The sequence below is a fragment of the Cucumis melo genome, chromosome 12 (assembly GCF_025177605.1).
Source record: "Cucumis melo cultivar AY chromosome 12, USDA_Cmelo_AY_1.0, whole genome shotgun sequence".
Lineage (NCBI taxonomy): Eukaryota > Viridiplantae > Streptophyta > Magnoliopsida > Cucurbitales > Cucurbitaceae > Cucumis > Cucumis melo.
Genome location: NC_066868.1, coordinates 4,983,590 through 5,055,678, shown reverse-complemented (window position 1 = coordinate 5,055,678; position 72,089 = coordinate 4,983,590). Strand labels below are relative to the sequence as shown.

Below are 72,089 nucleotides of genomic sequence, written 5' to 3'. Positions count from 1 at the left end.
ACGTTTCTTTAACCTCATCGACAAAGGTTGAACATTTAAAAAATTCTAATAAAAATATCACGATAATGGATTGCATGGCATCGTGAGAGGTGGAATCTCTGCCAACGTAGGTAGGTAATGTCGTGAGATGTGTGACGTTTTAACTGCTTTTAATAGTTTTCTCACGATGCCAATTGCATGGCATCGTAAGAGGTCGAACCTCTACCGACATTGGGTAGGTAATGTCATGATATGTGTGACGTTTTGACTTCTTTTGACAGGGTTCTCACGATGTTGGATTGCATGGCATCGTGAAAGGTCAAACCTCTGCCGACGTGGGATCGATAACATTGCAAGATGTGTAACGTTTTGACTGCTTTTGACAAGATTTTCACGATGCCATAAGTGACTGCATCGTGAGTTGGGGATCCTATGTCAACACCATAAGTGAAACGTCGGGAGTTTCTCTATAAAAAAAACCACCTTTACGTTCAATAATTCACAAAACTGATAAGGGTTTAGGGAAGTCCGAGAGCAGTTGAGGAGTTGAGAAAGGAAGGCCGAGGGCAGTTGACGAGAAGCCGAAAAAGATCATTTAAGAAGGGAAGGTCGAGAGAGAAGCCAAAAGATTGGTTTGAAGAAAGCTGAGAGTTGTCGTCGCCCACTCCATTTCTTGCATGCCCTTCTATTCTTACATTCTTTCTCAATAAAAGTTGTTTTCATTAAAAGAAAATTAGTTTGAAGATTGACTAAAAGTGTTTTGTATATTTTTAGTTCATTTTTTCAAATGAAAGTATGTGATTGTTTTGTATATTGTTAGTTATTTGAGTGTTATTTATATGTTGATTTAAGTGTTAATCAACATCTCTAATTGACTAAATAAATGACTATCTTTATCAACAAGTAACCATATATATTAGGACGGTGCAAATATGCATCTTTTCTATTATGTAGTTGATAGTACTGAATGAATTAAAGCTCTATTGTACAAAAGTATTGACTCATTGAAAGCTATGTATTAACTCAAAGCTCAATTGTATGAAAGTTTTGACCGATTGAAAGCTTTGTATTTAGTATTGAAAGATTATTATTTTAAAAAGTATGAAAGTGTTGTTTATTAAAGGTCTAAAAGCTCATTTGAACGTTTTGGTATTGTTGAAAGACCTGTAGAAAGTTTCAGCTTGCAACATTTAGTTTTGACTAGTACAACATTTAGTTTTGACTAGTAGTATGAGAAGTCTATAGAGGAGCTTATGTGCAATGGAGGAGCTCAAAGAAAGTCAAATAGTAGCTGTCAAGAGTTCAACATGGATTGTAGCTAGTATGATCATAGAGACTGGTGGAAAGCATACATGCACAACCGAATAAGAATCGAAAAATTACTCTAATTGTATTTAAACCAATTTAAAGATTAACATGCATAATTCTACCCTAATTAAACTAAATTAGGGTTAATGAAAACATCACCTTTATAGCTTTTGAAATCTCGAAATCTCCTTACGAATCGAATCGGACCACCACTAGAGTTGACCCGCTATACTCTGAACTTATAATCGGGTTATGGGATCCGTAATGTGGAAGAATTAGAGAGAGATATGGAAATTTGGAGGAAATTTAGGGTTGAGAATTGTGAGGAAAAAATGGTAAAAATTTGTGAAAACAAAAAATAATTAATTTTGCCAAAAGTTCTCATAAATTTAAGAATTTCCCTTTAAATAGACTAATTACTAGCAAAATTGCATGTAATTAGTTTCTTAAATCTTAACACCTAATAATCCATGAACACTTAGTGGAACTTAGTGGGCTAGGTGTCTACATCTCATATGGCCACTTATCCCACTAAGTATTAGTGGGATTATCCAACAAAATGTTAGATTTCTCACTAACTTAGTCCAAAGGCATTTTAGTCATTTGCCCATTAAAGTGAAAGTCAAACTTTGACTTTTTCCATTTTGTCCATTTTGACTAATTTCGACCTCTCGAGCATGAATCCACGTTCCTTTTTCTAAAATTCAAATCACATTTGAATATAAAGCGGTCAAAGTTTGACTTTTCAAAGTCAAAAGTCAACATTTTGACTTTTTACAACTTTGACCATTTTCATCAATTCGTGCTTTTGAATGTGAAATCGTATTCATATTTTTAATATTTAAATTAAATTTAAACATAAAGCTCTATCAAACATATATAACCGACGGCTATATCAAATATATTTGTTGGTTTCTCTCTCTTGATCGAATTCGAACGATTCGAATTAATCCAACGTATTGTTCTATGTTAATTCTGTATGAGCTAGCAGGGGAACCTAATGAACCTATAGATCATGGGCTCTAAAAATTAGAGATTAACTGCCTAAAGATTCTTTGCTTCGGTCCAAAATATATGCCAGAAATCCGTCCAAGTAGACCGAGCTAAACAGCATTCGTTCACTAACGGGTCATTCCACTAAAGTTCCATAGTTCCTCATTTGCATATTTAAATATGATTGATTGTTAAAAAAACTATCAATCACTTTTACTTAATATGTAAGTGAAAAACTTTCTATGACTTACTGTTTTGTTATCGATCTTGTCATTTACTGCTCCTCTCTTCCCAATCAATTTTTTGGAACGACCAGAGTAAGAGTTGTTTCTGTCTGAAGCAACCTCATATTTCTCTCGACGCACCTCGTAATAATGTTAAACTTTTTTCCTTGCACATTCTGCCTATGTCTCTATGATCATAATAGCTACAGTCATGCTGAGGCAATGTGCAGAAGTTGAGAAATTGGTGTCGACACTTAGAACTATGTTTTAAGTTTTCATTTTTATTTTTATTATTCATGTAATTTCTAAACTTATGAACATGTACTTTTTTAATATTTGAATTAATAATAAATTTGATTTGGTATTTTAATAATTTCTTTTAAATTTTACGTTAGTTGTAATTCAATTTAGAATTTTAATAATTTTTATTGATCTTATGTTAATTAATAAAATTTGAAATTTTAATAATTTTTTATTAATTTTATGTTAATTAATAAAAAATTAGATCAAATAACACTGTCGACGCTGCGTACTAGATGATGCCGACGTACTTGGTGACGTCGGTAGTAAGACATTTACGATGTCGTTAATAAACGTCGCTAGTTCCCTACTACCGACGTGTTGACCATGTCGACGAAAAGTGCACTAGCAGTAATCCTTTACCGACGTCGTCCCATTCGTGCGTTGGGAGACCTTTCACAACACTTTTCTCACGATGATCTTGCTAATGTCCGTTTCTGTGTCGGCGTAGGCGTAGCCTCTTTCGATGCATTTTTTGGCTTATGTCGACGCATTCTGCGTCGACATACCCCATTCTTCTTATAGTGTGTCTCTTTTCTGAAGTTTTCTCATTATGTCATTTATCCTTCTTGGTCCTGTCTCTGTTAACAACAAAAGATTCAACTAAATTAGCATTAACTGAATTTAAATTTTTAAAAGCTAGCTTATCTTTCACTTTGTTGGCTTGTTTTGTTTGCATGCGACTGATCAGTTCCTGAAGTTTCTTTTTCTTGTGCTTCACGCGATTTCGGCAGTCATTCCATGAGGGTGGAAACTTCTCAAGCAGAACATTTGCTTAGAGTATTTCATACATCTTCATGCCTTCAGCTAGAACATTTGCCACCGGGTTTTCGTACTCATATATTTGTTCCACAACTAGCTTGTCGTCTGTCATCTAGAACTGCAGCCACTTTCCAACAACGTATTGTTCCATCCAACATCATCTCCTGCATATCGAGAATCCAAGGTGCTCCAAATATCCTTGGCAGATTTTTGAGCCACGAACAAGTTGATTATTGGATCTGACATGTGGTTTAACAGATGCCTACGAATTGTCTTGTTGTCCTTTGCATACTTCTCAGGATCGATCACTTGGTCATTCTTCACTTGGTCAACGACAATAAGAAGGTACTATGGATGATTCTGGATTAAAAGATGTTGGAGTGATTGCTGGAGGATCAGATGGCGGATCGGTAGTAAGGACATAGTCGACTTCTAGTTTCTTAAAGAAGATCAACAGTTTTTGGGACCAGCGGCGGTAGTTTGTTCCATTAAATGGCCTAGCTTGGATAAATCGGGTAGAACTTTGTTGGAGGTCTTGAGCAACATTGTGGAATTTCTTTCAGATTGTTAGAAAATATGTGAGAATGTTGATCAATAGGAAATTGTTGTGTCGTAATGAGCAACTACCTTGAAAGCAATTTCGGCCGACCATGGTGCTAATCGTGTTGTCTGTTATTCCTCAAGGTTAACACAGCTTCCTAATTTTGACGTGCACTTGTCAAAACTAGGAATAGAAAAAAGAATCAGACTCATAACTCAAATAATGTAAGTGAGTGGGAAGAGAGAAATTGGTAGAGAGGATGGAATGATTTTTCTAATAATGAAAGAAATGAGGAACAGTGCTCAATTTATAGGATAGGAGCTCCAACTGCAATTCAAAAAAGACAAAGGACGGATGGAAGAGCGGCTGGTTGGCAACAACTGGACAACGTTCGAGTGACCCGCGCACGTTGAAAGGGTCTATAGTATAGGGTTAAGATTTGGTACTTTATTGTGGTAACACTATGGATACGAGTCACTTTGTATTTGATACAAACACATTGATCCAATGCGTTCATGTATGCAACATGTGAGTGGGTATCCTATGCAATAAGTTACATAAGACCGGACCACGAAATAGTAATCATCATGTTCATTAGGTGGTGTCAAGGTTATGCTATCACCATCAACACATTTTATATTCTTATTTCATGTATTTGATATATAAACTCAATTACTTCCTCAAAATTTATCAATCTGGGACAAAGCATATTAACTTTGCTTATGGGCCAAAGGCCCATATGTCATTTCCAACGGATCACGCATTAGATGAAGTAGGATGGAGAGTGGGAGAGGAAATTGATTGATGAAATTGCAAATCAACAGATTGGAAGTCCAAACTTCACAAATTTGTATGGGTTTGTCGATGGTGTTCAAAAGAAATGGAAGAAGGAGGAGTTTAATAAGGAATTGAAAAGGAAGAAAGTGAGATGTGGCAAAGAAAAATGAATCAACAAAGTAATACGTACACTTATGATTGAGAATAGAGCGTGAGTTGTAGATGGCAAAGTAGATGTCAAAGTTGAATCAAACGGAGGTTAATGACCAAATGGAGAAGATGAAGGAGAAGAAGCTCAAACTGAGGTTTAGAAGATCAAGTGAAGATGATTGATGTGTGAGATTGAGAGTTATTATTGATGTGTGCCACATAATTAATTCATCAATCCATAATAAGATTAACAATTCTAGTAAGAGCAATAGGGTGAGCTTGAGAGTTATAAAAAAACATTAAAAAACCGACATATTCACTTTCCATTTTTTATTTTGTTTATTAATTAATTTAGAAGGATGATAAGTAATTAGGTTTCACTATTTTTTATCATTATTAAAATTAATTTTTAAATTTCATTCAAATTAATTAATAGATATTAACATCAAGAACCGAAAGTGAAAATTTAAAGAAATGTTAAAAATTGAACGTGTAAAGTTTAAAACATATGAGCTAAATTTAAACGATCAAACTTAGAGACGAAAATATGTATTTTCAATAAACGTTACATGAATACCTAGTTAAGGATTGTTTCGACCCTTAAAGTTAGTGAGAGTGGGTTATTGTCACTCATTCCATGTTTGGAGTCCAATAATAATAGTGATCTTTACAATTATTTATTACCTACGGCTAACTATAATAATATTATTCAAAAATTCATCTTTGATACAATGTTTACAATTTATTATCCATTCTCTCTATTTTTGTTATCGTGTTTATTATTTTTTTTTTCCGTACTAAAATAGTCTACCTATCAAATACAAACTATTACAATCCAGATTAATGACTATGACGAGCAATTTACCGCTTCGAACACTACTTAATATGCTTCAAATTTCAAAGCGAAGCAACCAAGTGAGTATTGTAAAATATGTCACCTAAATAAAATAGCTTACACTTTAAATTTTCTGTCAAATAAGCCACTAAACTTTCAATTAAAGTGTATCATGAGTTTCTGGTAAGTTTAATTCTTTTAAAAATTATGAATAGTTATGTTAGATATAGATTTGAATTTTATGTCTAAGGATTCAAATAACATGAAAACAATTGTGTTTCATGCCTCTAAAAAATGGTAAATCGTTAAGTAACTCCTTGAAAAATACTCCCTTGAATTTCGACACAAACTTTAGACGAGACAAGAGGATTCAAGGTCTTAAATTAGTTAGTCTCACCAAAGTATGATCCTCCTTTTGTAGTATCCTTCATCGTCAAGGGGAATGGATGTTTTTTTTTCTTTTAATTTCAGCTAATATATATATGTGTGTGGCTCTTTCAGTTAAAAATTTTCAATTAAAGAAGTGTTTGATTACGGATAAAAACACAGTTAGAATTGAGTTGAGTTGTTAACCATTATAAGTAATTGAGGGAGTCAACATGAATAACGATGTGAGAAATGTGAGTCGATGCAAATAACGAGGTAATAAACCTCTTTAATTATTGGTGAACCAAATAATTGATTGGTTATTTTTACCCATTCAAGCATATTTATTTATGCTATAAGTGTAGAAATTTCTAACATAGTTTAATAACATTTTTATTTTTTTCGTTGGTCAATTTAATCGGAGAAATTGTAAAAATAGAAAATTTGACAAAATATCTACATTTCATCGAAAAATCAAGTGTAATGAATTTTGTCTTTTAGTGATTTTTTTATGGATTGTAAATAGTTTGTTTTTATTTTTAATTTTTGAAAAAAAAACTACATTTAATTGGCTTAAAGACAAATAATTATCTTTTAAAATTAAAAATTACGATGATGAAAGAACTTAAACGATCAAATAAAAGTTAAAATTTAAAACTTTATGAATTTTATTTCTCAAATGTAATTTAATAAAAGTTTTATAATTTTTCAATAATCGAATTCAAAATTAAAATATTAGTTATTTCAATTTGAAGTCAGCGTATTGTAACCAAGAAATAATGATATTTTTCTAATAAGTTAAAGTAACAAGATTTAATAAAATTTCATATTAATTTTCATAAAAGTTGTTATATTATAAAATTTTGGGAAATTTGGCATAAATGTAAGAAAACATCAACATATTTACCGTATAACAACAACAAAAAATCTATGAAATCGGCCATTTTTTAAATATTCCAAGTTTGTCCTTGTCGTTTTTGAATTTCGTGTGGCTCCGATTTCTTTTTTTCATCTTCTTTCTTCTCTTCTTCTTCTGCAACTTTTCTTTTATATTTTTTTGAAATCATGATATTTGTTTTCAATCCAGCATTAATCTTGTATTATTTTTTTTCAAAGTATTATTTGGTTCAAGATCATTTATCAAATATAAAAGATCTTGATAAACGATTTTAAACAAAAAACGTTGAGATATTGGTACATGAATGTTTAAATTTTAGGTACACAATCGAGTATTAAAATTTAAACGATATTATATTTTGGTATACGATCTTAGATCGTTTAGATTTGGTATGCAATCATGTTATCATTTCCTACATGATTACATATCATGATCGAGAAGAAGAATTAGACGCATACGTGTGGTCAATTAATCGTGTGTTGACTGAGGCATTTTTTTTTTTTTTTTGTGGGCTTATGGGTTTTTTCCGTTTTCAAAATTGTTTTATACAGTATAAATATTTTGACATTGTTATATGTTTTAAAAAACCTCTAAATTTTTATAATTTTTGTAAATGAGGTTATATTATAAAATTTTATAAACACTCGAACCTCCAGTAGTAAGAAATTAGTTTATATAAATAGGTGAAAGATATAGTTTGAACTATATTTTCTAAAAAATGGTGTTTCATGTACTAAATAAATAAATAAATATATATATATATATATGACAAAAAATAATAATAAAAAATACATGATCTAAAGTAACCTATATTTTATTTAGTTTAGGGTTATAACTTGTCCTATAATAACTTTACATCCCAAACACATTATAATTATACACAATTTATTATAACCCACTTTACGCCACAAACCCCATATTAAAACTCTGATTTTTCTTTTGTTATTATTATTTTTTATTTGTCAAGGTGGCGAGATTTTCTTTGTCAATCTCTCTCATTTTTCACAAACTCTAATTTTCTTTTCTTTTTTACTTCTCAGGCCATTTGCTTTTGTTTCATACTTTATTTCTTTTTCTAATTCTTTTTTATCATCAATTTTGTCAATTAATATAAACAAACAAGACTTTTCATATGTAAAATGATAACACTTTAAAAGTCTATGATAAATAGTCTTTTTAGTCACATTGTAACGTTTTTAATATCTAATAACTTTTTAAATGTTAATATTGAGTCGAATGTTTAACTGTTTCTTCATTTAAAGATGAAAAGGTATTTTAAAGAAATGTTAAAACATTATTTATTTATTACTAAGCTCTTGAATTAAATGTTCAAGATCTAGTGTTTACTATAAATACTTCACTTCCATTCTCTCGATATACAAAACAAAATGATTCTAACATATCATTTTCTTTTGCTTTTCCTAAATAGCTCTCTTAAGATTAATAATTGGCTAAAATAATGGTAGTCAACCTTATAGCGCATAGTAGTTCGAGTTACACAACGTTTCAATTGGGTTGTTGTATCATAGAAAGGACAAGCTAGAGAAAAATATTTGTTGCACCAATAATTGATATATAAAAAGATACAAAATATATTAGAGAGCACTTGAATCTCCTTAAAAAAAAAGCTATATACATGCGCTAAAACCTAATCATTAAGATATTAGTTTTCTCAATATTAACTTCTCATTTTCCTCCATTATTTTTAATTCTCTCATCAGGTTAAATTTTTCAATATCAATAAAATAAGTATATGCACTAGTGAATTATGTCACACGTAGTAATTCATTTTTAATTAAAAATAAAAACTCATTCTTTTACCATGAATAAAATTGAACCTTAAATTATAATTTTACATTGAATTCAAGTTTCTTAATATACTCATCACTTGCTAAAGAAACAATAAGACAAAAGACCAAATAAATTTTATAACACCCATGACAAATCAAGTCTTACATGAAGTTAAATTTGATTGACGCATAAAGTTAACTGTTGTTTAATGTTAATTTTAACTCAATAAATTTCTAAAAATAAAATAAGAAAAACTCTAAGATTGTTTTTAAACTCCATTAATTTTTTCTATGTGCATATGCTATGTACCACATTTATGCATGAAGATATTTGACATTACTGGTCAATTTGATGAAATTAAAAGTTAACCGTAGAACAAATTGATGCTTGTCACGTTTGTCTATTCTAAACGTAAAAGTGGATTGTTTCTATTAAAAAAAAAACATAGAGAGAAATGTAGTTCAAACCATATATCAATATTAGAATCAAAGGCTCAATAATTTAGAGTTGACTTGAAAGAGTAGTCTCATATGGCTGCTTACCATAATTCTAACATGCAATATAATGCAATACACACCTTCAAACTTTTGACCTATACTAAATTAAATTTGGTCCACCAATGTCCCTTTCATGAAAGTTGGTATAAATATCCTTTCTTCTCCTCAAAATTTGGTTAGGGAAGCAAGGCCACTCTAGAAATTTAGCGTGATCAAACAATCGTTAAAATAACATTTTAGTTCATTAATTTTAGACTTCTTTTGATATTCCATTTGGTTTTAGTTTTCAGAAATCATGTTGTTTTTAAGTATATTTTCTATATAAACATTTGAATTCTTAACCAATTTTCAAAAATTAAACAAATACAAACTTTTGAAAAACTATGTTGTTTAGTTTTAAAATTTTGGCTTTAATTTTATAAACACACCTAAAATCTAGACAATAAAAGACACAAACTTTTCGATAGAAGTGATGTGTATAGACTTAATTTTCTTAAAAAATTGATATGGTTCCTAAGAAAAGTGTATTGTGGAGTTGAACGTATGTCTATGTTAATTTATGTGAATATGGTTCGATTTCTAGTATTTGATTCTCTAATTCTTTCTTAGTAAATGCATACGTTTAATGTGTTGAAGCTAAAGCACAAGAATGTTCTTGAAATCAGAGTTGTGGAAGAATACTTTTATTCCAAAAAACTTAATCCAAGTGTAATATCCAGCTTCTTCAAGAGTTATGGAGTACTTCAAGTATATGGAGAATCTTCTTTAAACTCTTTGTAGTTTAAATTTTATGAACCATTCAAATGAAGTTTGAGATTAGTATATGTTAATTGTTCTAAAGTATAGTTGATTGCTATCTGTTACAACACAATGATGACACGTGATAGTAATTAAAATATTGTTGGGCTAGAATTTGTTGTTCTATAAGATTTTGGTAAAGAGTTGCATTTTCTTTTGTTAGGGTGGATCGGTATAGCAATCCTAGAGAGGGTGAATAGGGTTTAATTAAACTTTTTAATAAATAAGTTTAAATTAAACCACTAGTAGAAAAAGGGTCTACGATGACAGTTAAATGTTGTCATAAAAAGATTTCATGACAGTTATTTGCAGTCATTGATGCGGCAGTCATAAAAAGTATTTTATGACAGTTCTACACGAAACTGTCACGAAATGTGTTTTTCATGACAGAGAATAAATGTTACGAATTCTTTATTTTATGACAGATTTTAACTATCATTATTTAGATTTTATGACATATAATAACTGTCATTGTTTATATTTTATAACAGAGAATAAAGTGTCATTATTAATATTGTTTGACAGAGAATAAGTGTCATTATTTATTATTTATGACTTTTATTAACTATCATCATTTCACCTACCATGATTTTAATTAACAGTCAAGAAAACATTTTCAATGACAGTTTTTTTTTTAGACTTAGGTGTCATAACTGTATTTTCAATCCCTGTTTTTCTTGCCCTATTTTTAATTGAATCCCTATTTTTCTTGTCACCCTGTCATTACACACACCAATACACAATCACAAAGTACAATACAACACATCCATATGGAAAGAAATGGTGAACGCTTTAATATATACTTTAATATATATACTTTAATATATGTACAATTATTCGTAAAGTGTTTATACAATGAAGCAATGAACAACCTATTTAAATAAGTACATTTGAACCAAATTTTGGCTACCAACCTACAAAAAGACCTATAAATCAATCAATTACCACAAATATGGTTTCACTGCTCCAATGAATTCTTGCAAAACCTAGTAAGAAAAGAAAATGATGATTGTAGCTCAGAATAAGACTAGTACTTGTTATAAACACAGGAAATAGCGCAAACACCCACAACGAACAAAGCAACAATCAAACATTTCAAAGCCCAATAACAACCACACTTAGTATAAAGATAAATGAAATGTTGAGAAGAATGACAACCCAATAACAACTCAATAGCAATAGTCATTAGTATTAATTAATCATAAACCAATAACAACCAGGATGACAAGAATGACATATACCTAACTGACCACAATCAGTCATTTCTCTAATATCAATGTTGAGAAGCTAATTCAAGGAGAAAATTTATAGCAAAGGTTCTCTAGCAGTTCAAACAAAGCTATTTCAATTAATAGGCATTTGTGTGATATATATATAGCAATTCAGTTAATCATGAAGTTGAACATATAGATAAGTACTTGACTAGTTTGCAACAAGAAGCTAGTATAAAGTTATATGTAAACCCTCATTGATTCACCAGCACCATAACATGTAAAGCTTGATAAAAATCCAGAACGCAGAAGTGAAGTAATTAAATTAAACCTTCGAAATTCAATATTGAAGCTCCTAGAGGTGGATTTTCCAGATCTTAATTGTAAATTACAAGAACAAAAATTATTCAAACCTCAAAGACTTCATACATATGATGACAACAAATCATTCACCATCCAACACAGCACATACGCAACACAGTACAACCAAAATTTTTTAGTGTCCATTTAAATAGAAGACCAACAGCATATGCAAGTATATAATCATATCAGCTTCACAACTGCATTTTAGTAACCTCTAAGAAAAGCTTACCTCATTGATATTTTCCATGGCAGCTGTATTTTCCTCTAACACTATATTTTCCATGGCAGCTGTATTTTCCTCCAACACTATATTTTCCATGGCAGCTCAAACACAATATATGTGACAAAATATTTCAAAATATTTAATCAACGATCTTATCCTAAGCACAATATATGTGCTTTCCTACAAACTCCGCCCACTTGTACCTTATACAATCAATGTCATCATGTCTGTAAGTACGGGGTGAATCTTTCATTTGTAGACAATAAAGTGGTTCTAAATGAGTGTCATTCATAAAAAATTATACATGCACGATAGTTTTAAAAATGTTATGCTTACTATGTTTATGATAGAAGTACTCTTTGACAATGTGATGTCACGCATAAACCGCATCACGTAATAACCAAATTCTACTACTCCATTTTGCTTAGAACACTGTGGATACACATACAAATGACTTAACCTATGTTAGAAATATAAATTAATTTACAACTATAATAACATAGATATTCACATACCTTCACGACCCTCCAATTTGGTTTTTTCCTCTTTGTTATGTTGAACGACCTACAAAAAAATATTAGAGTTTAACCTACTTAAGCTACTGTCGCATAAAGAAAAAAGGAAGTAACACAAAAAGTAAGTAAAACATACATTTCAACTACTTTGGATATATCTAGGTCAATATGGTTTTTCAAAGGGTCTATCCAAAAGGCAGCACACTTTCGATCAGTTTATTACAACCAAAGTCCATTGATTCCTAAATATATGTGTAAAACAATAAGACTACATATTAGACTATTGCAAGCAAAATTCGAATAATTTACTTTAGGTTATCGGCATATCCGAAATGGTAAGGAATCAGTAAGAGTTGATCATAATCTATTCCAAGTAATCGAGCAGTCAACAATTGGACATGCTCTTCTTTAGAACTCCCACTACTAATCGACCTAGCATCAAAGAACTTGTATATATTCAAAGCTCTCGCTAATTCCATACGTGTGTATAGATACCTAAAAAATCTTGAAACCAATAAGTTAAGGTCCCGAGGCTATTTTACTGAGTTTGTCAAATACACATGAACTTTATGTATAGACATAAACATGGATTAAGTTCAAATTAATAGCCCAAATAGTCTATAGTGTATGAATAAGGTTGGGCGCCTTATTCTGGATAAACACTATGGATGCAGCCCGCTCCGTAGTTAGTACAAACGATGTAATCCTGAATCGTTCATGTAGAGACATGGGAGTGAGGGCATCCTATATAAATGGTTTGCATATGTAACGACCCCACTTCCCGGACTAAGCCGAGGTCACTACTCAATACTAAGACTCGACCACAAAACATAAAAAAAATCATAACGGACCGGTTACGATTCATTAAAAACGTTAGAAATATTACAAAAGCAGTTTCGGGCCCTATTTTAAATCACAGTCATGAGAATTTCAAATGCAATACTCAAGTCATCAAACTCAAAATCACAAAACCAAATATTCTAACAAAAAAACATCAGCGGAAGCATAAAGAACCAGACGCGTCCATATGGCCTTCACGCATCCTTCTTGCCCCTCGTCGGTCTGCCCCTCGCTGTACCCTTACCTGCAAAGTTAAAGAAGAAAAAGGGTGAGTATAAAATATACCCAGTAAGGGACCCACTACTGGGCCCGTTAGGGAACAACAGTTAACTTCCTATTCAGGGGTACCCTACATAACAGTCTAGTGGTTCCGTAGAACGCACATATCAGTCTCGTGATCCGAAGGATGCACGTATCAATCTAGTGATCCCGAAAGGTACACTTATCAGTCTAGTGATCCCGAGGGATGCACATATCAGTCTAGTGCTCCCGAAGGATGCACATATCAGTCTAGTGCTCCCGAAGGATGCACATATCCGTAAGGTACATTACCCCATAGATGAAGCTAACCGTTACCCCTCAGTCCATACTAAACCGTCTACAACAGTCATACCCCAACAACATTCATATTACAATTTCGCCATACGCTTCGCCAGTCAGATAGTATAGGTTTAAACAACTACATCCTCAGTTGCTATATGCGTTTCCGCTTCACACATCATGGTGATATCTCTAGATCCAGTCAACTAGTCAATCAAAATCGGACTCACCGTCCTTCCACGACCAGACTCCATGACCAAAGTCCAGACAAAAGATTACCACGTGCCTAACCGTAAAACTTTAAGGTCCATCGTCATACCATTCCAATCCACAACGTAGCCCGTTAACATAACTACAATATACCGAACATCTGGCATCGGTGTCTATCCGTAAACAACTTCTTACACCCGATGGCACACAAGCTACAACTAGCGGTCGCGTTACCTTTACATCAGACAAGAGCATAGCAACGATACTTAAAAGTCAAACACACATACATTTATTCAGTACAGTTACTAACGTGTAATCCCCTGTGGATTACTACGTTTCCAGCCTCGATCCAAGGTCCAGTAGTAGGAAAACCCTTACCTGATACTTGGTTATGCCCCCGATCGAGTCCATGCGCAACGGATCCATCTAAACGAAAACACAAGGGTCTTAAACGAGGATACTAGTAGAAGTCATTTTAAATGGTCCTAAGCAACATCCGTTGACTTACCCGAGGAAAGGAAAGCTATCTCCAAATTAACTTGCCGTGGAACCGTGAACTTGAGCGTCAAACCCCTATTACCTTCAAAGAACGAAAGATAGGATCCAGTCTTACTCCAATATTCAAACTCGAAACGATTATAGCAACGTTGGGTAAATTACCAAAATGATCCTTATCGAAGACTCGCCGTGACCCGAAGTGGAGGGAGAAAAATATGGCTTAGGTGGCTCGGCTCGGCTTGGCTCACCCTCGGCTCGGCTCGGCTCGGCTCACGGCTCGGCTCAACTCGGCTTACGGCTCGGCTCGCGGCTCGGCTCAACTCGGATTGCGGTTCGGCTCGCGGCTCGGCTCAACTCGGCTTGCGGCTCGGCTCGCAGCTCGACTCAATTCGGCTTGCAGCTCGGCTCGCGGCTTGCAGCTCGGCTCGCGGCTCGCAGCTCGCTCGATTCGGATTCGTGGCTCGGGTCGACTTCACTTTGCGGCTCGGGTTCAACTTGAAGGGATGAAAACCCTTTACAGCGGAAAATATACAGAAACTCAATTTTAATTAAAACCTTAAAAATACCAATACATTGGCAAAAAATATTGATTAAACATGCTTTAAAAATTACAGAGAATATAACTTACGCTCGTTGACGACTCTGAATCTGCCAATCACCAAATTTTTGGGGCACCACCACTTGAAAACCTTCCTATTCTCTGATTGAGATGGTTTGTGGGAACCAAAATTGGAATAAGGGAATGGAGAGATTTTTTTTTTTTTTAGAGAGAATGGATAGACTTCTTCGCAGAACTCTCTCCCGTTTTAGAGAAAAAAAAATTTGTTACGCAAAAAATTCCCTCTTCTTCAGTCGGAAGAAGAGGGAAGTTAGAGAGAATAATTGGGAACGTGGGAAAACCACCCACGTTCCTTATTAATTTAATAAATTAATATTAAATTAATATTAATTAATTAATTAATTATATTAATTAAATAAATAATTAAATAATTAATATTTCATTTAAATCTTATTTAAATGAATATCTCTCACATAACCTATAGTTTTAATTTAATTAATTTAATTAAATCAAATTTAATTAAATCAAATTAAACAAAACTATTAATTAATGCTCCAATTAATTAATTTCTAAATTAAATATCTTATATTTAATTTAATCCATAATTTGAATCATATTCAAATATAAATTTCTCTCATAACTTATAGTTTTAATATGTATCATATACACATTAAATTTTAACTTATAGTTTTAATATGAATCTAATTCACATTAAACTGATATTTGAACTTATTCAAATATTTTATTCTCTCATAATTTAATTTTGAATCATATCCAAAATTAAATTTATATAATAAAGTCTAATTAAAATATAAACTTTATATTATAATGTATCAATATACATTATATTAATTCCCAAAGTAAATTTGAACATTTCAAATTACAACCAATATAAATAAATCTCATTACTCTTTATGAGCTAGGAAGGGGACCTAATGGACCTACAGATCAGAAGCTACAACGATATGAGATTAATTGGCTAAACTCATTAACCACATTAATCAATATTCGTTAACTGTGTGTACACTCCACTAAAGACTCACAGCTGAACTCTTCTCACTGTAGATATATTTCTGTGTCCACGGATATAGACCAATACCAGTAAGTTAGTCCTTCACAAGTGTTCGTAACTCCAGCTGGGTCAAATTACCGTTTTACCCCTGGGTTACCTCTGGTCCTTAAATACCAGTGCTCCTCTAATGAACAACCTGTTTATGGTCCAACCACTAAACAGAAACCCCTCTCGTGCCATTAAGAGGGTAGGGCCCTTTGTTCAAGTCTCGGAGACACCATTTAAGGGAACACTTATCTACTTACCCTAAAGGTGGGAAGGAGTGAATTCCATCTTGTGTGATTATGTTCCCAGCTCTCCACTCGGTATTGTCCCCAAAATGATAAGAATATTGAGTCGGCAATCTGGCCACTCTCACTCGTATAAATCAAAGGACAATCCCTCGCAAACAGGAGTTCATAATACACTCAGGATTAAGACTAAGTTACCTAGGTCATCCTAATGAAATAGCAATCCAACTAGTTAACGGAGTTACATCTAGTGATTACTATTTCGTGGTCCAGTCTTATGCAAACTCATTGCATAGGATACCCTCACTCGCATGTCACATACATGAACGCATTTGATCAATGTGTCTGTATCAAATACAAAGTGAGCCGTATCCATAGTGTTAACAGGATAAGGTACCCAACCTTAACCCTATACTATAGACTCTTTAAGCTGATCTTGAACATTAATCCCTGTATGTCTCTACATACTGTTCAAGACTCATCAAACAGCTTAGGATGTTAGTTTATTGGATTTGGGTTATTAAGACAAAACTAATAAAATAATCAATAACACTTATTGAAATTAAATAATAAAATACTTTATTAATGACGGTCAATTGATTATATTTACTATCTACGAGTTTTAGGACATAAAACCCAACAAACTCCCACTTGGACTAAAACTCTAGTCCTTATGGGATGTACATAGTAGAGTAATCCTCAAACATTGGAAATGGTAAAATGTACAAGTATATTACATAAAACGTATATATACAAATACAATAAACTAGGGCATCATCATACCCATTACACATCTCCCACTTGCCCTAGGTTACCTAATGTACATATCTCGTAGACCTAGACTTTCTAGATGACCCTCGAACACTTTAGCCGTGAGAGTCTTCGTAAATGGATCAGCAATGTTGTGCTCCGAAGCGATCTTGGTGACGATCACATCCCCTCGTTGCACAATCTCCCGTATCAGATGATACTTCCTCTCTATGTGTTTCCCTCGTTTATGGCTGCGAGGTTCTTTAGAATTGGCTACTGCCCCACTGTTATCACAATATAGAGTGATGGGCAAGTTCATATTTGGAACAACTTCCAAATCATGTAGGAACTTCCTAAGCCAAACTGCTTCTTTTGCTGCTTCACAAGCAGCGACGTATTCAGCCTCCATTGTAGAGTCTGCAATGCATCCTTGTTTGATGCTACGCCATACTACAGCTCCCCCATTTAGGGTGAACACTGATCCCGATGTGGATTTCCTAGAATCCTTATCGGTTTGGAAATCAGAATCAGTGTATCTTGTAAGGATCAAATCCTTAGCTCCATACACAAGCATGTAGTCTCTCGTTCTCCTAAGATACTTGAGAACAATTTTAACCGCCGTCCAATGGTCTAACCCTGGGTTGGACTGATACCTACTGACTATTCCCACTGCATAACAAATGTCTGGCCTAGTGCAGAGCATAGCATACATTAAGCTGCCCACAACTGAGGCATAGGGAATACGTCTCATATCCTCAACTTCTTGAGGTGTCTTAGGACTCTGTTCCTTAGACAAGTGAACTCCATGCCTGAAAGGTAATAAACCCTTCTTAGAGTTCTGCATCGAATATCGAACCAACAATTTGTCGATATAGGTTGCTTGAGACAGTGCTAGCGTTTTGTTCTTACGATCCCTTATGATTTGGATCCCAAGAACATATTGTGCCTCTCCTAAATCTTTCATTTGGAATTGGGCTGCTAGCCAAGCTTTAACGTCAGTAAGGTAACCCACATCATTCCCAATGAGGAGGATATCGTCCACATAAAGTACTAAGAAAGCTACTTTTCCTTTGTTGATTTTCTTATATACACAAGGTTCATCAACATTCTGGTCAAAACCATAGGATTTGATTGCAGTATCAAACCTAATGTTCCAAGATCTTGATGCTTGTTTCAACCCATAAATGGATCGATTCAGCTTGCAAACTTTTTGCTCTTGACCTTGGGTTATGAACCCTTCGGGCTGAGACATAAAGATACTCTCTTCAAGAGAGCCATTCAGAAAAGCAGTCTTGACATCCATTTGCCATATTTCATAATCATAAAATGTGGCGATGGACAAGAGAATCCTTATAGACTTTAACATAGCAACAGGAGAGAAAGTTTCCTCATAGTCAACCCCTTCCCTTTGGGTATACCCTTTTGCCACAAGTCTAGCTTTAAAGGTCTGTACCTTCCCAGCTGAATCTCTCTTTCTCTTATAGATCCATTTGCACCCTATAGGTTTTACCCCTTCAGGTAGATCTACAAGCTCCCACACTGAATTGAAGTACATAGACTCCATTTCAAGGTCCATGGCTTTGACCCATTGGTCCTTATCTACATCATTCATTGCCTGTTTATAGGACAATGGATCCTCAACACCATCATCTGGTATGACAACTTGAGTTTCAGTTAAACCCAAATAGCGGTTAGGTTGTGATACAACCCTCCCACTGCGTCGAGGCATTCTCAACGATTGAGAAGGATGAGATTGACCTGATGTGGTGGTTTCATCAACCCTTGATGAGGGACCAACTTCATCAACAACCCTTGTTGATTCATCAGTAGCTTCACTTAATACTAATTTGCTTCGTGGTTTATGATTTCTCATGTGGTATTCTTCCAAGAAAGTAGCATTTGTCGATACAAACACTCTATTTTCTTGTGGATCAAAGAATAGACCACCTCTCGTCTCTTTAGGGTAACCAACAAATTGGCATAACCTTGAACGAGGTTCCAACTTCTTGGGATTTGTCACTAATACGTGTGCTGGACAACCCCAAATTCTGAAATGACTTAAACTAGGTTTACGTCCTCTCCATAGCTCGAAAGGTGTTTCAGAAACACTCTTCGAGGGAACATTGTTCAAGATATGAACTGCAGTCTCTACTGCATACCCCCAAAACGAGCTAGGCAATTGAGCGTAACTCATCATTGAACGAACCATGTCTAACAAGGTTCTATTTCTCCTCTCTGATACACCATTTTGTTGAGGTGTACCAGGTGCTGAGAGTTGGGATTGGATTCCATGTTCTATCATATAGTCCTGAAATCTCAAATCCATGTACTCTCCACCTCGATCAGATCGAAGTATTTTAATCTTTTTACTTAATAGATTTTCAACTTCAGTCTTATACTCCTTGAACTTTTCAAGAGCTTCAGACTTATGCTCCATTAAGTATAAATAACCATACCTAGAATAATCATCTATAAAAGAGATGAAGTATTCAAAACCCCCTCTAGCTTTTACATTCATCGGACCACAGAGGTCTGAATGTATAAGTTCTAAAGGCTCTTTGGCTCTATAACCTTTTCCAGTAAAAGGTCTCTTTGTCATTTTACCTTCAAGACAAGATTCACATGGAGGTAATGAAACATCTTTTAACTTGTTTAGAAGTCCATTCTTTACCAATCTCCCGATCCGATCGAGATTTATGTGACCTAATCTTAAATGCCAAAGATAGGTATTGTTATTTGGAGAAATTCTTTGCCTTTTATTTTGAGTATTAGCAGTTCTAAACATCTCATGATTTAAAACTGCTTTTGCTTCATTAGGTCTTAATACATACAAGTTGTTTTCAAGCTTAGCTGAACAAATATGTACACCATTCTTATAAATGAACGCTTCATTCATAGAAAAATTAATTGAGTACATATGTTCAATAAGACAAGAAACGGAAACTAAGTTCCTTTTAATTTTAGGAACTATGTACAAGTTTTCCAAAAACATGAATTTATTTCCGAAAAACAACTTAGCATCTCCCACTGCACGAGCTGAAATAACATCTCCCGTTCCAACCTTGAGTGTCATCTCACTGTCCTCAAGCTGCTTGAAGGAACTAGTTTCTTGTAAAGAAGAACAAACATGGTTAGTGGCCCCTGAATCAAGTATCCAGGCATTTTGGTCATTTTCCACTAAACATGTTTCCAAGACAAGTAAATCATATTTACCTTCCTTTTCTTTCTTCTTAACAAGGTACTTAGGGCAATTTGTTTTCCAATGCTCATCAACATTGCAGTGAAAACATTTCCTCTTGATGGCTACCTTAGCCTTCCCTTTGTCCTCAACAGCAATAGTAGGACCTTTCCCTTTCCCTTCTTTCCTCTTTTGAATTTTCTCAGATCCAGAAGGTGAAGGTACAAACCTCCTCTTAGAATGGGCAACATTTGCCTCTTGTTTGATCTGAATGGACGGTTGTCCAAACATCTCTCTAAGAGAGTCCATGATCTGACGTGCAGTGACCATGATCTCATGTTTCTTGCTTAGTATGTCAGACATACTAGCCAAGATGTGGAGGCGAGCCTTGTCATTGGCCTTTGTCCAACGGTCATATGCATCCCTAACACTTTGGGATGCATGTTTAGTGGGGAAAGGAGGACATTCCTCCATTAAGACGAAGCTTAGATCAACGATAACTAAAATCATATTCAGTTTCGATTTCCACGTCGCATAATTTTCACCGGTTAATTGATCTTTTTTAAGCAATGCAATAATTGAGGAAGACATGCTGAAATAGCAAACAATTGACCATATTAGTTATCTTTGTCTTAACCCATTACATAAAACAATCCAATCAATTCAGCAAAAACAAACAATCAAAGAACCCTAATAAAACTAATGATTTAGTTTTTGCAACGATACTTCAGAAGTTTAGAACAAAAATCACCGAAGGGTGATCAATTACTCTTCTTCTGAATTGAGACAATCTCAACTAATTACTAATACCAGAATAACTCTTATTCCTATAGTTCTTAGCTATCGTTGTTCGGTCAAGGATTCATTAACTAACTTAATTCATCCCGTAAGTGTGACCCTACCATTTTCAGATCCCAGAGGTACGCTTCAACAGGCTACCGTTTAGGAAAGACAACTGTTGAAGATTAACCTAAGAAATCCTATCCATTTCTGGAGTTTGCGATGTTCCGACTTATATGATCAAGCCCTCCGAAGGGATGGTCGCTCCAGGACGACACGCAGGCGGATCATAGAAATCTCACGGTGCAACCTAATGGAGGAGACCGTAGGATACGTTGACACGCGTCCTTCTCCCACTTACTATGAACATTTCCCCTATTCACCTTGTTATTGACCCATACAAACACTTTCCGAAAGGAGGCCGCGCCCAGGGCGACACGAAGCCGAGTATGGATCTCACGTGTGAACTCTTAGGGACGTGAAAGCAAAAATAAAAATTGATATATCATATATACCATTTTTCTCCCACTAAAATGTTCTATTAATTTAGGTTTAGTTGCACTTAGCTAAATTCCGGCTAAATGAATCTAACTAAGTCTATTCTTATTATAACACTTATAATAAAACTTTACACTAAAGTTTCTAGGTGTATTAAACCATTTAATTTACCTAGTGACATCTTATGCTAATAGGAATAAGGTTAATTCAACGCCGGTTCCGGGTCAGTTCCCAGGTAGGAGGTGTTCCGTAAACCGTCAACTTAAGTACCCCCAGCCTTAGACAGAACTTTACCGGTGGAGTTCCCTTATAACCTTAAATCCTATTTGTCCTATTTAGTTTCATTAAACTAAAAATAAGACTTAATTCTAATCCTATTAGAATTAATGTGATCTTAGGTCTATTTAATTTTAAACAATTTAAAATTAAACCAAATTAATCCTAAGATCCTACGTTTGCATCCAACTCTTTATTATAGGTTGACGGTTTCTAATAATCAAATTTTATAACTATTATAAAATTAGTTAATTAGCCCTATAATCATACATACTATGGTTTAAATAATTAAAATCAAATTATAATTAAATAAAACCATATTACATGCATACATTATATTAATATAACAATTATATTAAACTATGGATGTAATATGCACAATGCAAATTAATTTTCATCTTTTATTAATATAACAATTATATTAAAAAAAATATGAAAAACAATCAAGCATACACAATACATTAATTTAAATATAACAAATTATATTTAACTAAGTAATGTCATGCATCATGCTTATTCAATTTCATATATTTAAAATATCAACATATTTTAAATTACTCATGAAATTCATAATCATGCATTAAAACCATACATTATAACATTTATAATATATAAAAATGCATGAACATGCTTAACCTAAGGTGGGATTCATCTAAATGACATCCATAAAGCATTAAATAACAATTGAACCTGTAAAATTGGCCTCTAGGATAAAATAAAGCAATAATTACAATAATAAAGCCTTAAAAAATCCTAAAAGTGCTTTCAAAGCTCCAAAACCGGCCTCAAAACCTTCAAAAAACTTCAAACCGGCTAAAAAATGCTTGAACCGGCCTAAAATAGGAAGAACCGGCCCAAAACCCCTTGAACCGGCACCATATGAAAAAATCGGAGTCGAACCGAGCCGACCGCGCCGAGCCGTCCGTACAGCCGAGTGAACCGAGCCGTCCGTACAGCCGAGCCGAGCCGTCCGTACACCCCGAGCCGAGCCGTCCGTACACCCCGAGCCGAGCCGTCCGTACACCCGAGCCGTCCGTACAAGTGCCGCCGAGCCGAGCCGCGGGAGCCGTCCGTACATCCAGTGACGTCACGATGACGTCATCCCTTCTTCAACCTCCAGCCGCGGATTTTTTTTTTTTTTTTTTTTTCTCGGTTTCCGTACAGAATCGAAAAACTCTCGTTGATGGCCTTCCGGGTGTCCGTTTTGGGCAAATTTGGTGTCAAAAAACTCAGAAAAACACCCCGAATCCAAAAATTGGACTCTAAATTACAGATTTACAAATTAAAATGCCCAAAAACGCAGGGGCCTTTACATTTTGATCTCATCAAAACAGTAAATCTATGGCCAAAATTACAGAAACATTCAATTGCAAAAACCACATTCATAATGCAGAGATCCCACCTAACCAATGCAAATTTTTAAAATTCTCAATTAAAACTGAGATGGCTCTGATACCAATTGAAGGGATGAAAACCCTTTACAGCGGAAAATATACAGAAACTCAATTTTAATTAAAACCTTAAAAATACCAATACATTGGCAAAAAATATTGATTAAACATGCTTTAAAAATTACAGAGAATATAACTTACGCTCGTTGACGACTCTGAATCTGCCAATCACCAAATTTTTGGGGCACCACCACTTGAAAACCTTCCTATTCTCTGATTGAGATGGTTTGTGGGAACCAAAATTGGAATAAGGGAATGGAGAGATTTTTTTTTTTTTTAGAGAGAATGGATAGACTTCTTCGCAGAACTCTCTCCCGTTTTAGAGAAAAAAAAATTTGTTACGCAAAAAATTCCCTCTTCTTCAGTCGGAAGAAGAGGGAAGTTAGAGAGAATAATTGGGAACGTGGGAAAACCACCCACGTTCCTTATTAATTTAATAAATTAATATTAAATTAATATTAATTAATTAATTAATTATATTAATTAAATAAATAATTAAATAATTAATATTTCATTTAAATCTTATTTAAATGAATATCTCTCACATAACCTATAGTTTTAATTTAATTAATTTAATTAAATCAAATTTAATTAAATCAAATTAAACAAAACTATTAATTAATGCTCCAATTAATTAATTTCTAAATTAAATATCTTATATTTAATTTAATCCATAATTTGAATCATATTCAAATATAAATTTCTCTCATAACTTATAGTTTTAATATGTATCATATACACATTAAATTTTAACTTATAGTTTTAATATGAATCTAATTCACATTAAACTGATATTTGAACTTATTCAAATATTTTATTCTCTCATAATTTAATTTTGAATCATATCCAAAATTAAATTTATATAATAAAGTCTAATTAAAATATAAACTTTATATTATAATGTATCAATATACATTATATTAATTCCCAAAGTAAATTTGAACATTTCAAATTACAACCAATATAAATAAATCTCATTACTCTTTATGAGCTAGGAAGGGGACCTAATGGACCTACAGATCAGAAGCTACAACGATATGAGATTAATTGGCTAAACTCATTAACCACATTAATCAATATTCGTTAACTGTGTGTACACTCCACTAAAGACTCACAGCTGAACTCTTCTCACTGTAGATATATTTCTGTGTCCACGGATATAGACCAATACCAGTAAGTTAGTCCTTCACAAGTGTTCGTAACTCCAGCTGGGTCAAATTACCGTTTTACCCCTGGGTTACCTCTGGTCCTTAAATACCAGTGCTCCTCTAATGAACAACCTGTTTATGGTCCAACCACTAAACAGAAACCCCTCTCGTGCCATTAAGAGGGTAGGGCCCTTTGTTCAAGTCTCGGAGACACCATTTAAGGGAACACTTATCTACTTACCCTAAAGGTGGGAAGGAGTGAATTCCATCTTGTGTGATTATGTTCCCAGCTCTCCACTCGGTATTGTCCCCAAAATGATAAGAATATTGAGTCGGCAATCTGGCCACTCTCACTCGTATAAATCAAAGGACAATCCCTCGCAAACAGGAGTTCATAATACACTCAGGATTAAGACTAAGTTACCTAGGTCATCCTAATGAAATAGCAATCCAACTAGTTAACGGAGTTACATCTAGTGATTACTATTTCGTGGTCCAGTCTTATGCAAACTCATTGCATAGGATACCCTCACTCGCATGTCACATACATGAACGCATTTGATCAATGTGTCTGTATCAAATACAAAGTGAGCCGTATCCATAGTGTTAACAGGATAAGGTACCCAACCTTAACCCTATACTATAGACTCTTTAAGCTGATCTTGAACATTAATCCCTGTATGTCTCTACATACTGTTCAAGACTCATCAAACAGCTTAGGATGTTAGTTTATTGGATTTGGGTTATTAAGACAAAACTAATAAAATAATCAATAACACTTATTGAAATTAAATAATAAAATACTTTATTAATGACGGTCAATTGATTATATTTACTATCTACGAGTTTTAGGACATAAAACCCAACACAACTCCTTTCTCCTTCCGACAACGACGGCAGTATAAGGCAGCTCCCCTCGGTGTTCTGTTTGCGTCGGGAACACGAGATGAGGAGAGAGAAGCCGCCGGCGGTGGCAGAGACGAAGAGAGAGAGAGAGACGTCGGCTGCAGATGGACGGCAGACGGCGCAAAAGCGCGGATGATGGCTGCGTTCGTCAGGTGAAGAAGCTGAAGAGAAGAAGGAGAAGAACGGTGTGGCGTTGGCTTCGTGAAGGCAGTCGAGGACGCGCGGACGGAGGTGGAGACACGAATGGAGGAGAAAGGATGGAGACGGCGGCGTCGGACGATGTAGGAAGAAGAAGAAGATGGAACGGCTAGGGGGTGTCGCGCGCGGCTAGGGTTGTTTTTAAAAAAACATTCTTATTATATATATATATATTAAATAAAAATAAATAAATAAAAATAATAATAATAATAATATAAATGATAAAATATTAAATAATAATAAAATTAATAATACAATATTAATATTAGTTAATTATAATAATATTAATATCAAATAATGAATATAATATTAAATAAACATAAATGTATTAATATTAAATTATAAAGATAATAATAAATGATAATAATAATATAAATAATATTATATTATTATTTTATCATTTACCAAATTTTAAAATCCCGAAAATTTCACATAAAATGCTAAAATTTTACCTCGAAATTCGGGGCGTTACAGCATAAGACTGGAACCACGAAATAGTCATTTTTTGTTATAACATCGTAAACTATAAACTGATTATTTCATTTATGATGACCTAGGTAACTTGATCTTAATCCTAAGCTAACTATGAACTTTTGTTCATTCGGTAGTGTTATTAGATCTACATAGGTGAGGGCAGCTCATCATCGCTGATCCAATAAGCCTCCCATTTCAGGGATAAGACCGAGTTGATAGCTAAGGACATAGGGTGCAAGACGGAATTCACTCCTACCCTTTTCTGGGATAGTAGATAGGTTGTTCCCTTAAGGACTAAATCCAAGTCTTGAACAAGGGGTCCCACCTTCTCATTGGCCCGAGAAGGATTCAGGTTTATAGGTTGGACTTTAAACCAATTGTTCAATAGTGGATCAGTGGGTCTTAAGGAGCAAAATATAATCTCGGGGGTAAAACGGTATTTTGATCCAGCCAAGATTACGAACAAACTGTGAAGGATCAACTTACTCATCATGGTTATATAAGGTGGACAGAAATATATCTATAGTGAGGGGAGTGCAACTAGGAATGACTCTTTAGTTAACGAATGTTGATTAAGCTTGGTCTAAAAGAGTTTAGTCAGTTAATCTCGAATTGTTGGAGCCCATGATCTATAGGTCCATTAGGTTCCTCTACTAGCTCATATGGACTCAACTAAGAACAAAATGTTGAAGTAACTCGAATCGTTCGAATTAAGAAAAGAGAGAGAAAAACCGACAAATATATGAGATATAAGTCGGTAGAAATAAACTTTAAGCTTTTTGTTTAAATATGATTATAGATTCATATTTAAAAGTTTGAAAAGTTTTGAAACGGTCAAAATTGTAAAAGTCAACTTGTTGACTTTTAACTTTGAGAAACAAAACTTTGACTGAGTTTACATTCAAATATGATTTGAATTTTAGAAAAATGAATGCAGATTCATATTCGGGAGGTTAGAATTATTCAAGACGGAAAAAATAGTAAAAAGTCAAAAAGTTGACTTTTGACTAAGAAAAGTCAAAGTTTGACTTTGACTTAATTGGTCAAATGACCAAAATGCCCCTTTGACTAATTACTTTATTAATTATCGGTTAATGGGAAATGTGGCAGATTATTGTGAATTTGAAGCCACTAATTCCATTAAGATTTAATCGATTAATTAAGTATTGAAAATGTATGAAATAATTTGCATGTAAATTTCATATAAAACATTTCTCATTACAGAATGAGAGGGGATGATGTTTTTCTGAAAAACCACCTAAACGATATACTACCTCCTTCTTTCTCTCTAAGTTTTACTTCACAAAATCGAGTCCCACAACTCTGTTCTTGGTCCTAAGCTTAGTAGGTCAACTTAGTGGTTGTCTTTGTTCGTGATATTCAGGCAGAGAAGAAAAAAGGATCGAAGAAGAAGTTCAGAACAATAAAAAGTTCAGAACAATAAAAAGTAAGTTCATCGTTTACCTTTTAGGCTCCTCGCTTAGGACATGTTAATTTCTAAATCGTTTAGATGCTATAGAATAAAGCATGATTCTAAATCTTCCGCTGCAGCATGTCTCTTAATGTTTTTCCATCAATAAGTTGCATATAAAGTTCCAGTTGCAGCAAAAAACACAAAAGTAACCCATTCATGTACAGTCAAAGTAATACTCAAATTCAAAGTAGCAGAATCATAATTAATCCAAACATTTATCCTCCTACCTCTCTTAATATCACATTTCCATATTGAGTAAGCAACATAAGACATTGAATTGATATCAATACCTACATGTTCTACTTTTTCAAGTGGATCAACGAAATTACTAAAGATATCAAACTCAATTGCAAAAAATGAAGTATATGTTAAATCTGTCAAACTCAATGAATTCATACGGAAGAAAAACATCTAAAGGAAGGAAAAATACAACTCCATGAATTAAAATCACATCAATGTGGAACATACTTGTATTTAGAAATAACCAACACTTCATCTGCAGCATCAAATTATCTTATCTTCTAACTATGAGTTACATAAAGATAATGCATGTATGTTTTCATAGTAATCAAGTATTCAGAAAGTTGGTATTTAATTATATTGTAATGCATGATCTAACAGTCAACTGCAAAATGAACTGGGGGATCCAATTAATTGGTCAATCAGGGTGCAGGATTTTAATTACATTTGCTAAATCTTCTTTTGAAATTCTATACCTAATGAATCTACCATTACAAGTTATATAAGAAAAGAAATATAGGCATCTGGAAACTCAAAATAAAATAATTTGAGGATGAAGGCTTCTTCATATCCCGTTCTTAATCTAGAGAATCCAGCTTCATGAGAATTGAGGCATGTTTCTATTTAAATGATAAATGTTTGTGCAGAATTAAAATTTTTAATTATACTTTATCCACATTCATCATACTAAATAACTCAACTCTACTCATTTAAGTGATATATAGATAAAGTTCATACGTTTATCAAAAGAAAATTTGTTTACCTCTTTTTTCTTTTATCATTATTAAATAACTTCATTTTTACACTCTCTGCACCCCAAATATAGATTTTTTTTTAATTCTAACTTATTAATTTCACACTTTACAGTTCAACTCAACACCCAAACCAAACTTTTCATTGCATCAACATCACCATTTTATAAAATACGTTGAGAACATAAATACTCACAACAGATGTCGACTGAAAAAACTCCATTCATTAAGGACTCAATGGAGGAGTCTCTCGTCCTTTTTTATTCATTATCAATCGGTTCTCTCATCTTCTAATATAAAATTCATCTAAAGACGAGTCAATGAAAAAGACGTGCTTCACACACATTTTCTTGCCATCTTCATAACTATTACAATATTGTTCCACAACTCGATATCTCCTCCTCTAACGAGGTTTGCTAAGCGAACCTCAATAACCAATGTTAGATGATATAACTGTAACGCCCCAATAGATTGGTTTTTTTCATTTTATCGTCTTAAGAGTAATTATGGAGAAATCGAATTTATTTGAGGAACTTGTTTATTTTGACTGATGATTAATTAAGGTTTAGAGTTAATTATTTTTTATTGGATTTTTTTTTATTTAAAAATAAATTGGTGAAGTTATGTGTTAAGATTAAGGTTGGTTGGTTAAGGAAGAGTTGTGAGGATTTAATTAAGGAAAAGAAAGAAAGAATTATTATTTTTAAAAGGAGAGAAAAAGGGGGGATTTGGTGAGATTTGAAGGAGGAGAGAGAAGGTGGAGTTATTGGTGTTTAAATGAACCTTGGGACCCGCGCACCAAAAGTAAAAAACCTTTTTGAGAAAAAAAAAAGGAAAAGAGAAAGAAAGCAACCTAAAGAAATTGTTTGGAAACCCTAGCAAGTGCCGCCGCCGCCTTCCGCCAGACGCCGAGCGTCGAGTTCCGCCAGAAACCACCGTCAGGCATCACAGTCGATTAGCCGAGCAATTCAGCCAAGCCGCGCTACCATCCGCCCTATTCAACTCGCGTCGCTCCGCCTCGATCAACCTGCGCCGCCCTCGCCGCCGAATTTCAGCCAATTCGTATGAGAGCCTAGTCACAATCCCAAGATGGTTCCTCGTTTGTCGGTACGCCGTCACATCTCCGCCCCGTCGCTCGACCCGAATCACCCCTTCGCGACTCGAGCCACGCCGTCTACTGCAGTCGATCCACGTTTCGATCTGAACAAGAGACGCACGCCTTCGACCCGGAACCCGACCCGCGCAGCCGCTCTGTGCCGTCGAGCCACACTGCGTGCACCAGCAAGTCGAGTCACGTCTCCCTTCTGCCGCAAGCCGAGCCGCACGCGCGCAGCACCTGCACCGAGCCGAGCCGCGTCTGCGTCCAAACCGAGTCGATCCCTATTTTCCCAGTCGAGCCGCCAAGCCTTTTGAGCCACCTAATTTTTTGTCCTTTCCCCAAGTGTCAGTGGTAAGTTTTTGGTAAGTCAAATGGGTTTCTTTGCATACCCAGCCGAGACTTGAACTTCAACCTAATAATTTAATTTGGACTAAATTAAATTATTTCTTTTAAGGAACACCTTGGACCAATTGACTTGGAGCGTTGGATTTCTTTAGCAAGGGCAAACGTTGCAACCTCGACCTAAGGTAAGTTGTCTCAACTATATTTTTGGGTCTTGGGTCATTTGGCGAGTTAATCATGAAAGTTGGCGTATTGAACATCTAGGACCTCGCTGCTTGGAAAGCACATTTTCTGGCTGTTAGGACTTGTCGAGCAAATCTCCAGGTAAGAGATTTCTACTACTAGCTCTATGATTAGAACCATGAGACCGCATACACTTCCAGTTATGCATGTTAAGGACTAGACTGTATAACACATGTAAATTGGTGAGAGCATGATGTGATTGATGATGTGGTTATATGATGGCATGATATTGTGATGACGTGATTTGTTATGACTGTATGTTGGATATTGAGGTGAGATGTGAGATGATGAATAGACTAATATGATTATATGACGATGTTATGTTTATGTATACTATGGTTAGGGTACCTGTTAGCTTAGCCTATTAGAGTCGTACCTGCATGGGTGTCCTTCGGGATCACCACCTATTTAGGACTGCGTGGTCCGACAGGACGCCAGTCTAGCATGGATATAGATATGACTCGAGTGATTCGACGGGATCCTCGCAGCCCGATTGTCTTAGTGCTTCCCCTGGGTTCACTACAGACCAGTATGTCTTAAATGCTCCCTCGGGACACCGAAGACCAGATTTTCATTTCTACGGGAGCGCATGTTGCACGTGTTCGGGAACGTGCCAGAGATTGGGTACCATTTTCAGGACTCTAATAGGAAGCTAACAGGCACCTAGTGGGTCCCTTACTGAGTATTTTATACTCACTCTCTCCATGTCATGTTTTTCAGGTAGAGGCCGAGGTAGGGGCAAGGGCAAGCTGGCGAGCGACCAGAAGTGACTGTGGCAAGCCATAGGGATTTTTGCTTCCGCTTACACCTCATTTTAGACATTTAGCACCTGAGTTTTTTTTTCTTCCTTACTTACTATTTCATTTATTTAAAAGTAGATAGGGCCCGAGTAGGATTTTAATATTTATTTATGTTTTGCACATTACCCTGATTTGATTTTATAAATAAAATTCTGAAGTTTTATTCGTTTTAACTAAACTTTATGATTTAAATCATGTGATTTACATTTAATAATGACTTCGGCTCAGTATAAGGAGTTGGGTCGTTACAATAACATTAAATTTGTCTTTCACCCATCAACTTAAGCTTTTGGATGAATCATATATTAATTAAGATACTGTATATCGTAGCCAATAATCTAGACGGTTATGTGTTAAAATTTCTTCACTACAAGAAATATGAGTTTCTATAACAGTTGGGTATATCCTAATTGAGGTTGGATGATGAAAAAACTGTCATAAATGCAAAAAAAAAAAAACCCATTTTTTGGAAAAAGATGAAAATTTTCAAATAGAATTTATGACAGTTTTGACGTGGCATAAATCTATGAAAACTTTAAAATGTCATTGAATATAAATAATAAAGTTATAAGCATTTATTTACTTTCTTCACTCATACAATTTCCCCAAATTTTTTCTTTTTTTCCAAATACCCACAAAAATCATAATCTTCTTTTTCCCATTCTCTCTAAAAATATTTCCCTTTTCTTTCCTAAATTTTCTTTCATTTTCCTTTCATTCCCTAGATTTTTTCCATTTCCTCTTCCCTTTCCCACAAAATTTCCAAATACGATTCTTAACTACACACCCAAGCTCCCACCACTTCACGCTTGAGGCAAAACCAAGTATTAGAGTAGAGAGAATGGAAGATGAGATTGCAACGGTTGGTGGATTGACTAAGAGATAGCTTCTGTAGGCAACATGCCCTAGAACTGATATTCACGAAAGAAGAAGATACACGGCTTACAATGTGTTTGATTCTTTAAAGGTATCGTAACTCAAAAAGGCATTTTTACTATTTTGTGATTCTTTAAAGGTATATTGATGGTTTTGTGAAATATATTGTTCGCTATGTGATGAAGCATTTTTGTAGCTTATAATGTGTTTGATGAAATGTCTCAATGAAGCATTTGGTTGATTTTTAATTGATTTTTGTTTATTTGAATTAAGAAATCAAGGCCAAGGAAGATTTCATGGCTATGGGAGGAAGCCTTGAGAAAAAGAGAATGAAAAATTAACAGTAAGATTTTAAACTTTGATAATGTGTAGGGCCTTTAAGAATTTTCTAGAGTTTAATTGTTAGATTTTAAACAAACACTTTTAAAAATTGTTGCGGAGATTCTCAAGTGGAGAATGAAAGGATAGCAAGGTCTTGTCGTGGTATATGGCTCTCTGCATGCTCTCTCAATGGTGTTATCTTCTCTTCATTTTTGAAATCTTTATTTATGAAAGCACTTCTTTCGTATGTACTTTGAGCATAGTTCTTGAATATTGTAGATTGTTTTCTTAGCACCTCTTTATTTTGTGTTGAATTTTTTTTTTTTTTTTTTTTTGTCTTAAATGGGCTTGTAATGCTTTAAGCTTGACATGCTTAGTAGTCTCTTTTCAGTATTGGGTGTACATTTAATTTCTTTATCTTGTATTTATTTTTTTATTTTTTGTTTAGTTTAACTTATTTAATATCTTTTAATAAGACTTAGGATGAGAGAATATTAAAAGATACAGTACGATTTCTGTTATTTTGTTTAATTTGGGTTTCTATGATTATGTTTGTTTTGTGTCTTTTCTTTTATGCATCAGTCCCAAAAAGTCTCTGGTTCAATCTTTCTTGTTCTCTTTTGTACTTCGATTGTGCAAGACAACTCAAGAAGATACCTCTAACATAGAAAGAAGTTCAGAACAATCTAACAATAGTTAGCAGGTAATATTTATGCCCCCCTCTTCGTTGTTTGCGTTTTCAATTTAGACATCCCCCCTCCCCCTTCATTTTTTCCACTTAAAGACATGGTCTAAGTTTTGTTTTTTGGTTACGTGTTTTACTTTAGTTTTGTTGTGATGACTTTGAGTATGAGTTTACTAGTTTTGCTGGTACATTTGATTATTCAACCTTCAAATTTTATGAGTTTACTTTGACTATGTTCCTTTAGTATAACTAATGAAGATTTTATTTGTGCAACGTTTCGCCTTTCAACATTCTATGAATTATTTGTGCAGGGTTTCATCTTCATTTACTAGATGTATTATTTACTTGGAAGCTTCATTCAAGCCAAGCCAAGATGGGAAAATATATATTAATCAACTTCAGTACTACTTCATTACATGACGTGGATGATGGATATCAAAATTTTCAATTCATCTTGCTTAGTGCACAGCATGAAGCAAGAAAAAAAAAGTTATACTATGTAGCTTTCACAATTTTTTTCCTATGTTCTGACTGATGAAAAAACGAAAGCGAGACTCAGCGGACGATCGAGTGTGAGACAAAGAAGAAACGGAAAAAGAAAGATCAAGAACTCACCGGCAACAATCCTTCGAACGGCGCGTGGGGGACTTGACGGACATCAAAGACGACGGCAATGGGTTACGACGATCCTTCGAACGGCGCGACGAATACTCAGCGAATGTGGTTTGGAGAGATTGAGACTTTGAGAAATTAGGGTGTGAGGTTTAGAAATTAGAGCATGAGATTTTCTTGGGAATTTTTGGGAATTTTTATTTTAATAAATTATTTGATATCCCTAAACCCTTTTATGACACAAATAACTGTCACGAAAAAATAAATTCTGAAAACAACGTTTTCTCCTGCCAAAAAAACACATTTTGACCTTATATGACAATTATTTCTTCTCTCCTCTCAATTTGGGTTGTAATGAAGTGTCATAGTAGGTTGTTTTTCTTGTAGTGAACTAATTAGATAAATTTTAAATTAAATAAAAAGATTGGGTAAATTATGTTAAATAACAAGATTGGTAAAAAGTATGGAATAGACTATGCAATCAAACTCAACCAACGAGAATATGTAACTAAAATTAAATGCAAAAATAATTAGAAATGAGTTAGAGAAGAAGACACCATAATTTTATAATAGTTCACTTTCCCAAGCACCTCTTGATTTTTGATTGAAAATCTTCTTTTGGCTCTTTCCACGAATTAGAGTTGAAGCCCTACTTGCTCCTTTTTTGGGTTTAAGAGTAAACCTAATCTTTTTTACGGGTTAGAATCGAACCGTCACAAAATGTTGAAATTTTAAATTACACAAAAGAAAAGCTCTCTAAAAGAGTAACTATACAATTTTAAGCTCACAATACAATAAGAATTCTCTAAAAAACAAGGTGAAAAGAATGAAAATTGAAAGCTTTAGAGAGAATAACAATAGTGGCTTTCGCAATTTTTGAAAAACAAAGTTCTTCAACAAAATTTGGGTAAAAATGAAGTATTTAAAAAAAAAGGAAATATATTGAAATCTAAATTCATTTTGAGATATAAATTTATTTAGCCGTTAGACAAAACACAAATAATAATATAATAATATGTCTTTTCAAATTAATTTGTTTAAAGCCCAATAAAAGAAGTTCACAATATTTTTTAAAAAAACCTAGAGGTAGATACAAAAATTAATAATAATATAATAATATATCCTTATTAAGATAATTTATTTAAAGCTCAATAAAACAACTTCACGATCTTTTTAAAAAAAACTAATCGTTAGACACAGAGATAAATAATAATATTAAATTTATTTTCTTTTTAAAAGTCAATAAAAGAAACAAAAACAAAAGTCACGTGTGTTACTCCTCTATTGGTTCAAGTGCCTTTCTCTAATTGGTTTAAATGGATTATTTGGCCACCACGTCACTATCTCAGGTATTTTTCCATTTAAGTTTATTTCAGCAATATTTTCTTCGTTTGAAATCCAATTTGGGTAATTCAAGAGGCGTCAGAATCATTGTTTTGAGCTCTATGTTATGGATTATTCAAAATAATAAAATTGTCAATAAAAAGATTCAGATTTGTCATCAAAACATTAATTAATTAATTTAAATTAGTTAATTTGAGATTAAGGGCCAAAAAACCAACAAGGATGGGAGGAATATCATTTTTTACTCTTCAAATTTGGAGGTTGTATCAATTAAAATTATCAACCACCAAAGTTTAGAGATATATATTAGGTATCGTTTTAAAATCAATTTCAAACTTTAATGATCAAATAGAAATGAATAAAATTGAAACCTCCAGATCAAATATGTATACTTTGAAACCTCAATAGCCAAAACAAATTACTAAGGTCACGTTTATCCCACCAAAAACGTAATATGAAAAGTGGATATGGAGCCACTTACATACTAGTACTATTCAATTGCGGTTCAAAATTACATGAAATTTTTGTTACCATTATCGATATTGTTGTAAATTGAAATGTTCCATTATCATTTGACTATAACAGATAATGGTAAATATAAGAAAAAAATTAAGTTTGCAAAAAATATTTAAATTTTCATCTCTAAAATGGAATGCCATATCAATTCCAATAATATATCATACCTAATTATTTGACTTACAATGTCATTTTTCATTATTATTATTATTTAGTTAGTCTTTTAGCATGCAGAGAATCTTTTAGAAAGAGAAGTGCAAAATAATTCATTGACCAACTATAGAAATGAAAATGTTGTTAGTTTGCACTCTCAAATTTGATCTAGCAACTAGACACTTTACAAATTGGTCCTCAAAGAGAAAAAAAATTGCACTAATTATTCAACGAGAAAATTTTGCAACTTTATAAAAAAAATTAATTTGCAGTATTACTATATTTAAAAACATACTCTCACCTGGCAAGTCTTTTTTTAAAAAAAAACTATATGATTAATCGAGTTTTTTTTAAAAAAATTATGTGATCTGTCAAGCTAAGGGTTAGAATTAAACGTTAGAGATAGATTGACCAAGTTGATGGTTGGAGTTCGTTGTCAAAGATCATTTGAGTTGGTAGTCAAAGGTGACCATCCAGACATGTTTACGAAGTTGGGGCCATCGGTAGAGGTGCTCTTCGTCAAAGGTTGTAGTCAAAGTTGATTGTCAAAGGTGGGTACGTATTTGTTGGAGTTGGTTGCCGAAGTCGATCTCAGGACGTGTTGTTAGAGTGAGACAATGATTGTTTTCTCGAAGTGGATCTTAACACTAATATAAGATTGTGTGTATTTGAAAATACTAGAGGAAGGGAGAATTGTCAACCGATTCATCAACTCAAGTTGGTAGGTCAAAGTTTGAGTCGATAAAATTTATCAATTAACTCAAACTTAACATCGGTGAAAGTGTTTGATCCTAAAAATTGATATTAAGGGATTGTTAGCTTAACTATTTGTTTGGTATAAAAAATTTGTAGGCCGCACGACTAAAAAATTATTAATTTCATAATTCATTAAATAAGTAGATTCCACTAGTCAACCCTTTGTTCATAGTCGACTAATGAAATCTAAGTAATAGCAAACACATTTTTTATGTCCAACCTTTATAGTTCAACTAATTTGAGTACTCTTTCTTAAAGAAGAAGTATTGAGAAGTTCAATTAATTTAATACGTAATTATGTATCAATTTACGATTTTAATAAGTTGACTTGTTAGTTATTTATATTATATTCATCTAAAAGCTATTTGGAAATATATTTTTTACGTTTCTTATAGTTTTTATGATAAATTAACGTACTGATTTATCTTTAAAGGCAAAACATGGTGAAAATTTAATATCATGGTCGAAAAGATGTTTTTACCTTTTACTTTCGACCTTGCCGACAAGCCTTCTTTTGGTTTAACTTTTTATTGAGTAATTTCGTAATACGAAAGTAATGTGAAATTGTGAAGAAAGCTTTGTCTAAATATAATGGAGCCGTAATAAAAGAATCAACATATGATGGAGTTAATTCTCTGTCATAGCCTTCCAGTGAAAAATAAGCCAATTGTACGGCTGAGACAATCCCATGTGGAAGGGTAATTTGGGAATTTCATAGGCCAGCTTTACCAATCCAAATTTCCTTTTTCTTTTCCGAAAAAGGAAAAAGGATTCCCGGAATCAGATATTGATTAAACGCGTATTTAAATGGTGGGGTATTTCCGTACTTTTCTCTTTATTAATATTTTCATTTTCATTTTCATTTTTTATAATTTTCCGATTTTTTAAACCATTTTTCATTTTGTAATAAGGAAACACTTTAATTTAAGTTTTTTTTTTCCAAAAATAATAGCACTGCGGCTAATTTGGTAATTGTCTTTTGTTTCTATAAATTAGGTACAATTAACTAGGAGTGTAAGAATAAACCGAGCAACCCGACTACTCGAACTATCCAACTTATATTATATGGGTTAATTTAGAATATGGGTTGGGTTGGATTGGATTGTGCAGGTTAGAGGGTTGAAAATTTTGGGTCAACCCAAAATAATCCGAATTAATATAATAAATATAAATATTAATAAATAGATATATATCATATCTCATTATTATTTATTTATTTAATAAAAGTTAAACAATCTTGAAGTTTGAAAGTTTTTTTTGCTTAACTTGATGTAAAACATATTCGATTTACGGTTGATGATTTCTATTTACAGACATTAAAATTTAAAAATGAAAAAAAATAAAAATAATAACCCGACAACCCAACACAACCCATATTTTACTGTTTTGGTTAGGTTGGGTTGGAAACTTAATTCGTGTTGGCAACCCAACCAACCTGAGTTGAGTTGAGAATGTCTCCCAACCTAACCCAACTCGTTTACTCCCCTACAATCAATGGTTCTGCCTCTAAATTTTTTTATTTATCATGCAATTTCTGTCGAGGTTTTAAAAACCCAAGCAAAACGTTGAAAACTAACATCATGTTCGGTTATGATTTTGTTTTTAAATTTTTTTCTTAATTAAATATATAGACGCTACTTCCACTTCCAAAATTTTATCATCTACTTTTAACTCATGATTTTAAAAAGCCAAATTAAAATTGGAAAAGCAAAAAAAACAGCTTTCAATAATTTGTCTTTTGTACTTTGAAAGGTTAATTATTCAACCAACGTTCTTCAGAAATATGCAAAAAGAGGGAGAAAACAGACTTAATTTCAAAAGACTAAAAAAAGAATGAAAGAATTGTTTGGAGCAAGAACTATCTAAGATTATAATAATTACCTCTTTTCTATAGGAAATATTTTTTGCAATAATCCTCAATTAACTACCATCAAAGACTACTTCAAAACCCCAATTTGTTAAAATATTTACCATGTGCAACAGTTTTTACTATTTTACATTCATTATTTTTTTATTATTTGCTATCGTGTTTAATATTTTATTCTCAAATTAAAAAATAGTTTACCCTTCAAACACATATTATTATAACCAAAACTAAAATAATCGACACCTCAAACACAAACTATGTAACTCAACTATAAATAACAAAAATTATAATAACCAATTTTTTATCCCAAACACTCTTTAAATGGTTACCAAACTGTGTCTAAATAACAAATTTTAACATTTTGCTTTTTTATTTTAAATTTTGACAAAAAATTCTGCTAGAAAGATGCAAATCATTCTTATAAATCAAGAGAAAACAGACTTAATTTTGAAAAAAAAAAAATAGTTTTCAAAACTCGCTAATTAGAAAATAAATTAAAATGTGGATTACAAAACAAAAAATTCAGAGATGAAGTGATTTTTATAAACTTAAATTTAAAAATATATATATCAAATAGTTATAAAACGATGGCTAAAAGTTTGTTTTTGTCATCGTAATTTGGTTAAAAATTCAAATGTCCAGAAAAAACAAACAAAACACAAATAACTATGGATTGGCATTTTTAATTGGAGCAACTACCCCATACTCATAAATCCTACCATTTAAATCAATTATACTTAACTATTCGTGAATTATAAAAATTGTAATTCTAACATGAAGAATGGTTAAATTCAAATGATGAACAATTAAAATCAATACACCCGAGATCAATTCGGAAGATGGTAGAAAATTTTTAATTATACTTTATCTACGTTCATCATAGTAAATAACTCAACTCTACTCATTTAAGTGATATACGGTTAAAGTTCATACGTTTATCAAAAGAAAATTTGTTTATCTCTTTTTTCTTTTATCATTATCAAATAACTTCATTTTTACACTCTCTGCATCCTAAATATAGATTTTTTTTTTTAATTCTAACTTATTAATTTCACACTTTACGATTCAACTCAACACCCAAACCAAACTTGTCATTGCATCAACATCACCATTTTATGAAATATGTTGAGAACATAAATACTCACAACAGATGTCGATTGAAAAGCTCCATTCATTAAGGACTCAATGGAGGAGTCTCTCGTCCTTTTTATTCATCTATCAATCGGTTCCCTCATCTTCTAATTTAAAAGTCATCTAAAGACGAGTCAATGAAAAAGACGTGCTTCACACACATTTTCTTGCCATCTTCATAACTATTACAATATTATTCCACAACTTGATATCTCCTCCTCTAACGAGGTTTGCTAAGCGAACCTCAATAACCAATGCTAGATGATATAAGATTAAATTTGTCTTCACCTATCAACTTAAGCTTTTGGATCAATCAGATATTAATTAAGATGTTGTATATCTTAGCCAATAATCTAGAAGGTTATGTGTTCAAATTTCTTCACTACAAGAAATATGAGTTTCTATGACAGTTGGGTATATCCTAATTGAGGTTGGATGATGAAAAAATTGTCATAAATGCAAAAAAAAAAAAAAAAAAAACCCCGTTTTTTGGAAAAGGTGAAATTTTTCAAATAGATTTTATGACAGTTTTGACGTGGCATAAATCCATGACAACTTTTAAATGTCATTGAATATAAATAATAAAGTTATAAGCATTTATTTACTTTCTTCACTCATACAATTTCCCCAAAATTTCTCTTTTTTTCCAAATACGCACAAAAATCCTAATCTTCTTTTTCCCATTCTCTCTAAAAATATTTCCCTTTTCTTTCCTAAATTTTCTTTCATTTCCCTTTCATTCCCAATATTTTTTCCATTTCCTCTTCCCTTTCCCACAAAATTTCCAAATACGATTCTCAACTGCATACCCAAGCTCTCACCACTTCACTATCGAGGCAAAATCAAGTATTAGAGTAGAGAGAATGGAAGATGAGATTGCAACGGTCGGTGGATTGACTAAGGGATAGCTTCTGTTGGCAGCATGTCCTAGAACTGATATTCACGGAAGAAGAAGATACGCGGTTTACAATGTGCTTGATTCTTTAAAGGTACCGTAACTCAAAAAGGCGTTTTAACTATTTTGTGATTCTTTAAAGGTATATTGATGGTTTTGTGAAATATATTGTTCGCTATGTGATGAAGCATTTTTGTAGCTTACAATATGTTTGATGAAATGTCTCAATGAAGCATTTGGTTGATTTTTAATTGATTTTCGTTTATTTGAATTAAGAAATCAAGGCCAAGGGAGATTTCATGGCTATGGGAGGAAGCTTTGAGAAAACGAGAATGAAAAATTAACAGTAAGATTTTAAACTTTGATAATGTGTAGGGCCTTTAAGCATTTTCTAGAGTTTAGTTGTTAGATTTTAAACAAACACTTTTAAAAATTGCTGCGGAGATTCTCAAGTAGAGAATGAAAGGACAGCAAGGTCTTGTCGTGGTATATGGCTCTCTGCATGCTCTCTCAATGGTGTTACCTTCTCTTCATTTTTGAAGTCTTTATTTATGAAAGCACTTCTTTCGTATGTACTTTGAGCATAGTTCTTGAATATTGCATATTGTTTTCTTAGCACCTCTTTATTTTGTGTTGGATTTTTTTTTTTTTTGTCTTAAATGGGCTTGTAATGCTTTAAGCTTGACATGCTTAGTAGTCTCTTTTCAGTATTGAGTGTACATTTAATTTCTTTATCTTGTATTTATTTTTTGTTTAGTTTAACTTATTTAATATCTTTTAATAAGACTTAGGATGAGAGAATATTAAAAGATGCAGTACCACTTCTGTTATTTTGTTTAATTTGGGTTTCTATTATTATGTTTGATTTGTGTCTTTTCTTTTATGCACCAGTCCCAAAAAGTCTCTGATTCAATCTTTCTTGTTCTCTTTTGTACTTCGATTGTGCAAGATAACTCAAGAAGATACCTCTAACATAGAAAGAAGTTCAAAACAATCTAACGATAGTTAACAAGTAATATTTATGCTCCCCTCTTCGTTGGTTGAGTTTTCAATTTAGACATGCTCCCTCCCCCCCTCATTTTTTCAACTTAAAGACATGGCCTAAGCTTTGTTTTTTGGTTACATGTTTTGCTTTAGTTTTGTTGTGATGACTTTGAGTATGAGTTTACTAGTTTTTCTTGTACATTTGATTATTCAACCTTTAAATTTTATGAGTTTACTTTGAATATGTTCCTTTAGTATAACTAATGAAGATTTTATTTGTGCAACATTTCGCCTTTCAACATTCTATGAATTATTTGTGCAGCGTTTCATCTTCATTTACTAAATGTATTGTTTTCTAGAATAATTATGTTATTAACAAGATAATGAATCAATGCATGGTTTTTTAACGTATGGATCATTTTTTTGATGTGCAGGAGATTCACATTGGTTGCTCAAGAGACGTATTAGGTAACTTATGGAGCTATTACCATATTTTGTTTCTAATGCCATATTCTATAATTTTTTGTCTCATTGTTCATATTTTTTCTTTCTTCAGATGCATGTACTTTGTTTTGCTTCTATTTACCCCGATCTATGCACATTGAGAAAGTGAATTGCATTAATGTCTTAGCTATTGTAGGTTGGTTTGAGGGTTTGTATTACAATTGAAGTGCTTTGATTATATATGATGGTTTTTTTTTCTGTTGACTTTTTTTTTTGTTTTATCTATTCATGGAGTCTTATAGTTGGCAGTTTGCAACAAATTTTTCATAAGGAGGGTCTATGTGGAATGTATAGAGGTCTTACATCTACAGTGCTTGCATTACTGCCTAACTGGGTTGTAAGTCCCTTGTGATGTTTTTAAACAAGAATATTTTTTTAGTTCCTATTCTAGTTTGTCTTTGTGTACTTGAATCTCATAAGTTTGGATGTGAAGTAATATTAGCTACCTCAATGTTATTTATTGGGCTTGTGTAACTTTCTTACGATGTTGTAAACCTTGAAACAAGCTTTACCTTAGTGTTTGGTTTGTGTATAATTTGGTTTGTTTTCACTTGTTAGGGGATGATATATTGAGATATATTATGAACTAATAATTGGGTGAAGTAGATTCGATTTATCTCTCTTTTATCTAGGGCTGAAATTGGTACCTTGTGTTGGCATTACAAATGGGTAAAACCTTTTTTATATTCTTATATTGATGTGTAGAGTCATACTCTAAAATTTCATTTTGTTTTCTTACTAGGTTTTGCAAGAATCCATTGGAGCAATGAAGCCATATTAGAGCAATTGATTGATTTATAGGTCTTTTTGTCGGTTTAGTAAAAAAAATTTGGTTGAAATGTACTTATTTAAATAGATTGTTGGTACCAAAACATGTATGTTCAGTCTATCATTATACAAACCCTTTACCAACAATTATACAAATATGAAAAAGTGTATGTTAATGTATATATATTAAAGCATTGACGGTTTGTTTCCATATGGGTGTGTTGTATAGTACTTTATGCTTGAATTGATTTGTGTAATGGCAGGGCAACAAGAAAAGTAGGGATTGAAAAAAAAAGGGCAAGAAAAAAAATGTAATAATGGAGGAGTATATGACATTTAAATTAAAAAGAAAATTTGTCATGGAAAAGATTTTCTTGACAGCCAATTAAAGTCATGCTAGGTGAAATGATGACAGTTAGTCATTGTCATAAAATATAAATAATTACATTTATTATTTGTCAATAATATTAGATATGTTACATTTATTTTCTATCATAAAATATAAATAATGACAGTTATTATCTCTCATCTATAAAATATACGTGACATTTATTTTTTGTCATGAAAAACACCTATTGTGACAGTTTTTTCAAACTGTTGTAATAAACTTTTCATGATTGTTGGAACAATGACTGAAAATAATTATTATGAATTTTAAATATAACAGTATTTAACTATCATCGTTGGCAATTTTTCAAACTATCATAATAAGCTAGCTTTCTCCCCGAAAAGAATGTCATTGTCGAGTTCTCTTGGAAAAGCTAAGCCTATTATATTCTTTTCCACCAAAATAAAATAATATTTTTTCAAAGGGTCAATGTAAGACTATTGAAGTATACGTTAAGAGAAGTCGTACATGAATATTCTAAGTTATATAATAGTCAAAGAAATATAGTGTTTTTCCTAAAAAAAAATAAAAATAAAGATAAAGATATTAACATGTAAAACCAAGGTGAAGTTGGATTTTATTGTTTAAACTAAAAGCAATTGGATGTACTGCCATGCTTCGGCATATGTAAATAAACAATAAACCTAAATAGTTTGTTTCTTTTATAAATATATTCATGTAAAATTACAAGTTACCATTCTTTCTATAGATTCTTGTGTTCAAGAACAAGTACTTTAAAATAAAAGTCGTCAACTATCTATTTTACTTTGGTTGTAATCTAGATTTTTATTGAAATTTTTTTATAAATATAACAAACTACTAAAATATTTACGTTACGTAAATACGACAAGATTAGCCATTTTTTAAATATTACATGTTTGCTCTTCCATCTTTCTTTCTTTGGCTGCGATTTATTTATGTGGTCATTCTTCTTTTTCTTCTTTTCCTCTTTTTTTGAGTTGTTTAGATTTGGTAATCTAAAACATCGTTTATAAAAAATATTGAAAAAAATTGTTTAGATTTGGCTATTCCAATCTAACGATATATCAAAAGAATTAAACGATCGTGTACCAAAGAAACTTGAAAAAATAAACGATCGTGTACCAAAACAATTTTGGTAAAATTCGTTTAGCCAAATCTAAACGGTGCTGTACCAAATTTTGATAAAGAAATCGTTTACATTTAGCTATCAAATCTAAACGATCAAATCTAACCAAATTTAAACGATTATATAACAAAATTAAACGATAGAATTGAAAAAAATAAATCACTATGTTCTAAATCTAAACGACCAAATCTAAATGATCATGTTCCAAACAATAGCTAAATTTGAACGATCGTGTACAAAATAACGTGCATGGTTGAAGGAGCATTTTTTATATTTTCTGAACTTGTAGGCTTTTTCCGTTTTCAAAATTGTTCGTTAAAAATATTTTACTCCATTTTTATATTTTTAAAAGATCCCTTTTTATTTTTGTTAGAAAATATTCAAATTCAAATGAGTATCAATTTTTTAAAATTATTACATTAATATATATTATTTTGTTGAGAAAGCTGATTAACAAATTAAATAATAAGTATATTAATTTAAAATGAAATTCAAATTAATATAGACAAATATTTTATCTAAGTTATATTTAAGTTTAGCAAAATTAATTAATCACAGATAAATTTTTATATTGATAAGATTAATTTAAAGTATAATAATAATCTATTTGGACCATATGGTAGATGGTAATATTTTATAAATATTTTAAATAAAAAAATTCTTACTTAAAATAATATTCTTTCAATTTATATTAAATTAATAAATATTTGTGAGAACATTTTTTAAACACTATGTAAATTTAAGTGTAGGAATGTAGGATCTAACATTCAATGTTTAGAAATGAAGATTTTATCAACTAAAAGAAACCATTTTCTTAAGGTCAAATGAAATTGTAAATTTAATACTCCATAAAATTCATTAAATGCTATATTGGCATAAAAGGAGACAAATTCTTCCTTGTTTGGCATCTTCTTGGAAATTTATGGCAAGGTCTTTATTTTATTTTATAGATTTTTTAAAAAACATATAGCATTTTCTAAGGTGATGTTTGGACGACAAGTGAAATGTATAACATCTAAGAGTTATGAAGTCGAGAGCCTATGTGCACGAGTTAGTAAAGCGTAAAATTAATATACTAAACAAGGAGTGTATCTTACAAAACTAATTGTTTTTAACTCAAACTCTTTGAGCCAAACACCTCATAATAAAGGTTAGCAAGTGTTGTTTCTCATTTCAATTTTTAAAATAACGTGTGCTTTCTTACCATTTTTTACCATGATTTTTGTCTTTCTTTATAGAACATATTTAATCAATTGTTTTTAAAAACTTCATTTTAATTTACTTTTCAAAAATTTGGTTGATTTTTTCTATAATAAGTGAATTGAGAGAATCAAATCGTTAACATCAAAGTTCGTACTGCAACCATTAGGACCTGCGCTTTTTTTTTGCATTTGGTTTTTGAAAGGATTCCTAAGGAACCAATTAGTGGAAGTACATCATATGTTAAAAAAATGCTATTAAATGATAGCTTTTATAGTAAAAATGAATTATTTTTACACTAATATAATTCTCATTAATGTCCGCTCAAAAATAATGAAGATTTCACTAATATATGGTTTTTTTATATCCGTGAGTGTCGTGTTCATCTTATGCGCACCTCAACTAATCTTACGAAATAACTCGCCTGATTTTATAACATTTGGGTGTCAAGAAAATTCATAAGAATTTAATTTATAAGTAGGTGACATCTTAGTTAGATATCTCATTGATGTATGATTTTATAACTTTCTTTCTATCTTTCCATTTGGTTTGGATCGTTAAAATAACTAATAATAATTGTGGTTTTAGTAAAATTAAAATAGATTAGTTTAAATTAGATTTTGTGGGGATATCTATAGATTATGACGACCAAATTATAATCTTATTTTAACTGTTTATACATTATATGTTGATGTTTAATATTTGAATTTTTATAAGTTCTTTATACATATAACTTTTATGGTGTGTGAGCTACAAATTATGTTTTGTTGTTTTGCTAAAAGGATAAAATGAATTTATAAAGCCATATTATTCTAATTTAAGTGCAAAATGTTGGACAAAAATAAAACTAATGTTATATATTTCACTTTCATCACCCTACTTTAGTATAATGTTAGTATTTAGAGCCTCTTATTATCGAACTTTAAAATAACTAGTTTCATGATTCACGTTCTTTATTTGATACAAATTTAGGAATAACAATAATTACAAAAATATTGAATTAGTCCAAATTTTATTTGAATTCTAATTTACAATAATACATGGCATGATTTTAAAAAATATATGTTTATGAAAGTAAGTAAGTATATGTATCGACAAAAATTAAATAATAATTTTAAAATATATTTTTTTAATACGATAATAATACCAATACGTGTAAAATTGTTAAGAGTGTTTGACTCGCTAACTTAAGTTAAGTTGATAACATCAACAAAGTAAAAGAACAAAAATGTATCAACATTGTCAAAAAAAAGTAAATAAAACAATTTATGAAAAATGACATTTCATAACATTATTCAACATATTTGTCACACATATTTCAAATGTATGCCATGACTATGAATTTAAAATTTTCGCTACACAATTTTTTTAGATATTAATACAAAACTAACTAAAGTAAAAATGTTCTACAGGGATAATTTTTCTTATAACAAACTACTATAAACAAAATATCAACATAGATCTAAAAACATATATTAATAGTAATAGGAGACTTACCATATAAAAAGAAAACACAATGATTTTTCTTTTTAGCCACGAACTAGAAAATTTTAATTAAGGTAATAAAAGTTGCTACCAAACTTGAACATCAATAGAATATATTTAAAGAAATTCAGAAAATAAATAAAATTATTTTAAATGACAAAACCGTTAAAAATATTTATGAATATAATAAAATTTTACTTTCTATGAATCTGCATATTGAAAGTAATATCACCATCCATGATTATATACAAAATTTTCATAAAAAAGATTTGCACATTCAATGTTAAAAAAATTGTTTTTTATTTTTAATAAAAATAAAAATGAAATTATTTCAATATAAAGTACGTGTTTTTTCAAGAATAATAAAAAATATAAATTATTTACAGTAAAAATAAAAATCATTACACTTAATTTTGCCATAAAATGTAAATAATTTGTTCATTTTGTCATTTTTGACGATTCCCTTAACAATGTAATCAGAATTTTATCTTTTAGATATTATTTTAAAAAACTAACAAAAATCATAATTATGACAACATCACACGAAAATAACAAAAATACGGATAATGAAATAAAATATATCAAACAAGTTTAGGAATCTGAACATTTATTATGATCAATCTAACAAGACGACAAAACCATTATAGATCGAGAAATTTGTTCATAAAAGAAGGTTAGCCCTATTTTCTATTAAAGTTCAAAAGGTGATACAATCCTTACGAGGATTCCATATTAAAGAACATAACCGTTACAAATTAACTTTAATTTCTTTCGAAAGCTTCCAAGCAAAGTCAAACAATTTAAAGTCAAATGCTCAAATAAGAAATTCAATTCTTGGACAAAAAATTTGAGAAGGTAGTGTCTGGACCACCTTATGTGTCTGACCCTACAATAAAATGAAGCTCGTAGTAAATTAATGTTTAGGTAAGTGATCACCATGGATTGGATCCATGATCTTTTAGTTAATTATTGAAACTATGCCTCTCATTTTACCTTTAAGCCAATCCATGATGTTTTAATTTTAAGAAAGTATTATACACCATCAAAGCATCAATATAGTTTTGCAATTTTATAAAAAATTATGAAATGCAAAAGATAAAATAATAATAATAATAAAAAAAAGGTGACCTTAAATGGTTTACTTTGTTATTTACCCATGTGGGTATTAAAAAATAGAGTGACCTTAAATTGTTTACTTTATTATTTACCCATGTGGGTATTAAAAAAATAAAGTGACCCAAATAATATCTTAATTAAACTATTTTATATTTTAACAAACTAACTAAAATAAAATTATATAGAATTTTATATTCTAAAAAGCTAACTAAAATAAAAAGATACATTTATGGTTTGTTTGAGATATAAAAAATGATTTTCAGGAAAGTTATTTTCACTAAAATACCTCCCAATGACAAGTCCTTTGAATTCGTTACATTTTTTATACACCAAAAATGCTAAATAACTATATATGACAACTATAAAGTATCATGAATTAATAATTTGAACTAATAACCAATGGAGTTGGCGAAGATGATCACTAGTATCATAACAATGTATTTAAAATGAAATAGATGACTTTTGATGAATTTTAGTAATTATCAGAATTATACAACCATTAAAATCATTAATTTTCTTATATTAAATCATTTTTTAAGTTAATCTTAAATTTTATTGTAAACAAACTTATTTTATACCCTCATTTGAAAAGTAAGGAGTAAGTCTAAAACTACTAACGCAGAATTGATAGGGTATACAATTGATTTTTTGAAGCGAGATCGACAAATTTTTTGGACTAAACAAGGAGTTCCAATTTTTTTATTTCTACTTTCAAATATTTTGCGTTCGGTAAACCTTTCAATTATTTATAAGTTTTTATTATATCCCACTAAAAAAAACTAAAAACAATTCTACCTTTCTCAAACCCTAGCACATAAATTATTTACCAAAGTAAAATTAAAGATAAATAATCATCATTTATTATTATTACTTTTGGTGTAAAGTATATTTCATAAAAGAATAATTACATTATAAATAAAAAAAAACAATTAATTGACTCGAAAATGTCTGCCCGGTTGGGTTTTTCATCCGATACCTATCTAACTTTCGGGGAAATATCGTGGGTACAATATCTATAGAAATGTGAGGAGGTGGCACAATCAGAGGCATCATTCGCGGCTACATCTTCGAATCTGAACCGTCGATTAAATAATTATAAGAACTAAAAAATGAGAGAAAAAAATTAACGTAGTGAAAAATTACACACGAGTACAGGGTATTGCAGCCCGGACATGTTCTCCGTTCAAAAACCGGAATGGATAATCGGCGATGAGTCCGAACTTTGTAATTGGAGGGGATTTGTTCGGGTTGGGGTTTCGGTCAAAAAGAAACACTAGCGCTAAAGGACAGGGTCGAGTGGTGAAGTCGGCGTGGGCGACCCGGACCTCTCCGTTCATCGATATACCCTTTTCAATTCATCTTCTCACTTTGTACAAATCCTAAATTTCTTTTAGGTAAATTTTGTAATCTGTTTATATGCCATCTGTTGTTCAATTGGTGGTTTCTTTTTTTTTTTTTTTGTTGATTAAATTTTGCTTTTTTTTTTTTTCTTTTTGGTATGTGAATCTGATTTTGTTTCTGTTTTCATTTTTGGTTGTTTTCATGAGATCAATCGCAGTTTTGAGGACCATGCGTTGGTGTTGTGTGTTGGGTTACTGTTAAAATCTTGTTTTTCTGGCATACCATCGTTAGGGATTTGGTGGGTTGTTGCTTGGAAGGGATGGACTTGGTTGCTAATTGCAAGGTACTTTTTAATGTTGGTTTTGAGTTCAATTTCTGATTTTCAGTGCAGGTTTTCTTATATTTGAATTTTGGGATACTTATTTGTCTGTTCACTTGGCTTGCTCTAGGATTTTGTTGTTGTAATCTGAGGTGAATGTGGGTTTTGACTTGTGAAATGAAATGTTGTGTAGCTAAATTCATAGGAGATTTGCTTCTCTGGTTTAGTTATTTTTTTTTTCTTTGTTAGCTTGAGATGATCAGGATATCTCAAGTTTAATTTTGAGTTTGTTTGTTACAGTTTTCTAATTACACTCGGGATTTGTACTGTGATTGTTGAATTGTGTTAAAATCTCATTGAATTCAATAAAGTGGCTAGCCTTTTGAGTGATTGTGTCTCTCAAGCTCTCACTTCGTTCATGTACTACTGTCAAACTAGTTGTTTACTATCAAGTAGTAATGTTCAGATGTAAAATATTGTTGACTAGACAATTGCCCCGAGTCTTGAACTAAGAGATCATAGACAGTCAGCAGGACTTTTTAAAGAGAAAAATAGACGTAGCAGGACTTAGCTAATTGAGTAAATGGAAGGGTTTTCTGTAGTTTGATTAGGCATTCGTAATACCATACCATCCAGCTGTTTAACTAATTTATCTAAATCATATTTTCATATCCACCCATAAAAATTTTCGATAATGATGCTCTAGCAGCGGAAAAAGTATTTGCATACTATCTCTTATATTTTTCTTTTGAGTGGGGAACCACAAATTGATTATCATTTACTATTTAATAACAGGATGATGGCATTTGATATATACTTGTTTATCTGCAAATTGGATATTTTCTGAAGCACATTGCCTTGATACATTTTCTGTATGCATTTGAGATGATTTCTAGGAATGAAGTAAAGTCCCTTCCATTTGTGTTATTTGTTAACTATCATGGATTTTATGTTTGAATTAGTTTCTTGTTGGTACAACATCTTTACCATTTAGTTTTGCAGTCTAAAAAATGAAACGTACTGCTGATTGATCCATCTATTTTGACTCTTAGTTGTCCGAAAGTTTCATTTGCCGTTTCCATTTTCTTTTAGCTGGTTTATCTTCTACTTGAATTCTAAACTTCTAATTCATCATTGGGGAAACTCCAAAATTGGCATTAATAATTAAATTGGATCTTAAGATAGCTGTTGCTTTGGTTAGACAGAGTATATCCTTTTCCACCCTCGCTCAGATTTTATTAGATCAATCTGGATCCTGTGAAGAAATTTTAATGCTACCCATTTGAATTCTGATCATGCTTTTTGCATTTTTACTTGTAGGATAAATTGGCTTATTTTCGAATAAAAGAGCTCAAGGATATTCTCACTCAACTAGGTCTCTCAAAGCAAGGAAAGAAGCAGGTGAATTGTCTGAATATTGACTATTATTTTTTTCCTTCTTATTTAGGTAAGAAATGGTCTCTCTTTCAAAGAAATGTGAATACACAATAAATTAAAGCGGGTCTAGGTCAATCAATACAAAGGTTCAAAAGACAAAAAGCAAGATGTTACAATAAAAGAGCCCTAATTGTTGGTTTCGGCATCATTATCTTGAACACTTCATTCAAATTGTATAGTGGTGCATTTAGATATTTGTACCTGATTTAGAAACGTTTGATGATGTTTTTTTTTGTCTTTTTCTACTCTTTGCTCAGCATGCTACATGAACATAATTCGTTGTTGCTGGATTTTTGATGTCACTGAACCAAAAAAAGAAGGAAAAAAAAAAAAAAAGAAAAGAAAAGTGCATATAAGCTTTTTGAGGTGCATGATGGGAAAATGTAAATAAACTTTTATTTATGAAAAAATGTAGGATTATTGACCATGCTTTTGTAAAAGTTTGTTTAGCTTTAGAGAAATAGTGGTTTTTGGATATTTCTTCATGGTATTTATTTATTTAATTTTCTTTTTAATTAAAGAAAAGAAGGTGAGGTTGTGAGGGAGTCTTTTTGACGAGACACAATTTTCTAAAGCACTGTTTGGTGATTTGTGAAAGCTGTATTCTTTATACAAATTTTGAGGTTACTTAGGGGAAGCCTTGGTTTTGTCTAGGACCTAGGTAGAAGTGTTTTCATATGACTAGAATTCTTCTGGCCACTGGGTGTGTGTATTCCTAGTGGGCTTTTATATTAAATTCAAAGAATTTGATTATGAGGTCCTTGAGTGAATCTCTGTTATTCACAAATGTTGAGGCTGGATTAAAATTTCATAATCTTCCTTTGAACTCGTGGAAGGGGACTTTGTAATCCCTATGGTGATCCATGTGGGGATTTTGTTTATTGTACCATAAATCCTTCAAATGAATTTGTCTGAATGTATGGGAGATACTATTACTATCGAAGTTCAAAAGATTTTCTTGGGTTTCTGCCAGCAGAAAGCGCTTGCTCATTTCTTCATGTTGCTAAGTCCTTATGATGAATTTGAATTCCTAATGAACTACAAATCTGAAATTCATGAATGCCTCTTTAAGATTATTTGTGAGGAAAGTTCTTCCTCTTGGGGTTATGTTAGTAGGACAGTTTCAACTTCTGGGAGAAGGGAGTCTTGACAAGAGCTGTGCGACTCATTAGGCATTTGTGACCTATCAGGCAGTTGTAACAGTCCTTTTAGTGTATTAGTGGGAAATCAAATGTAGTTGAAGAATTTATTATATTTTATGTTTTGGGCTATAGTTTCTCTATTGAGTGGCGTGGATGGGTTTCTCAAATTCATTAGGGGTGCACACTTCTATTTCTTCTGATTGATTTTATAGTAAGCTCAAAAGATTAATGATTGTTTTGATCTTTTATTGTATTTTCTTATGATAGAAGGTTTAGAAACCTTTTGGATAGTTGGCCTTTAGTTGGGTTTCTTTTTTGTAAGTTGCCTTACCTACCATCGTGGCTTTCCGTTTTATCGATGAAAAGTTCTCTTTTCGTTCGTTTTTTCCCTAATGAAGTTTACCTGCTAGCACAAGACATATGAAAACGTTTAACAAGCTTGTCCCAGAGCTTTCTCTCAATGATATTCCACTGTAAAATGGAGGTTCAGTATGAATGTATGAGTGAGCAAGTTGTTTCTGTTTTCATTGATTGTTTTTGTTTGCATCAGTGCCTGGTTCACAAAATACACTCCGAAGGTGAAAGAAAATTTTAGGGTCACTTACCGATTCTCCTTGGCGCTTGTAGGGTCTAATGCCCTTCAAAAGAAAAGAAAAAAAAATCTGGCTTGATCATTATGGTCTTTGGCTCTTTGCACCAGTGTTTTAAATTGCCTAAGGTGCAATGGCCCTTCGGAGCCTAGGTGCACAAAAAGGCTTTCACTCTTTTGTCACACATGACTTCTCTTACTGTGAATATTTGGGGGGGGGGGGGGTATATTCGGTGGAGGTTTGCAAGGCTTGCTAGCCAATTGGAAATTGAAATCCTTCTGATGGTTCTTTTATTTTAGGGAGAATTCAATATCCTTTAACTCTTTTGTCACACACTAACTTCTTTTACTGTAAATTTCTGTTGTCAAAGAGTGTAGAGTGGAAAAGCTCAACCAAAATATGATTCCATGATTATCAACACGATTTGCGCCTTGATATATACTCCTTCCAATTCCTACCTTATGATTACAAGTTGCAATATGAGACATGTTTTAGTGATTGTTTGGCATGTTTTTGTAGGACCTTGTTCAGCGAATACTAGACATTCTTTCTGATGAACAAGGTATGATTTATAAATTTTGATAATTTTCTTGTTTATAACCCATACTTAAGCTGTACAATTGAACACTATATGTTCCCCTTCTTCCAAGAGGAAACCTTAGTACATTGAATTTTGTTTCATAATTTTTTGGAATATGTCGGTGTCTTAAAATATATACAATACTTTTATGTTGATTGTTTCATATTGCATGTTCTGAGAGGGATAAGGGAAAGCCAGTTGGTTGATGGTTTGGTATGTTATTATTAAGGTCCCGTCTTCAATTCTTTTTGGTTAACTAGAGCAAAAGATTCTTTGGTTTCTTCTGGTATTTGGCATTGAAGGACCCCATATTTTGTCTTTGAACTCAAGTTTTAGTTAGTTTACGGATTTCATAAGATTTGTAACACCTTTTTAATTTTTTTGACTTTTTGGGACAAAGGCTTATCTTTTATGTATAATCATTATCTGTTGAATTTATTTGTTTCAGTTTCAAAAATGTGGGCAAAGAAAAATGCTGTCGGAAAGGATCAAGTGGCAAAACTCGTCGATGACACGTACAGGTTTGTCTTCTGGTGTCATATTTTTCTTCAAGGTTCTTGTCGTCAAATTTCCTCTAAGTTCATTCACAAGTTTCTGTTTCATAAAATATCTCATCTTGTGGTGTTTCTTGTAATCATCTCAAGTGGTGCTTTCTTTTTCACATTCTCCTATTCCTTTTGTATTCCCAACTGTCATCTTTTCTTTGTTTCATCTTCTTACCTGTATGATTTTCTTATACAGAAAGATGCAGGTTTCTGGGGCCACGGATTTAGCTACTAAGGGCCAAGGTGTCTCAGACAGCAGTAACGTGCAGGTAAAAGGTGAAACAGATGATTCTTTGCAATTAGATACAAAGGTTCGGTGTCTTTGTGGAAATGGTTTGCAAACAGAATCTATGATTAAGGTATGTCAAACCGTTCCTTTTATGCTGTTTTCTTCATAAGTTCCTCCCATGTTCATTTATTTTGATCTCTTTTTTGGTTCCATCTGCCTTGAAACATCAGTTACTTTAGTTCACAGGTAAAATTTTTTTTGGCAGTGTGAGGATCCACGGTGCCAAGTGTGGCAGCACATTAGTTGTGTTATAGTTCCGGAGAAACCTACAGAGGGAAATCCACCATACCCTGAACACTTCTATTGTGAGATCTGTCGGCTGAATCGTGCTGACCCGTACGTATCTTCTACCTTTGTCTTTTGTTTAGATATAGAGTTCCTTTTAAAAAATGTAGTCTTTAGGCCTCTTATTTGTGGAACTCGTGGGTATCATCAAGTTTGCATGTGTTAATGTCACAATAATTATTTTCTTTTATTTTATCCTTCGCATGTGCTTGTTGGTGTGGATTTGTGGATTTGTGCAGGGGTGGCCTATGAAGTATAGTGTTTGCTTGAAAATATCTTCTCCATATGGTTTGATATGTTTGGGCTTGTTTGATATGTCTCTGCATAGAGAAAAAAGTATTAGTAGCTTGTGGCATAGATAGATACAAGGTTGTTAAATCGTGAAACGATATGTGTGTCAAAATTTAATGTTCGTGTATCGTGTATCGTAAGTTTTAATTTGGTAGGTAACATATAAATACAAATATAACATTTTCATTTATTAAAGTGGGAAAGAATATGAAAAGTTCTTTTTATGTTAAAAATTAAAAAGATAATTAAAAGGCACGTGGAGATAGAAAAGAGTTAATGCCTTGGAAATCACTATTATTTTAAAAAGTCAATATACCAAGTCTATATTATTTTTTTTTAAAAAAAAGGAAAATGAAAAGAATGTCTCTCTCTAGTCTCTTCTTTTTCCATCAGTACATCTTTCTTCAATCAACGTCCAAAAATCAGACTTCTCCTGTCTGGCGCGGCACAACTTGAAGAGACGCAGATTGGTAAAACTCGATTTTTCAATCAGTTCATCTTTCTTCAATCTTCAAAAATCAGATCCTTCTTCTCCAGAAAACCCATATTCATCATCCATAAAACTCATCATTCTTCAACTTGAAGAGAAGGAGAATAAGGTTCCGGCAAGTACCCATCTTCTCTGGTGTGATGCAATTCGAAAATGGTAATTATTTTTTGAAAAGTGAATCGGAATGTTCCGATTTAGCACAATTTGAACTATTCAGAAACTTGAACCGTGAGATACATGAAATTTACAATTCATAACTATGAGTTGAATGCCTTAGTTTCGAGACATCGTGAATAGTCCGTTTTTAATAACATTGGATACAAATTGACTTTAGAGAAAGCAGAAATGTCTGACAACGAAATACTAAGATTCTTCAGCGAAGGAAGTGATTGTATCATACCAGTCTAATTAGGATTTGAGCAGCTACGCCTACCTGTATGTTCTTTAAAGCAATTATGAACAATTTGAAGTAGGGACCTGTGCTTGCAGGAAATTCTGTTGATAAATCATATTCTACCGACTGTGACCATGAATGAGGTTTAGCCCCTTTCTGTATATATCAAATTATTGACTGGAAAGACTTAGTTTTTGTTTGTTTTTTCTCGAATGATGCATATCTGATATACACAAAATATTTCTTTTGATGTATTTGTGAATCTTTGGTATGATCCAAATTCACAAAATGATTTCATGTTCCTTGGATAAGGGATCTCTTGATTTTAGTTTGATGTGCGCCAACCATGACTATGAGTTAATTTTTTTGGGTGCCCACATTGATCCTTTTAGTTTTCTAACAAGATTTAAATAACTGATGTTGCTTTGTTTCTTTTTTCATGGTGTATTTTCTAACAATTTTTTAATACAGTTTTTGGGTTTCAGTTGCACATCCTCTGTTTCCTGTAAAGCTGATAACCACGATGTCCACAAACATTCCAACGGATGGGTGAGTTCATATTTCTTGACTTCTGATTCGAGATATTCTGCATCCCACCTCTTGAAAAGAAAAGGAAACCCGAAAGCACTGTTTTTATCTATGTGTGGATACAATTTACTAGCTTAAGCTTAAATGTTGCTGTTACTGCTTTGGGTGTTGACTTTATAATGTCTTATGTAATTATCAATTTATGATATATCGACTAATTTCAGAGCTTTCTTGTAATTTCACTTAGCCATGGGTTGAGGTTATCCTCTCCATTTTTGCACATGCATTATGTCAATGGAATTGTCTTGTTTCTTTTCAAAAGAGTAGATCATATTGACGTTTTAAGAGTTGGAAGAAACTTAAACAAATGGATAAAGGATCAAATGCTGGAGATGATTATCACTATTGCTAAGAAGTGCAATTTCTTTGATCTCCAGTTTGTTTTATCCATTTGATACCTGTTCGCTCTTTTCTTCCTCAAAATATTGTCATCCTCCAACTTTGCCACAATAAAAATCACATCTAAAATGTCTTCCTTCACAAAGGCCAGTTGAGAGTTGTTGAACGTCGGAGGGAGAACTTTTCTTAAGGGTTCAAACCTTTGAGATAGCCTTTTCGAGTGAAGACATAAGTCTGAATCTCTGTTAGGTCTAAAATCATTAGGTTTTTTATCCACCTTCTTTCTGGGAATGAAACTCAGATTTCATTGACTGTTTTTAATGATGCTGTTGGGGAAAAAATCCTGGAATTCCTTAACAGAAAAGGAGAAGAAAATGGGTTAACATGAATAGGACTTCTATAGTTATCCTTTCTTGATTATCCATACAGGTTACAAACTCCTTGCCAAGAAGATCAATCGAAAAATGCTTCCAAACCCTAGTTGTAGTGGACTCAATCCTAGGGCCCTAGCTACTGTTGTCAGTCGTCACTGGACTTAACCCTAGTCGTGCCGTTACTGCCCCCTGATAGTTGTCAGATTCTGACGTTCTTTCAGTTTTGTTCATTATTTTTTAGATCTCCACATCTCTGTGAATATGAAGAGTTTAGAACATCTTCTTCAGTAGTTGGGTGAAAATTGTATGATTTTATGGAAGTGATGGGAAGTAATCAACTTGTTCCTATTTCAGCTTTTCTTCCTTGTTGGTTTGAATGTGCTATGGTTGAACTATGAAAACTTTGCATTCACTCACTTAAGAAGAAATTTAAGCATGATTTTGGTGTCATTAGCTTATCCAACTCTAGATCATCTTTTGGATGAATTTTTAAATGCTCTTCGTGGGCTTCCATAGGAGGGAGAAAGCCTGTGATAGTTGTTGCCAACATCAATAAAAAAGGTGGGAGGGGTTTTGGGAAGTGGTAAGTGATCTTGGAAAATGGTAAGTGATTTTCTCTCATCTCTTGAGAACAAGATGCATTCTCTCTTGGTAAGATAAGAAAAGAAAAAGAAGTAAGGAATTTAACATCATTTTGGTGGTATGTCATTGACTCATTTGCTTGCTCATTACTCTTAGAAGTTCAGTTTCCCTGTCTAAAGTTCATATTAAGATCTTTCATACCTCGACTTCAATGGTAGGTGGAAGGTTTCTGGAGGCTTTCATATGAAACATGAGCGGTGGTCTAATAAGAATCACTCTTATCCAAAGGTTATTATCGTAGAAAAAAGGTTATATAGGTTGGTCGTCAGGTTTTTTCCTGATATTTGTGAGTTTCCAGCTAAACTTGTCTGACCCTTCAACATTTTTTTTGGTGTCCCAGGAATCTCATATGATATTAATTCCTATGTAGGTGGCCATCATGGATTGGGCCTGACCTCTTAGTCATTTATCAAGATTATTTCTCTTTTTTACCACTATGCTAACCCATGATGGTTGAGGTTGGTCGTCAATTTAAACTTTAGCTTTAGAATATTTGAAGATATCATTTTATCCAAAAAAAGAAAATACTTGAAGAGATCAATCTTAGAAGCTATAGGACAAGATTTCGCTTGCTAGCATTGCCTCCCAAACCCTTAATTTCCTAGGTTGTTAAGCAGCCCTAGTTGAAGTTTAATAACTAGTTGTGGCTTTGTTCTAACAGTAGTTAATGTTCAGTATTTGAGTTTTAATGTTACACTCTTCGTCACATTTCATAACATATATAAAATGATTTCTGTATTTTGCATGATGGGCCTCTTGTATAAATTTGTAGGACAAATCCGATGCAAAGTGTGGATAGAACCTTTCAACTCACAAGGGCAGATAAGGACCTACTTTCTAAACAGGAATACGATGTGCAGGTTGGTTCATGTATCATATGATGAATGTCTTCCCTGTAAACTGATTGTTTTCTTGAACTAATTATATCTTGTTATGCTAGGCCTGGTGTATGCTTTTGAATGATAAAGTTCCATTCAGGATGCAATGGCCCCAATATGCAGATTTACAAATTAATGGTATGATATTTTTTAAAAAAAGAAAATTAAGGGTTTGTTATTAATTTGTTGCTTTATGTATCAAAACTGTTGGGCCTGTTTGATAATGTTATTCTGTTATTTGCTTCTGTTTCTAATATTTTTAGAAACAAACTAGTTTGACAATCCATCTTTTTTCTTGTTTCCAACATTTGAAATCTTTTTCTAAATGCGGAGTTGAATATCGGAAACTACTGTGTTTCAAAAAAAGAAATATATTCAGAAACTACCGACAATATCAAAACTGGTCTTTGGTTTGTTAGCATGGGAATGCACTGTAATTGCCTTTGCTCTCTAGAGGTGATTATTGGTCGGTCGGCGTCAATATTGGGCTAAAACCAATGCCGACCCCCAATATGTCGGTTTCTGTTGGTTGGGTTTGATCGGTTTTTGTGATGTTAGTGATGCCAACCATCCAATGGTCGGTTGGTTGGTTTTTCCAACTCTAACGAACTTATCTCAAAAAATTGCATGAATTTAATGAAATAAATGTGAGAAAGGAGAAGAAAATAAGTAAACTGGGAAGAAAGGGGAAATAGTAAACAGATGAAAGAAAGAAGAAATGGGAGAAGAAAGAGTGAAGAGAAAACCTAAGGAATTAGATGAGGAAGAGAGGTTACTGAAGGGAGGAGAAAAAAGCAGTCCATGGTGGGGCTTGGTTCTTTTGGTGGGAAAAAAAACAGGAGAGAAATGAGAAAAAGGAGAGAAGAAGAGAGAGAAGAATGAGGAGAGAGAAGAATGAGGAAGAAGAAGAAATGTGAAAGTAAAAACGAAAAGGGGGAGGAAACAAAGAGAAAAGAAGGTAAAAATATATTTTTTAGAAGGTAATGAATTTTGAGTACTAAATATTGCAAAATTTATGTTCATTTACTATTTTAATTTCTGGTTCCTATTTTGAATTTTAATTTTGTATTATGTATATTATATACTATAATTTTTGGTACACTTGGAACTTGCTAGAATTTTGTAATATTAAATTTTGCTCACTAAAAGAGCATTTAGTCTCACTTTGATATCTAGATTTATATACTATTTTAACTTCAAATATAATTTTTTCCAGTATGTTTATTTACGTACTATTTAAATTTTGAATTTTAAGTTTTGCACAATGTATGTTATACACTATTTGAATTTGATTTTGATTTTTTTCACAATGTATATTATATACTATTTCATCATTGAATTTTAATTTATACACTTGTGTATTATATACTATTTCTATTTTTATTGCACATGGAACCATTTAAAATTTTGCAACATATAAATTCGGCTCTAAAACATGCACTTAACCTCACTTTAATATTTAGCAATATATTTGAGTTGGATCTGAGTTAACATCACCCAAGTGACAGAAAACATTGATGATCAAATTGGACTTGATTTGAAGGATTGAAACAATTTCATTATTGCTGTTAATTTTACATTTGGACTTTTATTTTTTAAAAATAATTTTGTTAGCTTTTGATGTTTTTTTTTTATATATATATTTTTTCATATTATACTTTTTTGGATTGTATAACTAAATTCTATTTAAATTTTGAAACGGGGAAAGGAAACAAAAGAACAAGAAACAAAAAATAGTCATCAGATACATTCTTGTTTCTAATTTTTGAATAAACAATAATAAGAGGAAAAAAAAACATTATCAAATGGCGCCATAATTTCTAGTTTTGCATTTATCTATTTATGTATCATAAATATAATTGTCAGTTTTGCAACTGTATTTATCTGTCATATTTGTAAGTTTGTTATTAATTAGGTCTGTGTTTAATCTGGATAAATTCACTGTTGCATTATGCGTGTGTGATGGAGTTTCTCTACCATGCAATAGGACAGGTTTTTTAGTCTTGTATAACACATTTTAATGGATTTGCAGGTTTGGCTGTTCGTGCCATTAATAGGCCTGGCTCTCAACTTTTAGGGGCTAATGGTCGTGATGATGGCCCGATCGTAAGTTCTCATTCTAAATTATGACATTTTGCAAAGTTGGAAGTCTTTCTTGTAATTGTGTTGTTTGTGTGGTGATCTTTGTTCACCCTTTTTGAGTTATTTATTCTCAATGAAAATTGCTTTTATATAAAATAAAAAAGCATTCTCATGCTTAATTGCTTATTTCCTGCATTGTAGTCGGGCAATCATATTTTCTCTAACTCTTTCTGACTTCTTTGTTCTGTCAGATCACAGCATGCACGAAAGATGGGATGAATAAGATAACATTAACAGGGTGTGATGCTCGATCATTTTGTTTAGGGGTTCGAATTGTAAAACGACGCACTGTTCAACAGGTAACATTTTTTGGATCAATGAAATGGTCTGTTTGCTATAAAAAAATTGAAACCTTACTTATTTAATGTCTGACTAGGATTTGGTTTCTTTTGGATATCATTTGGGAGCACCTTTTATGCTTTTAGCCATACTTTGAATATGAAGCAGCACATGTTTCTAGTGGTGCAGTTTCGTAAGACATCAGTCGTCTTTGTTCTTAGTTCTTGTTATACATACGTGCTCATAGAACTAAACTTTCCTTTCTGATTAAGTCACACTAGTTTCTGTAGCCAAAACGATTGTTAGAGATGTTGGGAAAAATTTATAATGAGAGATGGATGGTGTTGGAGGCTTCTTGGGCTGATGGGGTGTGGTCGCTAAGCCTTCAACTGGTGGTGGTTTATGCAAGAGGTTTTATTTATAATAATGTTGCTATTAGGAAAGTGGTGCCTTGGAGTATTTAGAGGGATACACTTTTTGGGAATTATTTGTGAGAGGTAAATAGAAATTGGGTACATGAAAGAGTGGGAGATGGCTGGAAATAGAAAAGCAATAAAGGTTGGAGGCTTCCCTCAATTATAAAGTAGAGAGGAGCGAGATGTTACGATGCAAGTGTTTGTATTCATTTTTATTTCTACTTCTTTGTTCATCAGAAGTCTTTTAAAACTTTTTTTTTTGTAAGAAACTTCAAAATTGTAATACAAAAGATTACAACAGCCTAGAGGTGGGTTGAGGCATCCCCCACAGACTTATACAAGGAGAGCCGTCCAATAACTCATAATCATCTGAAGGTTGTAGTTACAAAAGAATTAAATGTCAGATAGCCAACAAGAGGTGGTATTTTTTATGCTATGACAAAAATATAAAAAGCTAAGCAATACCACAATTTTGGTCTTTAGTTATCATTAATATTTTCATTTCTACTTTTTCTGTCCGCATGTCTTTGTTTACATGTGTTTTTTCTTTAGATTCTAAGCATGATTCCTAAGGAGTCAGACGGTGAACGTTTTCAAGATGCTCTTGCTCGCATTTGCCGTTGCATTGGCGGTGGAAACACAGCAGATAATGCTGATAGTGACAGTGACTTGGAGGTTGTTGCAGAATTTTTTGGGGTTAATCTACGCTGTCCAGTAAGTCTCATGCCATTTAGTGAAAGACATTAGTCTCTAAACGTGACCAAGCTCGGGATTATTAAATGTTTGATTAATGGACCTGTAAAGAAGAATCAAAGTAGAACTCCTTCCAAGATCTCTCAACCCCTCTTAAAGCTCTTATTTTCTAAAATACGGTGTAATCAAGGAAAGCTGGTTGAAGCTAGAGTGCAAACTCATTTTTCAGCAAGAAAGTTCTTGCATCTTTTTGGAGACTAGCATATTGTTGTGTGCAGACGTCATTTATTGATAGTAATTTGTATTTTTCTTCTCTATGCTCTGTTCTCTAGATGAGTGGTTCAAGGATGAAGATTGCTGGACGATTTAAACCTTGTGCTCATATGGGATGCTTTGATCTCGAAGTGTTTGTAGAATTGAACCAACGTTCAAGGAAGGCAAGTGGTTAAATCAATTTCTTATGCAAATCTTGTTTTCAATTCATATCTGACTGTCCGTATTTTTACTGCAGTGGCAGTGTCCAATTTGTCTGAAGAACTATGCCCTGGAGAATGTTATTATAGACCCTTATTTCAACCGTATAACATCTATGGTACTGCCTTACGCATTCTTCTTCTACAATTTTTGAATGGAATTTTGATTTATGATATCGTATTATGATTGTACAGATGAGACATTGTGGGGAAGATGTTACAGAAATTGAGGTCAAACCCGATGGTTTCTGGCGTGTGAGGTCAAAAACTGAAAGTGAGCGCAGGGATCTCGGTGATCTTTGCATGTGGCACTCCCCTGAGGGCACTTTGTGTGTTTCAAATGAGGAAGTTAAACCAAAGATGGAAGCACTGAAGCAGATAAAGCAGGAAGGTGGATCAGATCGTGGTCTGAAACTTGGCATCAGGAAGAATAGTAATGGGGTTTGGGAAGTCAGCAGACCTGAGGATATCAATACTTTCACTTCTGGTAGTAGATTACCGGAGAACTATGGGAGCCATGACCAGAAGATTATCCCAATGAGCAGCAGTGCCACTGGCAGCAGGGATGGTGAAGATCCAAGTGTAAACCAAGATGGTGGTGTAAACTTCGATTTCTCTACCAATAATAATGGGATTGAGTTGGATTCTCTTTCCTTAAATGTTGACTCAGCATATGGATTTACTGAACAAAATCCTATCGCTCCAGTAGGTGAAGTCATTGTTCTTAGTGATTCAGATGATGACAACGACATTTTAATTTCATCTGGAACTGTTTTTCCAAGCAACCATACGGATGCAAGTGAGGTTCCTTTCCCCATGCCGCCTTCTGGACTCACAGATGCATATCCTGAAGATCCAACTCTATTACCTGCGAATTCATGCTTGGGTCTTTTTAACTCCCATGATGATGAATTTGGGATGCCTGTTTGGTCATTACCCCCTGGAACTCAAGGAGGTGCCGGATTCCAATTGTTTGGCTCCGATGCAGATGTATCAGATGCTCTAGTTGACTTGCAGCATAACTCCATCAATTGTTCCACCATTAATGGATATGCAGCTACCCCAGAGGCTGCTATAAGTCCCGCTTCTATTGTTCCAGGTTCTTCAATTGGTCGTACTGATGGTGACATGAATGACAGCTTGGTTGATAATACCTTAGCTTTTGCTAGTGAAGATCCATCTCTTCAAATATTTCTTCCTACAAGGCCTTCAGATGCACCTATGCAGTCTGATTTCAGAGAGGAGGCTGATGTATCAAATGGTGTTCATACTGAAGATTGGATCTCTCTCAGGCTTGGGGGTGATGCAGGTGGTAGCAACGGGGAGTCCACAGCCTCCAAGGGATTAAATTCAAGACAACATATTCCATCAACAGGAGGCGAGATCAATTCGTTATCTGATACTGGTTAGTTATTTTCCGTTTCTATCTCCTGTTGCATTAGTGGCTTAAATTTTATGATGGTTCCAGATGTGAGGACCACGGATTGTTGAATAGGTCTTTTGTAGTTACTGCAATGTTTTTCCTTCAGAGTGTTTTATGTTTCCTTCTTCAATAATATTTTATGACTTTTGACTATATCTATCAGTGAAAAAGTGTTGTCTACATATTTGCTTTCCCTCCTTCACCTTCACTTCACATCACTGATCATGTCCATTTTCGTTTGGACTTACCAATTTTTTGAAAGATCCTATAATTAATCTGTACTTAGTATTTAGCAAATTGACCGCTTGAAAGATGGGAAAGCTATGAAAAAAATATAGTAATTAATTAAAAAATGCTATCGGAACATAGCTCAACCAGTTGAGTCATATTTCTCAGTCTCTTGATTGAGGAATATATATGACTAGAGGTTCAAATTTCTACTCCCAAGTGTTTAAACTAAAAAGGGTCTTAAATTACACTCCGTGGAGGGTTTTTTGGTAGCTCATTAAGCCTTTGCGGAGGCTTTCTTCGTACATTTCATCACATTATTGGTTATTGAAATCATATTCTGATTTTATTTATTTATTTTTAAAAGCGTGCATCACTTGTTTCTGCACTGGTTTTTATTCGAAGTTCTGGTGTATTCTTGATTTTGAGGCTAACTATATCCTTGCATCAGCTTCTCTGCTTCTTGGAATGAATGATGTTAGACATGAAAAAGCAAGTAGGCAAAGATCAGATAGTCCTTTCTCCTTCCCTCGCCAGAAACGTTCTGTCAGACCGCGGATGTGCTTGTCTATAGACTCTGAGTCAGAGTAGGCTTTGGACTTTAGGTGACCAAGAATTGTTGCTGCTCTCATTTGAATTCTTTTCTGGGGATAGGCAAGACAAGACCGTAAATATTCATTATGGTCCATCTCATCTTCAAACATCAAAGTATCTTCAATATTTTGTGGGTAAGAAAGTTGATGACACTGATTGTGCTCATAAAGTGAGCCATCGTCGTGGAACGAAAAGCGAGCAGAAGGAATCTGGCCAGTCATTTTGGAAATAGGTAAGGGATAATGAATATCATAACCTTAATTTTAATTTTCTTACGCTCCTGACAGCATAGTCCTAATTTGACTTTGTGAGATAGCAGGTTGGTCGGATGACTTGTGTGCCTCTAGTTCCAGTGCGGGTTAAAACTGTACAGAGAGATGTGGTCACATGAATTGGGTAGCCGTCATGTAATTCAAAATTTTTCCTCTACCATGAGAGCAATTAGCTGTAAATATCTTTGATTGAGATCTAGTTTATTTATAGAAATTAATTTTACACCAGAAAGAAAATTTTAATGTTTAATTGGCCTAACCTTTCTAGATTTCCAAAGGATAAGGGTAGTTTATTGTCATGTCAAATCATTGGTAAAGTAATGAGTTGTTGCTGCCCTCTCTCTTTGTTGCTACGTTTCCGAAATGGACAACTCGCAAATACATTGATCATTCCATTGCCAATGAAAGTCGGTCAAGAAATTTGTGTATATCTATCTTCTAGGCTTGTTGCTAAATATATCTGTTAGCAATTTCCCTTCTCATTCTCATCATTCACTTCTATTTCCTCCTTAAATTCCTCTCCGATGATCATATCTTAAAAAGGGTATTGGCCAATCGATTGTCTTCAATGGTACACAAATGATTGTTATATTGGTAGGCACATTCTAAAATGGCCAATTGACCTTTCCTTTGCACATTTGAGCAACATGAGGTTTTCGCATGAGCTCTTTTAAGAACTGATGATAAAAGAATATCAATGTCAAATACCTGACAACAATTATCATCAGATAATTGATGTCAAGTTCCTACGGAGCTTCATGAAAATAGCTTACTGGGGGTTCAAGTAAAATCACCACCCCAGAGCCTAGGTGGAAAGTGAGCTTCAGCCTTCCATCTTGAAAAATCTTCTTCACTCAATGGATCATCTAACTAATTTCATCAATGGCATCAAGTGTACGAACGCCATAAGCGTTGCATTTCCATGGAATTGATTTAGGAGCTGAAATGTAACAATTTTGATTCTCCGATTTGTCATTATTTGAAGACATGCTTGGAACTTTATAAATAGTGATATAAAGCATTCTCGAGGGAATATAGAAAGCAGACATTTGTAAGTTGTATCTACTCGTGGATGTTCATTTGTCAGATCTTGGCAGCGTGGGGCGCCTGAAACTCTAACAGCAAGGACAATGGTGCGAACTCTCGTGAATAGTAATGCCACAAACAAGATAGGAAGTTGTTTGCACTTTGGGTAAGAAATACGTACGACTGCATAAAATGGATATAGCCAAATGCGGTGAGGAGGCAATAGTAAATTACACAATTAGACCAAGCTATTAATTAACAGTATGAATTGCTTCTCATGCGGAATTGAATAGAATACAGTGAGCTCAGCAATTCCCATCTCCGTGACGAGACGAAAAAGACAGCAAAAGCAGAGACCCAAATAGAAGGCTAGCACTTCGATTTCATTAATGGATCACAAAACTACTTTTTATTTTCATCGATATTTTTGGTCTTTTTTTAGAACATTCTACATTTATACTCAAACACGTATCATTAAATAAATTAAAAGCCGGTTCAAAATAAATAAAAAAATAATTAAATAATTAAAAGCAGTTTTAATAGCAAAAGGGACTGGTAAATAAACATTAAAATGGCTCACTGGAGCCCACCCAAAGTTCAATACACTGTTAAACTATAAACTATAATGGTACAGCCAGCGAAGGACAATTCTAAAATGGTGGTTTGGTGACAAATTCTCATGAAGGTTCCTTGTGAATTTGTGGTCAGTACAACTATTGAAGAACTCAGATTAGGATACACGAACATTCGAGGCTTTCAAAAAGCAATTTCCCCAGAATACATGTTGCACAAAGGAGAAAAGTTGTTGCATAAACAGTTTGTGGTGTTTCATGTGACAGCTTAGTGAGTTTATGCAATAAAAAGACTATTGGAAGCAAAAACGCAGATGCTCACTCAGTCTACAGGCTCTGAATTCAAAACTGGAAGGATTCTCAGGGCAGACGAACCAAGGTGCATTCCCCGAATAATCCCGCCATATCCGATCTTGACTCTGTGACACAGAAGCAATATGGCATCCCACAATGCTGTTCTTCCCTGAAAATTAAGATCAGAACAGTTATTTTTATCCTAATAATGATAAAAAAATTTAATAGTTGAGATAGTTTTGGATTCATGATGTTGGACAAGAAATAACATGCTTGAGGGAAAACAACCTGAAGGGAAAACTGAAGCTTCTTATCCCAATACAAAGAAAAAACTGGAGGATTTTTCCTTCCAACGGCCAGTATGCAAGCTCCAGGGTGAATAACGGAAGGAACACCATATATAATTGCTATATACTTCTCGGGAAAGCGTTCTTTAGGAGGAAGAACCCCCAAGAACAAAGGATTTTTACTGGACTGAGCCCCGGCATAGATTGAAGGATCCAGATGTAACATCCACTTTGGATGCTCTAGGAAAGCACAGAATAAATACAAGAGTAAGTGAGAATCGGTTGGAAGCTCAAGTGTCCACTTCTTGCTCTTCTTATCATAAACCTCTCCAGTACCAAGATACTCATAATTCTTCAAGCACGTCCCTTCGGAAAGCTCTGTACAATTCACAAAGGCATCGGTCTGAAAGTCAATTAAATTGTTTTACCTAAAATCTATTTTTCTTCCAATTCTGGAGAGACTAATAACACAGCGGGAAACTGGAAAATATAATAAATTGATCAGCAACAGCCTATGCCCACCTTTAATTCTTTGTACTGTATACTCTGCTCGAATACTGCTTTGCGGCAGTAAGCCTTTGACCCATTCACCCTTCATCAAAGCAAGGAGTTTCTGGTGCTCTGCAATGGCATCGACACACTCTTGCATGGTTGGAATTAAGGGATTCTGCTGAGGGGGCAGTGGTGTATTTGCCAGAGGCATCTTGACTGCATTGGAGGAAGATGATTGTGAGCAAAACAATTATTATTATAATTTCAGTAGAAAAGCAAGCTTCCTTCGACATCACCAATGAAAAAAAAAAGCAAATCAATGATAAATTTCTGAACAAACTGATGGAAAGTCTTACTAGTAGAGGCATCTATAGAATGCATGAGAGTTGCTCGTAACTGGTGGAGGAGTCCATCTTCATCAAGGGTCAATGTTGGTTGCCATTCATTAGTCCTGTCAACCGAAGACGCAATGGGAAGGGATCCTGTGGAGTCGCCTACAGGACTTATAGTAATTGAGACCCCGAGTTTAGCAGCCGCTTCTTTTACCTTAAAAAATCAAGTTATCACTAATAAGGCACAAAGGATGTGTAACCTACCAATATAATTATTATTAGATTTGAAGTTTGAAACTCCTCATGCAACTAAGCAAATATTACTCTCAAGCACAGTTAATAAATCAGCCCAGCTTGAAGTTCGCATGGCTATAAATCATACAGTACAAAGATATACAAGGAACAAAAGAGGAATAAATCTTATGTTCACATGTATTGCTTCCACACAACTCTCTGATGAATGCACTGAGGGTGCTAAAAATGAAACTGAGACACTAAAAAAATAAATTGTTCATGTGCTACAACCTATAAATATAATTTAACCTGAATAATGGAACATTCTATGATGAATAATCTATATTTACACCAAAAACATGATCATCAATAAGCTAACATGCCCAATATAGACTTCCCAAATACTGGTAGATTTGACTTAACGAAAACAATTGAAATTTCAGTTATTCCAAATGAAAATTAATTAATAAAGCACAAAGTAGAACAACCATACCTGAACATGACTGGTTTCAATCTTTTCTACAAGAGGGCTAAGCAAAGTGGAAGAAAACCACTGCCTGAGACGATCACGCCATTCTTCAATTTGAGGATATACTCCCAAATGCTTGAAAGCTTCAACCATTTCCTCCATAGACATTGGGGAGGGATCATCGCCCTCTACTTTCTTAGGAGGAGTGGTGAATTTCTGTGAACTCGGTGACATCCTTACAGGCCTCAAGGGAGTACTTCTGGTAGTTCCAGAAGTATTAGCTGAAGTAGCCACAGTACTGGGACTGGCTATACTCACACTGCCCATGGTGGGGGGTGGAGTTGCTAGTTTTCCTGCAGACTCGGTTAACTTTTCATCTACTTCAGTAAGGAATCGTTCAAAGTCTTCTTCAGATGTAATTTCTTTTAGAGTGGATACTCGCTTGCTTGACCAAGGGGTATGCACCACTGAATCCCGACCCGATGAACTCTGAGCAGAAGGCAGCGGTGAGGCCACTCCAGAGACAAGATACAACGAAGATGCAGAACCTGGGGAAGTTGAAGGTGTTGCAAGAGACTGCACTTTACTTCCACTGGCAGAGTTTGACTTATCTATGTTTTTTTTAGATGAATAACTAAAATTGCCAATTGAATGATGAAGTGGAACAAGAATATCAGAAGAAGAAGGCGATGAGTACGGTTTAGATTTTGGAGGCTTTACAGCCTTTTCAGACGTCCCATTCTCAACCTTCGGTTTTAATCCCATAAGCCCCAGTTGACGCTTGGAAAGGGGTGTTTGTTCCTTGGTTCCTTTAGTTGATATAACAGACACAACACCACTAAATCTTTTTCTATACAAGGATATCGCTTTGAAAAAGGCCAATACTGTTCCCAAAAAGATTAAGCCTACCACAATCTGTGCAGCCTTGGCAGACAAATCTGAAGCATAGAAAAAGAGGTTTATAAAAAAAAATCAATTCAGCCAAAAATGTTCAAGGTCGTAGCTCAAGCTCAAAGCAGAGAGATAAACAAATGAGAATAATCACAGTAACTTACAGGCTGCCTCTTCAGGGAAGTTCTTCAGCTTCAAATTGCCAACAATCGCATTTTCCCTTCATTTATTCAAGGAAGAATAAAAAAAAAAAAAGTTAGCCTTTGCTTCAGTTAACTGAAAAAAAAAAAAAAAACCCAGATCACAAAACAATATCTACAACCAAGCAATATTTCAAGACAACATTCACGAAAGGCCTCATTCAAAACTAACGAAAAGCTACAACCTTTCTTGAATAGGACTGTTACCTTGGAGTCCTAAGGAATCAGAACCAACGAGAAGATTCACAATCCATACAAAATAAAGCCATATACAGAAAAGGAAGATCACAATGTTCAAGAAATTTGAAAACACATAAAAGGAAGGTGGTGTAGAAGTATACCAGGAAAGAATACGAAGAAAGGCAAATGCAGATGCGGAGGAGAGGGAAAAGATGCAGAGGAAGGTGAACTTCGAAGGTTGGACGCTGTTGGCGGTGAGAGCGGCGGATAGAGCCGGGTTCTGATAAGCTGAGAACTTCAAGGGCTTCGTAGGAGAAGAGCTATCGGGTCTTCTGCTATTTTCGGTAGCTTCCATTGCGTTAGGGGTCAGAATTTGAAATTTTGAAGAAGGGTTTTGGAACGGAATAGGGATTCGATTATACTATGATGACATTGGGGAAGATTTCACCAAGACGTTCTTGAGCTTGAGCAATGAGTCCCCTCAATTTGAAATTGCAGTAAAACCCCAGTCTCAACTCCCCAGGGTTTTTCTTTGTTTTATTTCTATATATTTTCTCATCTCTACTCTTTGTTATTTTATGTTGGGGTGTTGATATATAAGGAACTAAATACACTTGTAAAGTGATTACACTTCAACTGGATATAATACACACACTATAAACAAAATAATGGTTTATGGTCAAACTCGATAAATAGGCCAAATAGTATAAAAACGTTTATGAATTGAAACAAATGAGAACTCTTTGGAGACGTCAATAGGTCGTCGAGGCCGCCTTCTAGTAAACGTTGTCGGGTAGACAATTATTTACTATAAGACTTGTAATCACACTACAATTAACTTTTCGATAGGACATTGTTAAAATGTGTGTGGGCTCTGTTCAAAATTTTTTTCGTGAAAGGTTTCTTAGGAAAGATATTATTCTAGAAGATTTGAAGCTACTAATTTTATTAAAAGATATTTTTTGAAGTCATTATTTAATTAGAAGATAATCTTTTATTATAAGATTTTATCTCAAGATATTATTTCTGGAAACTTTTTTCAAGATTCTGATTCTCCTCGTTCTGGATTTTGGCCGAATCTTGGTTGCTTATATATTCCTCGATTCTTGGCATTTTTGTGTGCTTGTGTTTGACAGAAATATGGTTCGTATTTTGTGAGATTCATTATTTGAAGAAAAGCCTTTCAACTTAAACAAGAAGATCAAGCTTCGGGATGAAGAAGAAAAATATAACCTTAATTTATTGATTGATGAGACACATGATTAACGAGAGATCTTTATTTACTTATACTATGTTTGAAAGATATTAGTCATTGGGTTACTCTTTTAGTAAGATAAAATCACTTAATTACAAAATGATGAAATTGAGTTATAAATTTTGTACTTATGATCATAAGGATGTTATTATGATTCATATTTCAAAGTAATATAAAATCTCAGATCTCGGGTGAAGGATTCCCTAGATGTAGATATATTGTGTCAGCGAATTGGGTTAACAATGTCTTGTGTTCCTACTGCTTTTACTTACTAATCCTTTTGCTGTATATCTTTAGTTATTAACGAGAGTATCTACTCAAAGTACATTTGTTGACTTGTTCACCGTTTTATCAGATACAATGACTAATTTTGATAGAATACGATCTTGAATTACTTGGATCTCTCTAGCAAAATTCTTGGATACTTGCTTTCAACTAAACTCAAGTAAAAGATGCTATATGTGAAGAAACAAGTTGATATTTATAAGTTAGCAACTTTAGTATCTTTCCAAAATAAAAAATTAATCAAATAAATACAAAATTGAGATATTTGGTGAAATTTAACTCAATTATGTTGTAATTTGACCAAAAATGAAAGATATATAGCTCATTCAAATTTAAGAAACTACAAATTTAACTTTCGTGTGTGTTAAATTTGTACATGAAACATTCATCTAATTGATCGTTTCAATCCAATTTGAAGTTTCTGTTGGTGGCAAGTTCTTTTTAGTACCAATTACGGGTGGAGGATTTGAACCCAAGAGTGTTATTGGTCGTGAAGGTGCATAATGGTACCATTTGAGCTGAGCTCTTATTGACTTTTGACAAGTTATTGAAATTGAAGAATCACACGTTGGTTGCTTTGAAACATGGGATGACATCTATGAAAAGAGAAGAAATAGAATAATAAAAATATGTTTTTCGAAAAATATTATTGTAATTAAACTCAAAAAGTTTAATTAAAATTCCTTGGAAACAGAAAATATTATCGTGATTAAACTAAATATTATTGTGA

At 33.1% G+C, this 72,089-nt stretch overlaps 2 protein-coding genes and 1 long non-coding RNA gene across 10 annotated transcripts; 2 read left to right on the top strand and 1 right to left on the bottom strand.

Annotated features, from left to right (window-relative positions):
* Positions 1-39,962: 39,962 nt before the first annotated feature.
* On the top strand, positions 39,963-42,712 carry LOC107991845 (uncharacterized). Its single transcript, XR_007816246.1, has 4 exons — positions 39,963-40,339; positions 40,522-40,591; positions 41,664-41,697; positions 42,476-42,712. It is a non-coding gene; the product is annotated as an uncharacterized LOC107991845 (long non-coding RNA).
* A 6,211-nt stretch (positions 42,713-48,923) lies between these two features.
* On the top strand, positions 48,924-65,270 carry LOC103501758 (E3 SUMO-protein ligase SIZ1). Of its 6 annotated transcripts, none has more exons than XR_540391.3 (18): positions 48,924-49,192; positions 49,357-49,482; positions 50,779-50,859; positions 53,147-53,189; positions 53,656-53,728; positions 53,949-54,111; positions 54,247-54,377; positions 55,973-56,050; positions 58,217-58,304; positions 58,385-58,460; positions 60,355-60,428; positions 60,656-60,763; positions 61,712-61,873; positions 62,185-62,289; positions 62,364-62,444; positions 62,521-63,730; positions 64,428-64,802; positions 64,890-65,270. XR_540391.3 is itself a non-coding variant. In XM_008465445.3 (17 exons), exons 2-17 carry the CDS (start codon positions 49,459-49,461, stop codon positions 64,565-64,567), a joined length of 2,637 nt encoding a protein of 878 aa, XP_008463667.1. In that variant the 5' UTR covers positions 48,994-49,192; positions 49,357-49,458; the 3' UTR covers positions 64,568-65,270. The 6 variants fall into 6 exon arrangements, 1 of the variants encoding a protein (XP_008463667.1); XR_540394.3 differs by having other exon boundaries at positions 48,994-49,192; positions 64,887-65,270; XR_540393.3 differs by having other exon boundaries at positions 48,994-49,192; positions 49,346-49,482.
* On the bottom strand, positions 64,809-70,403 carry LOC103501774 (uncharacterized). Of its 3 annotated transcripts, none has more exons than XM_051080589.1 (8): positions 69,981-70,403; positions 69,604-69,659; positions 68,573-69,486; positions 67,870-68,059; positions 67,544-67,729; positions 67,023-67,399; positions 66,763-66,903; positions 64,809-66,051 (listed from the first exon to the last, which is right to left on the bottom strand). In XM_051080589.1, the coding sequence occupies exons 1-7, from the start codon at positions 70,172-70,174 to the stop codon at positions 66,763-66,765; spliced, it is 2,058 nt and encodes a 685-aa protein (XP_050936546.1). In that variant the 5' UTR covers positions 70,175-70,403; the 3' UTR covers positions 64,809-66,051. The 3 variants fall into 3 exon arrangements, with proteins under 3 accessions (XP_050936546.1, XP_050936545.1, XP_008463690.2); XM_051080588.1 differs by lacking the exon at positions 64,809-66,051 and adding an exon at positions 66,403-66,621; XM_008465468.3 differs by lacking the exon at positions 64,809-66,051 and having other exon boundaries at positions 66,403-66,903.
* Positions 70,404-72,089: the final 1,686 nt, after the last annotated feature.

Bases quoted from the DNA above. Each gene is read 5' to 3' on its own strand.
- LOC103501758 (XM_008465445.3), top strand. From the start codon at position 49,459: ATGGACTTGGTTGCTAATTGCAAG. The intron at 54,378-55,972 runs GTACGTATCTTC...TTTTTAATACAG, and splicing joins CGGCTGAATCGTGCTGACCC to TTTTTGGGTTTCAGTTGCAC. The intron at 62,445-62,520 runs GTACTGCCTTAC...ATGATTGTACAG, and splicing joins TCAACCGTATAACATCTATG to ATGAGACATTGTGGGGAAGA.
- LOC103501774 (XM_051080589.1), bottom strand. From the start codon at position 70,174: ATGGAAGCTACCGAAAATAGCAGAAGACCCGATAGCTCTTCTCCTACG. The intron at 68,060-68,572 runs GTATGGTTGTTC...TGATTTTTTAAG, and splicing joins TTGAAACCAGTCATGTTCAG to GTAAAAGAAGCGGCTGCTAA. The intron at 67,400-67,543 runs GTGGGCATAGGC...TGAATTGTACAG, and splicing joins TACAGTACAAAGAATTAAAG to AGCTTTCCGAAGGGACGTGC.